At 48.4% G+C, this 63649-nt stretch overlaps 10 protein-coding genes and 1 long non-coding RNA gene across 14 annotated transcripts in view; 5 read left to right on the top strand and 6 right to left on the bottom strand.

Moving 5' to 3' along the window:
• Positions 1-11659: 11659 nt before the first annotated feature.
• On the top strand, positions 11660-16356 carry LOC101762508 (protein STRICTOSIDINE SYNTHASE-LIKE 10). Its single transcript, XM_004956639.3, has 3 exons — positions 11660-12001; positions 12144-12416; positions 15730-16356. Exons 1-3 carry the CDS (start codon positions 11718-11720, stop codon positions 16259-16261), a joined length of 1089 nt encoding a protein of 362 aa, XP_004956696.1. The 5' UTR covers positions 11660-11717; the 3' UTR covers positions 16262-16356.
• A 439-nt stretch (positions 16357-16795) lies between these two features.
• LOC111256276 lies at positions 16796-20289 on the bottom strand. The gene is made up of 2 exons (XR_002676297.1): positions 19661-20289; positions 16796-18404 (listed from the first exon to the last, which is right to left on the bottom strand). It is a non-coding gene; the product is annotated as an uncharacterized LOC111256276 (long non-coding RNA).
• Positions 20290-20486: 197 nt separating this feature from the next.
• Positions 20487-22940, top strand: LOC101762912. Its single transcript, XM_012843482.2, has 2 exons — positions 20487-21460; positions 22183-22940. The coding sequence occupies exon 1, from the start codon at positions 20789-20791 to the stop codon at positions 21443-21445; it is 657 nt and encodes a 218-aa protein (XP_012698936.1). The 5' UTR covers positions 20487-20788; the 3' UTR covers positions 21446-21460; positions 22183-22940.
• A 1941-nt stretch (positions 22941-24881) lies between these two features.
• LOC101781167 (enolase 1, chloroplastic) lies at positions 24882-29337 on the bottom strand. Its single transcript, XM_012843349.2, has 7 exons — positions 28731-29337; positions 26690-26997; positions 26319-26473; positions 25914-26231; positions 25475-25621; positions 25338-25388; positions 24882-25217 (listed from the first exon to the last, which is right to left on the bottom strand). The coding sequence occupies exons 1-7, from the start codon at positions 29330-29332 to the stop codon at positions 25152-25154; spliced, it is 1647 nt and encodes a 548-aa protein (XP_012698803.1). The 5' UTR covers positions 29333-29337; the 3' UTR covers positions 24882-25151.
• Positions 29338-31541: 2204 nt separating this feature from the next.
• LOC101781561 (E3 ubiquitin-protein ligase RNF181 homolog) lies at positions 31542-31988 on the top strand. The gene has a single exon (XM_004959364.1). It carries the CDS (start codon positions 31542-31544, stop codon positions 31986-31988), a length of 447 nt encoding a protein of 148 aa, XP_004959421.1.
• A 503-nt stretch (positions 31989-32491) lies between these two features.
• LOC101763725 (pentatricopeptide repeat-containing protein At1g52640, mitochondrial) lies at positions 32492-36736 on the bottom strand. 2 transcript variants are annotated; one of them, XM_004956641.4, is made up of 5 exons: positions 35492-36711; positions 34430-34483; positions 34076-34099; positions 33945-33987; positions 32492-32894 (listed from the first exon to the last, which is right to left on the bottom strand). In XM_004956641.4, the coding sequence occupies exons 1-5, from the start codon at positions 36620-36622 to the stop codon at positions 32773-32775; spliced, it is 1374 nt and encodes a 457-aa protein (XP_004956698.1). In that variant the 5' UTR covers positions 36623-36711; the 3' UTR covers positions 32492-32772. The 2 variants fall into 2 exon arrangements, 1 of the variants encoding a protein (XP_004956698.1); XR_002676482.1 differs by lacking the exons at positions 32492-32894; positions 33945-33987; positions 34076-34099 and having other exon boundaries at positions 34452-34483; positions 34908-36736.
• A 2148-nt stretch (positions 36737-38884) lies between these two features.
• On the top strand, positions 38885-40834 carry LOC101764797 (protein ALTERED XYLOGLUCAN 4). Its single transcript, XM_004956642.2, has one exon. The coding sequence runs from the start codon at positions 39131-39133 to the stop codon at positions 40550-40552; it is 1422 nt and encodes a 473-aa protein (XP_004956699.1). The 5' UTR covers positions 38885-39130; the 3' UTR covers positions 40553-40834.
• A 3523-nt stretch (positions 40835-44357) lies between these two features.
• Positions 44358-46100, top strand: LOC101765200 (protein ALTERED XYLOGLUCAN 4). Its single transcript, XM_004956643.3, has one exon. The coding sequence runs from the start codon at positions 44417-44419 to the stop codon at positions 45839-45841; it is 1425 nt and encodes a 474-aa protein (XP_004956700.1). The 5' UTR covers positions 44358-44416; the 3' UTR covers positions 45842-46100.
• Positions 46101-46592: 492 nt separating this feature from the next.
• On the bottom strand, positions 46593-49041 carry LOC101765606. The gene is made up of 2 exons (XM_004956644.2): positions 48137-49041; positions 46593-46920 (listed from the first exon to the last, which is right to left on the bottom strand). The coding sequence occupies exon 1, from the start codon at positions 48899-48901 to the stop codon at positions 48140-48142; it is 762 nt and encodes a 253-aa protein (XP_004956701.1). The 5' UTR covers positions 48902-49041; the 3' UTR covers positions 46593-46920; positions 48137-48139.
• Positions 49042-59393: 10352 nt separating this feature from the next.
• On the bottom strand, positions 59394-60233 carry LOC105913781. Its single transcript, XM_012843663.1, has 3 exons — positions 60085-60233; positions 59858-60043; positions 59394-59793 (listed from the first exon to the last, which is right to left on the bottom strand). The coding sequence occupies exons 1-3, from the start codon at positions 60231-60233 to the stop codon at positions 59394-59396; spliced, it is 735 nt and encodes a 244-aa protein (XP_012699117.1).
• A 1482-nt stretch (positions 60234-61715) lies between these two features.
• Positions 61716-63649, bottom strand: part of LOC101766019 (probable serine/threonine-protein kinase PBL28) — a 4812-nt gene continuing 2878 nt past the window's right edge. For all 3 annotated transcript variants that reach the window (XM_004956645.2, XM_004956646.2, XM_004956647.2), the window contains exons 6-7: positions 62528-62632; positions 61716-62428 (exon numbers count right to left, since the gene is read on the bottom strand). In XM_004956645.2, coding sequence (XP_004956702.1) covers positions 62102-62428; positions 62528-62632 — 432 coding nt within the window. In that variant the 3' untranslated portion in view covers positions 61716-62101. The remainder of the gene's footprint in view (positions 62429-62527; positions 62633-63649) is intronic.

Consider the following 63649-nt stretch of genomic DNA (forward strand, 5'->3'; position numbering starts at 1 on the left):
AATCGGTGTCTCTGATACCAGATGTTAGCAGCACGGTAGCGGGATATGCGAGGGTAGGGAAAGAGAATCGGAACAGAGGAGGAAGAACTAGAAAGGCAGCACGAGAACGTTTCAATAGAGTTCAGAAGTTTGTTACAAGATTCTTTTCCCATTCACCACACGTCCCCTCATCTCTTAAACGCACGCACACAACTCACGCACGACGCCGCTAGACCCATTCTGGGCTGACCACACGCGAGTTCACCCTCCTGGGCTTGCTGGTCCTTCTCGGCCCAACGCCCGGCTCAGCATCCATTGTGATGCTTGATCCTGCTGCTTCTGCTCCTGTAGCGTGTTCTGATGTTGTCGGCGCACCCTGCAAGGTCTCTTCAGTAGTTTGCCGTGCCTCCTCTGCAGACTGACCAACAACTGCACTAACAGTGTACAACTCGTGTATGTGATGTATTCAGCAGCTAGCGTGAGACACATTTGATTACACGTACACGATGTGGCCACGCCATCGTTGTCTTGTCGTAGCTACTAGCTCCAGCTAGCATTCGTCGCGATCGTGGACATGGTTTCGTGGAACAGTGTAGTGGTTGTTCGGTTCCCGGTGACGATATGATGTTGGTCTTGAATCTTGACGACCCGGTTATGGCATTGGTAATTGGCGGCCGCGGCGGGCACCGCTGATCGATTGGCTGGTCACACGTCCGAGACATTGTCGGGCGCCGGTCCATGCTTTGGCCAGACCCTGTCGCCCGCAATGGTCCGGAATGCTACGCTGTCGGCCGCGGCTACAGCGCGAGCGAGGGCGGTGCCGCGGTGACCGCTGGCCGCTGGCGCGCGGCCATTGAAATTAAATGTGTCGATCGACCGAGCCACCAAGGGGTTCACGAGTCGACGACGACAGCGACGTGCTCGACAGTGATGCTGATCTGGAGGCTGCCTCTTGGCAACGTCTGGTCGCGCGCCCACTGCGTCTCCGCGGGAGGCCGGAGGCGCAGGGGTCGCTCGCTGCCGGCAGAGCGAGATGGCCGGGAGCGGCGGGTTCCTGGCGAGAAAACGCAGCTCGGTTGAGCTGGACGTACGGCGAGTAACTAGGGCTGGCGAGAGCAGAGCGCGCGGCGCGGCTCCGGCCGGCGCGGCGAGCACGTCGGTCGACTGGCACCATGCGGGCCGGCGGATCGAGCGTCCTGTACGCACGGCACGAGAGCAAATTATTCCAACCCCAACGCCATTCGGCGTGACGTATGGCGGTATGGGCCCCGGCTGAGGGGATGATGATGGTGTTGAATGATGCCTAGTTTCCTCACCCCATCCGCATTAAATCCCGTACCTCCTCTCTTCGCGCCCTGCAGCGCCGATGTGGTCCGTGTATGTATATATACATCTATAGTACAGGAGTAGCTCGATCCGATCTACGGATCTAGTAACATTCTTGCATGCCACGCGGATCTGAGCCCCCAACAAGGTGACCAGGCAGCACTCCCGTTGTATCCGTGCACCAGCGTCGACGACGGTGCAAATAAAAGTTAGTGAGCCTTTTGCGTGCCGTGTGAACTGGGGTGTTCGGGACGTTTGGTTCCTCAAGCTAAAGTTTAGTCCGTATCCTATCGAATGTTCGGAGACTAATTATTAGGATTAAATATGAATTAATTATAAAACTAATTACATAGATGGAGGCTGCGTAGGACTAAATATGGGTTAATTATAAAACTAATTGCACAGATGGAGGCTAAACGGCGAGATGAATCTATTAAGCCTAATTAATCCATCATTAGCAAATGTTTACTGCAGCATATTGTCAAATCATGGACTAATTAGGCTTAATAGATTCGTCTCGTTGTTTAGCCTCCATCTATGCAATGAGTTTTGTAAATAGTCTATATTTAATACTCCTAACTAGTATCTAAACATTCGATGTGACAGGTACTAAAAATAAGTTACGTGAACCAAACGGGGTCTAAAGTCTATTGCATGTCACATCGAATATTCGGAGACTAATTAGAAGGACTAAACATGAGCTAATTATAAAACCTAATTACACAGATGGAGGCTAATTCGCGAGACGAATCTATTAAGCCTAATTAATCCATCATTAGTACATGTTTATTGTAGCATCACATTGTCAAAACATGGATTAATTAGGATTAATAGATTTATCTCGTAAATTAGCCTCCATCTGTGCAATTGGTTTTATAATTAGTCTATGTTTAATACTTCTAATATTATCTAAATATTCGATGTGACAGTAATTTTAGGAGGCACTAAAGAATTAAACGGGGCATCAGGGGGTGTTTTGATCTTTAGTACACATTAAAATTCATGTCACATCGAATATTCGAAGGCTAATTAGATTAAACATGAGCTAATTTAAAACTAATTGGACAGATGGAGGCTAATTCCCGAGACGAATCTATTAAGCCTAATTAATCCATCATTAGCACATGTTTACTGTAGCACCACATTGTCAAATCATGGACTAATTAGGTTTATTGTCAAATCATGAACTAATTAGGTTTAATAGATTCGTCTCGCAAATTAGCCTCCATCTATGTAATTGATTTTATATTTAATCTATATTTAATACTTCTAATTAGTATTTAAATATTTGATGTGATAGAAATTCTAGCAGCTCGCAGAGAACCGGGGCTGTAGGCTCGATCGATATGTCCGCGGTCTGCAGTGACCGGCTCGATCGCCTTTAGCCGGCCTTCGGTCTGCAGTGACGGGCCTGGTGATCTGCTCCGAGCAGCCGGGAGGAGCTTCAATGCCCGCACCTACTGATCTGACAAGTGTTGTCAGCATACTGGCCGGGTGAGTAGGCACGCAAAGCCTTCTGCTAGCGAGGCCGGAGATACGGTGAGCCGTAGAAGACTTCCGCCCGCCGTGTGGCACTGGCCATGACGATGCTGCGTGCGGCCAGTGGCTTCAGTCCTCAGACCGGCTGGATGCAGGCCGCAACGATGCCGCCGCGCCGTGCTTTACCTGCTGCCTTTTCGCAGCCGTGTAGGAGTAGCAAGCTGGGCAAGCGCGGCATGCATGCCCCATTCTGATCGGAACGGCGACGAGCAAGCCATAGCGATAGGCCGGCGGCAATGCAGAGCCAGTGGGGAGCACTGCGCACAGTGCCGCGTGACAATGACAACACGACGACGGGCAGCGCAGCACCAGCACGACGACGGGCTCTCGACCGTCGACATGGACATGGGCACATGGCACGTCGTCTCCAGCTGAACCAAATGGCTAGTTGGCTACATCCAGATGCTGAAAGGGACACGCTGATCCAAAAACATCGGACCAGTCATGAGTGTGGATGACCGAACAGCGACGACAGCGCCGCGGAGCTTGGAGCACAGTACAGTTACGTGTCCATGAACGAAGGTCCCAGCAGCTTGGAGTTTTAGTTTTACTGCGTCTCACTTACCGTGGAGGAACAGGGTAGAAACTCCAGGAACTACCATCAGGTAAAATTTTCCATCCTCGATATTATAGATCTTTACCATCTTAAACATGATTAGCTGCTAACACACAACACGAACACGAATAATCTCGCAGGTGGAAACCTGGTTGGATAGGCTCGTATATATCGAAAATCCAACCGGGACTAATCTTTTAAGACTATTACCGACCAGGACTAAAAAGGTTAAAAAAAAAGTAGGCCCCCTATTACTGAAGAAAACTGAGCATTGGTCCTAGCCCTTAGTATCGGTTGGTTTTTGACCCGGTACTAATGTGAGCATTAGTACCAAGTCAAAAAGCTAATTCCCTAGGAACGCCACGTGATCACCTTTAGTACCGGTTGGAGCCCCCAACTGGTACTAACTTCCCTCCTATAAATCAGGCGTCTCTTTCCTCCTACCCGAGCCATTTCCTCCAAGTTGGGCTTCATTCATTCATGGCGAAATAGGAGAGACGCTGCCGGATTTTTGACCATTTCATGGGGATTTCACTCATTCAAGTGTTCTAAAGGTTAGAAACTTCATCCTCCCTTGATACATGGTTAGTATAAATATGCTTTAGAGCTAGAGTAATTTGTGATTTGGTACAATGGAGAAAAATTTCATTTATATGCATGTGTTATTTAGAGCTCATATTTGTGATTTTTAGAATAAGCTACCATTTTTTAGATGCTATGTTTCATATTAGTCAATTAAATTGATATGAGGTTAGAGTAATAATTTCATAGTTTAGTCCTTTACAAATATGAGCTAAATAAATTGTGGGAAAAAATATAATTTGTTCATATTTTAGTCATTTGCAAATATGAGCGAGATAAATTGTGGTACATAGATATAATAAGATGAAATAGAGATATGTAATTAGTCATTTTTAGAATAAGCTACAATGGAGAAACTTTTCATTTATATGTTATGTTTGAGCTAAATAAATTGTGGAAAAAAACATAATTTATTCATAGTTTAGTCATTTGCAAATATGAGCTAAATAAATTGTGGTACATAGAGATGACTACTGCTGCTGGAGGTAGTGGCGATGGTGGGGGCGATCGTCGTTCCTCTCGCGGCAAGGGGAAAATCATAGTTGGCCCTGCCGGCCATACATCTATAGGCCCACCGGTAGGCTTGGACAGTCCTACATACGGGGCTGTACACCAAGACGTGTCAGACATGGAGACTATAGTGCAGGACAGCGTGGTCTACGTGGAGGACAAGGACTAGTCGAGGATTAGAAAACTACTCATAGCAGTTCGAGTAGGACTCTCTAGTCGAATCCAACTAGTACTCTTGTAAAGACCCGACCTGTAACCCTGCCCCCGGCAATATAAGACGAGGCAGGGATCCCATCCAAACAACATCAATCCATACAATCCAACTAACACACAATACGTAGGGTATTACGAGACATAAGTGGCCCGAACCTATCTAAATCGTGTGTTCGAGTTCACCTTCTAGATCCTGGTCTTTGGCGAGCCCCACGCACAAAACACTACCTCGGATACCCCTCGGTAGGTTGCCGAGTCTAAATACCAACAACTGGCGCTAGGTAGGGGATCTCGCCAAAGATACACTGGTGAACTCGATGGCTCCACTCATCATCAAGCCCACCGTCGCGTTCGAAGAAGGCGCGACGTTCGTCTTCGGCTCCTGGGTCTGCATCGCGAACGGCGCTGGAAACTTCCACCACCACATTACGTCGACCCCGGAGGGGAAGCACTACAACATTAACCTCCATCGCGAAGCTTTGGAGGATTTCGTTGAAACATTCAACGAAATATTCAACCTCTTCCGAAGCCCAAGGGATGAGTCCGAGTACAACTCGACTTCTCCCACCACGCGGACTGGTTCCCACGAGCTGGCGCTTGAACCATCATGCGAATCGGTCTACGGTAAGGAGTACTCATGAAGTGCATCTCATGACAAGATGGCAAGGACATACTGGAGGAGATCCACAAGGGCATCTGTGGCAACCACGCATCATCCAGAACGATCGTGGGCAAAGCTTTTAGAGCGGAATTCTACTAGCCTACAGCTCTTGCTGACGCTGAAGAACTAGTCCGCCGGTGCCACGGTTGTCAATTCTTTGCCAAACAGCAACACGTCCCTTCCTACAAGCTGATCACCATGCCACCCTCTTGACCATTCGCATGCTGGGAGCTAGACATGATTATCCCTCTGCCTACGGTGCCCAGTGGCTTCAACCGAGTACTCGTGGCGATCGACAAGTTCACCAAGTGGATTGAGGTGAAACCAGTAACCTGTTGTTGACGTCAGTTTTTGACACGTGTCAGGGTCGGCGTCAAGAAGAGAAGAAAGTGGCCGATGCGGTTGAACAAGAGGCTGTAGCTAGAGAAATCGGCCGATAAAGCTACAGTGTTTCGGCCGATTAGCCGATGAGGTCGATGGGGACTGGCCGATTGGGAGCTAGAACAGCTCGGTCGATATGGGCCTGAATGGGCCAAGGCGGTAACAAGATGAAGATAGGGTTGGCCCATAAAGGATTGGATGGTGTTCGACTTCGATGAGAGTGGTATCCGTATGTAAATATTTGTTATTTTGAAAAAGAGATAGAATCGTAGTCGGTTATGAAACGAGTTGTAACAGGGTATAAATAAGTGCCTCGTGAGGCTTGTAAAACAATCAACAAAACATCAATACAAATCTACTTTTCCACGCAACTTTATTTTCAAGTCGGCAACTTTGCCAAATCCTTTTCTTTTCACGAGTTCGTGCGAGTTGGCAGGGCTGCATCAACGTGATCTTCAGCCCATTTGTAAGTTCCGCGTTTCGAGTAATATCTAAGCTTTAACTTCGGTTGCATCGTTGTTATTTGGTTTAGATTTATTCACTAGTTATCGATATTAGCTAGAATTATAGGTTTTGCCTGTTATTTTAGTTCTTATCACCAGTTATCCAGCTTGAGGTACGAACTGTCGGCTATATCAATACACTTTTTATCATCATACAACCGATTAGATTTGTCTCAGGTGTTGTCTCAGTAGCATTATTTAGGTTACTCTAGTAGTTTCTCTTACATTTGCTACATGATTATCAGTTGTTTCATAGCCGGTCATCCTTTTATCAAATCGGCTAATCCGCTGATACATCTTTTAGAATAGATCGGAACTTCAGCCGATCAAATCTCTAGAATTTGATATCTTTTCTTCCTTGTCAATCAACAGGTCAAATTGACTGGCAAGTTGCGTGAACCGCACCAGGGCGATAACCCGAACAGGAGCTAAGCAGATTCTCCCGGGTTGTGTGCTCGACGCAGGAGTCAGGACTACTGTCTGATTTTTTGCGTCAACACCTGCCCCAAGGCAGACAAGGTACTTGACTTCCTTGACGAGATCGTCCATCGCTATGGCTTTCCCAATCGCATCATCACAAATCTGAGCTCAAATTTCAACAAGCACGAGTTCTGGAAGTACTGCGAGAATAGCGGGATTGACGTTCGGTACGTCTCTATCGCTCATCCGCGAGCCAACGGCCAGGTTGAGCGCACCAACGGAATGGTACTGGAAGCTCTCAAGAAGACACTACACGATATTGGCAACACCAAAGGAGGCAAGTGGCCCAAGGAGCTACCCAATGTCCTTTGGGGGCTTCTCACACAGTCGTGCAAGCCTACAGGGTACTCACCCTACTTTCTGGACTACGGATCAGAAACTGTTCTCCCCGTCGACGTCATGTGGAAATCTATAGTAGTCAAGCAGTACGAGTAAGGTGCGAGCTGAAGAAACAAGGCGTCTAGACTTAGACAGCCTCGAAGAAACTCGATGTGCAGCGCTTGTCCACTCAGCAAGATACCTTCAAGGAATTCGCTGATATCATGCTCGCAACGTCAAGAAGCGTTCGTTCAATACAGGTGAAATGGTCCTCAAGCGTATTCAAGACACCAAGGGGCTGCACAAGCTAAACTCGTTTTGGGAAGGTCCTTACATCGTCTCCAAGGTCACTGGACCTAGGCCGTATAGGCTCCAAACTCTCACCAGTGAAGAAGTTGACAGCTCGTGGAACATTGAACACTTGTGTCGATTCTACCATAGTTTACATACTTATGTAAATTGACCATCGCCCTCAGTTGTATAGTTACAATTCAATAAAGCAAAGTTATTTTTGTCGCAAAAGACTAGTCTCTACACACATCTAGCTTGGAAAAAGCAATGTTTACTGACTCGCAGCTTGTATTCACAAGTCTGCACACATATCTTTCAGGTTATTCAAATCGTTTGATAGCAGCAACTTGCACAAAGCAAGCCTACACACACAATCTTGTGCTTGTCAGCTCTTTGGACAAAAATTTGTCCATCGACGGTTTTCGCAAAAAAAAAAGTCGTCAAGCTACTTGGGAGTCATCTATACTACCCAAGACCTCACCTAGACAAATCTATGTAGTCGCAACTTGTAATAACAAGTCTACAGTTCCAGGCCTTCGGAGCACAACACCTGAACAACCTAGAGAGGTTGTAAAGGTAGGCTCCCGTTCATGAAGTCCAGAAGAGTCTACTCGCCTGAAGAGTTTGACGTTCCAGATTCACGAGTATTGACACTCCGCAAAAATGAGTTACATCCTAAAGATACTCTACACAGTGTATCTGAAGAGGCTCACAAGAGTAGCCTTGTGCGCAGACACTCACGACTACTGCACGAGCAATTATTAGGGTAGTCCGTGAGATGCACTAAACCGAAAAGATTCAAACAAGTCAAAAATTGCGACAAGACTTCAAATAAATTACATTTCATAGACATAACTTATTTATGTTACAACAACTATTTTTGCAGCTACTCAAGGTCTATTTGACCGAATACTTCCTTGGCAACAGGAGCCATCTCCTCCAGATACTGCTAGAGCTGCTCATCAGAACAATCCTCGGCGATGCCTTTTGCCACAAGAGCCAAGTCGGCTTGCGGGTAGAACAACTTCACCATGGCCAGCAACTGTTTCGAGACAGACTCTGCAGCCTTCTAGACGTAGCCGGTGATCTAATCTGGTACTTCCCAGAGTATTACGGCCAAGGGACGGGGCTCTACACCTTCCTATGGGCCTCCACCATTTCAGCAATGGGCTGACCGACTTCTGTTAACTCTTTGAGAGCAAGATCTTTTGCCGCCAACTCAGCCTCCTGCGCTCGGAGTCTCGTCATTAAGTCAACAAGTTGGACTTTTCCGTCGACGCGCAGCTTCTTCACCTTCTGGAGCTTGTGCTCCAAGGTCTCGTACTTCAATTTCAGCTTGTCATTTTCATCAGTAACTCGGTAATACGAGTTTTGTCAGTCCATCGCACGACCCTAGAGATCGTTATTCTCCTTGGTGAGCTTTGCAAGCACAAAGGCATGGAACAAGTCAGTACTGCTAAGGCTAAACGAGTACTCAGGGACAATAAAGGATAATAGCCTACATTCATTTCAGTTCCTCAGGCCTTTGTTGAGTTTTTAGAGCCGGTCCTTTTCTTCATCATCTTTCTGTACAAGGTTCCGGTACTCGGCTGCCTAGCCGTCATACTTCATAAGAAGCCGGGAGTAGTACTGCCTCTCCTTAGCTAGTTTCTTCTCCAGCGCCTCGACCTGTAGGATGGTGTCTCCATACCCTTGGATATACTTCGATTTCTCGCAGGGGCGCTGGATCAGTTTCTACAACACAGAGCAAAGTACTCATGTAAGCACTGAGTACCAATTTCAAGATGAAGATTAAGACATAAGTAAAACTTACCTGTGTATACTCGCCTACTTGGCGATACATATCCATCAGCGTGGCCTCAAAGTCCACGGTGGCCAGGGGGTCAGCAATCAACTGGATTTTCTCTAGGTTCACCACGGGAGGAGGTAGAGTACCATCATACTCCTCGTGCTCCTCAGCATCTGGGGCACCGAGAGGGACCAACACCTGGCTAGTCAATGAACCAGCCTCTGAAGGCAAGGAGGAGGCCACCTCGTGACTAGTCGACGGCCCTGCCTCAGACGGCGGGACAACGGCTAACACTTGTAATGCCCCAGCAGCCTCAACATCGACTTCTGGCTCGGGGGCTACAAGTGCGACCCCGACTTCATCAGTGGCCGCCACCTCCACCTCGGCCTCTGGCTCCGACTCGGCATCCGGATTCAGCATCAGGCCTACCAACTCCATTACCACCGTGTAGGTACTCTCCACGATGGGCTCGGCCTTTGGCAGCTTGGGAGCTGGCACTGTAGAAATGTCAAGTAATGACAAGACATCATGCATAAGTGTTGCTAAAAGGGACACCGCACCTAGAGCGACTTTGGGTGCGGGCTGATCCTCCGGCGGCGGAACTGCAAACTTCGGGACGACTTCCTAGTCTGAGCGGCTGCTGTCATCAGCCCCAGACTTCATACTCGGGCTCTCAGCTTCCACGCTGGTGGATTTCCTAGAACAAGACAAGTGGGAGAGAGCAATGCTTCATTTTTTGCAAAGATGTCATAAAGATGTTGTTGCGGTGGGTTAGGAACCTCCTTTTGGTGGTTGTTATGCTCCACCGCCAGTCCCGGGTGTTTCAGGTCCACTTAGTACTACCGTTGCAGGAGGCACAAATAAACCACAGGATGAGGTCGGGTCTTGCCTGCTCGCCCCCGCTGCCCTCTGCAGCTCTACCTCGACCATTGTACCACCTCCTTGAGCTCCAACTCTAGCACATAGACAATCAAATCAAGAGCAACAAACATGCTCATCTCACAATGACCATGACACAAGTAAGAACACAACCAATCCATTCGCACAAGATCTTATTCACAACACATGAGTTCGATTTGATTCACAACACGCGGTGGATTCACCAACAAAAATCACAAACAAATCATTTGCAAACAAATAATCATTCACTGCTCGTCAATCTTACCCGCCCGCGGCTCGCCTAGCTGCTCTGCGCCGCGCCACGGTGGTGGCCTCGCCGGGCTGCCTATGCCGCGCCGGTCTCACACTCGCTGGCCTCCCGCGTCACGCAGGGCCGCCGCGCCTCGCTGGGCTGCGGTGGGAGGCCGGGGAGGAGCTAGAGGGAGGAGGAAGGGAGGGAGCAGAGGGAAGGGGAGCCTGGGGAGGAGCTAGAGGGAGGAAGGGAGCAGAGGGAGGAGGAGGAAGAGGAGCAGATCGAGTAAGGATAAGGGAGAGAGATAGAGTCGGAGAGAATTAAAGGCCGTACGTGAATTTGGTCCCGGTTGATGACTCCAACAGGGACTAAAAGGGGTCATTTCTATCCCGGTTGGAGCCACCAACCCGGACTAATTCATTTAGTCATTTAGTCCTGGTTGGTGGCTCCAATCAGGATTAAAAGTTTTACTTTTGTCTTGTTTGGAACCACCAATAGGGACTAAAAAGGCTCTGAGGGACTACGAAATTTAGACCCGGGACTAATGCCTCTTTAGTCCCGGGTCCGATTCGTTTTGAAATTTTTGTCCAAGGATCGAAAGTCGTTTCTCTACCAGTATCGGTTGCAGTAAACTAGTTAGGTGTAGAGATGTCTCTGCTACACAGCAATGTTGGTATAATCAAACATCTTTGATTTTTCTGATGTTCTTACTATATGACACATCTGTTAGGTCCCTTGGAATTGAATTCAATTCTAATAATCATAGTTTAGACACAAATTAATTAAGCTAATATTGTTGAATGTGGAATATATTTGTATATTATTATTGGCCATATGGGAGAGATACTTATGTGCTGCACTTCTACTATAGGGAACGAGTCGAAGAACGTGCTATAAGTTGCACATTAGAAACATAGCATGATGATCTATAGTATCAATTTCCATCTCCCACCCCTATGAATTTAAGATAGTCTTATATCTAAACTTTGGAAAGTTGTAGAATACCATATTACAAAATAAATAGCATACTTCATTAGGTAGATTCCAATTCCTTCAAAATGAAGGGATTCAAACGGGATCTTAGTGAAATTCTTGTACGGGAAAGTCGTAATAAACAACTAATACAACACCTACTCTTGGAATTGGGAGCATTACTTGATTTGGCTCAGTTTTCTTCGCCCCTCAGCCGATATTGGTCACGTAGGCCATGTACTTTTATCACTAATAATAGTACTTATATCGTTGCCAAAAAGAAAGTATGCCATCCAGCAAGGCAGCAAGCTATGCCAGGCAAAAATGGCCACGAACCAGGCCGGTCCTTCTTGCTCTTATCTTTCCACCTGCCCGGGTGGTCATGATTCATGAACGGCCTGACAACCTCTATAAAACGCACGTCCTTACACTGTCCGGCCACTCAGAGAAAAGACACACACCAACAGCGAGCTGCTCCCAAGACCATGGAGTCCGCCGCCAAATGTCGTTCTCCCGCCACCTTGCTGCTCCTGCTGCTCCTTGCCCACCTGCTTCCGTCCATGGCCACGAGCCACGTGGAGATGGAGTCCGTCTACGTCGGCCAGCGGGTCCTGCCCGTGCGCCTCGGCCGGCCGGCGTTCGGGCCGGAGAGCCTCGCCTTCGACCACCGCGGCAACGGGCCATACACCGGCGTCTCCAACGGCCGCGTCCTCCGCTGGCGCGGCCCCCTGCGAGGCTGGACCGAGTTCGCCCACAACCACAAGCACGAGTATGCGCGCACGCCACCGGCTTGCCGCCGCAGCAGCAGCTTGCACTCCGATCCGATCCCCTCGGCGTCGTTCGTGCACCCACGGCGGCGCACGCGCCATCGCTGATCAGCTTCTGATCGTGCTGCTGCTACCTGTGTGCAGGACGGTGGCGGCGTGCGCGGCGAAGAAGCGGCTGGTGGTGCCGGAGAGCGCGTGCGGGCGGCCGCTGGGCCTGCAGTTCCACCGGCAGTCCGGCGACCTCTACTACGCGGACGCGTACCTGGGGCTGATGCGCGTGGGGCGCCGCGGCGGCCAGGCGGAGGCGGTGGCCACGGAGGCCGGCGGCGCGCCGCTCAACTTCGTCAACGGCGTCGACGTCGACCAGGACACCGGACACGTCTACTTCACGGACAGCAGCGCCACGTTCCAGCGGAGGTACGTGCGTTTCTGTATCGCGAAAAATTGATCTCGCGCCGTATATGTTTTGTTATATACGCCCATATACGTGCCGTACGTGTATCTTTGGTTTGCTTAGTACTACCGATCGATCGTAAAGCAGTGGTAAATTCGAAGGCATGCGTAGAGGTGGTAGGCGTTGATTCTCGTGCCGACGTGTCGTTTCGTAATAACGTGGATGGTACGTGCGTACGTCAACGGTAGTTTGTACGGTACATCCACACTTGATGCGCTAATGGTAAAGCGGTCGAATCCTGTAAAGTCTGCAATGCAAGTATATGTGTACGAGAAGTCTAGTGTCTGTGTATTTTTCTTTTGCAAGTTTGATATAGAAAAAAAACATCATTTGCTGCTAACGCGCATGCATACCTAGCGTTATATCGATCTTTGTGCATTTATTTGAAGTACAGTACTATTGTGCATTGATTTTAAGTATAAATTAGTTCTACGTACAGTTTTAAGGCACTTTTTTTACTGTTTGGTCCTAGTTTGATCATTATATGTTCTGGCTCAGCTAAAACAAAATGCTTCTGTTATACTACTAACACAGCTCCGTTTTCTTTTACTTAGGCCACCTTTTTTACTATACCATAGCAATTTGCACCACCCGTTTTTTTTTCCCAAAAAGATGTTTAGTCCATATTTCCAAACAGATAGTACTAAATCGTATTATAAAAAATTGAAAGCACCAAACAAAAACAACCCCGCATGGTCAAATATCACTATATCAGTGTTAACATTTGAAACTCTGCGAGCACGGTAACAATTGTTGGGTGAGATGGAATATTGGGAGGACAGGACATGCATGAACAGTCTTGTATGTCTGGGCTCGAATGTACTACCTCTCCATCTCAAAAAAAAATGCAATTCTCACTTATCGAGGAGTCAAATAATTTTAAATTTAATCAAATTTATATAAAATTACTAACATTCATGCCTCCAAATAGTTTAGTATGAAAATACATATTAATCTATTAATATTTATTTTGTACCATAAATATTAGTATTTTGTATAAATTGGATCAAATTGTATAAATTTCAAATTAGTTGACTTATCGGAAACAAAAGTTGCATTCTTTTCCGGTGGGAGTGAAACGATTAGAGAGGCTGTGCCACACTATTGCCACATGCCGATCATTCATCCACGTCTCGCGTGCTCCATCCAATCGTGCTCGTAGTGGTGGTCACTTGAACAGTTCTTGTGAACACGATGCGCTCTGCATCCGGATCATCGTCTCCGCAGCGGAGTCGTCATCCCGACGAGCCTGTACGAACTCATTGACTTGCATGCGGCTGACACTGCCACACTGGCTAGGCTGTCCATGTGGGCCTGAGTTCGTAAAAGGTGAATCAGGGGGCGGTGACACGTGGGGTTCAGCGGTAGGCGTGGCATTTTACGGCGCTTCCCTTTCACCGCTTTCACCGGGCCTCCGTGTCACGTCGCACGGGGCGTCGACACGTGGTACTGCCGCTGCATTCAACAGTGGAGTACGGAGTACTACTCAGCTTATGCATGATGTTATTCTCCCTGGTTCCTTCCTCCAACCAGGAATGGATGGGTTGTCTTTCTTGCTTTCTTACATCGTTTTATCTTATTTTTAGTGAAAAATAATTACTACCTTCGTTTCTGCTTTTAATTAGTTAAACCAGTCCCAACCCACAATGTCCATAAGAAGTATCAATTTTATCATCTAGACATCAGCTCTAAAAACTACACCTCCAACCTATGATTTCTTGACACGGGGCTGTAATAAATTTTTCCTCCTCTCTCCTATTCTTCGTCGGAGATCGTGTCAGCACCATATATTGTACGAGATCTGATCGTGTCAACACTCATTGACTCTCTTGCCATCTCAACTTTTTGCCTACATGGTATCATACTTAATGCTCAACTTTTTACCTACATGGTACCATACTTAATGCTATGAAAATTTGAGGGTTAGTGCCAGTTATAGTATTAGTATTTATGTGTAAATGTAAACAATGCGATCCAACTTTGCATTGTTGGCCTGCCTGCATTTGTACCATCCTCGTGTCCATTCTCGGGCGAAGGCGGAGCCTCTTTGCATCTGTCAGGAGTTATTGACAAGTGTTTCCATACGGTAGGCTGTGCAAATGGGTCTGACGAGCTGAAACAAACCGGGAGGTCACACTCGTCCCGGTGACACTTCTAGGCCTCCGCCGTACGAGGCGCATTAACGGCTCTCGCTGTTACTCACCTGAGCCCCGTGTCCCCGTCACATGGACGCGCCACTGCTGCATTTAGGATATCCGAATTTATCCAATATCCGTATCCGCTAAAATCACAAAATGATATCCGTATTTATATAATTTAATATAATATTAAAATGGATACATCCGAATTCGTTTTTCTTAATGTTTTCTATCCAATTCCACATTCACGTTCGACAATATCCGACACATTCCGTATCCAATCATATTAAATTATTAGTTATCTCTATAACTAATGATAAATGATGTTAATTTGAACTATCATCAAAACTATTCGGAAGTAATCTTTATAACTAATAATTAATGATATTAATTTTACTATTAATAATATTGTATCCATAAAACTATTTAAAATTTATCTCTAATCTTAATGACCAATATCATTAAATTTAATAATAAATATATATGAATATTAAATTTTATTTTAAAAACTATTTTATCTATTTATTAATAAAAACATTTTTATATAGTTTTTCTTATTTATTGATAAATGTTTAGGTATTTATTGAAATATGTTTATCCATAGATTAATTTTTTTTCATAAAGTGCACTATTTTGAATAATTATTAATTAATGTAATATTTTCATGAGCAAGCTTTGTCTGTACTTGTTACATGCTCATACTTTAGTCTCTACTTGTATAATGATTTTGCTATTTAAAAATTATCAATAAATAAAATAGGTAAATGTTATCTTCAAATCGAGTAAATATCCGATAGATATCCAAATCTGAAACATTTGTTTTGTATTCGTATTCGAGAACATCCGAATTTGCATTCAACTTAAAATGTGGTAAAACGTGCTATTCGGATCCGATTCCATGCAAATCCAATCCGAATTCCATCGCTAGCTGCACTTCATAGTGCACACATGCTATTGCCTGGAAACATTTGTTGTACGCACGGCACGGCTTTACGCTGAAATCCGATCGTCACCGCATTTAATTTGTTTGATTGGGAGCATAGAAACTAACAGTATAGCCCGTACAAGGTTTATGCACATTGTTATGTGCTTTGTTGTCCGTGCAACGATTGATGACTAGTTAAAATCATTTGTGCAGCGACTACTTGACGATCGTCCTGACCGGCGACGCGACGGGGCGGCTGCTGCGGTACGACCCGGCCACGGGCGTCGCCGCCGTGCTGGCGTCCGGCCTGTCCTTCCCCAACGGCGTGGCGGTGAGCGCGGACGGCACGCACCTCGTGTTGGCCGAGACCGCGCGCTGCCGCCTGCTCCGCCACTGGCTGAGCGGGCCACGAGCGGGCACCACCGAGCACTTCGCCGACCTGCCGGGGTACCCCGACAACGTGCGGCTCTCCGACGCCGGCGGGGACAACGGCTACTACTGGGTGGGGCTGAACCGGGACAAGTCGTGGATGGCAGAGGGCACGACGCCCCGGTCCGTGGCCGCCGTCAGGGTCCGCGCGGCGGACGGCGGCGTGGTCGAGGCGCTGCGCGGGCTCGGGAACGCCACCGTCAGCGAGGTCGTGGAGCGGCCCGGCGGCGCACTCTGGATCGGCTCCGTCGACACGCCCTACGTTGGCCTCTTCAAGGCAGGCGGCCTCTCCAGCAGCGGTCGTCGTTCGTTGTAAGCTTGCTGTGTATGTAAGACCTCCGTCCAAGAAGAATGCAGACTCTCGTTTCCGATGAGTCAAACAATTTCAATTTTATCTAAATTTATATAAAATAATAGTCATTAGATTAATATAAAATAGATTTTCATACTAAATCTATTTAAAACATAAATGTTCGTATTTTTAGTACAAATTTAATTAAATTTTGAAATTGTTTAACTCCTCGGAAAACAATCCTTGAAAAACGAGAGTGCATTTTTCTCTTTGGGAGCGGAGGGGTAGGAAAGGGGGGCGCGCTCCGCTGCGCCCGCTTTGGTTTCACGCGCCGGTGGCCGTCAGAGTGGCGCGTGAGAAAGAGGAAACATACAACGCATGCTGATTATTTATAAACAAAGACGCGTGAGGAAGAGGGAACGTATAACACAAATTGTTTTGTCAATACGTGTTTTTTAAAATGTTTTGGTGTTGTTTTTGCAGTACTATTGGTTCTTATAATTTTCTTGAGGCCATCGATACCAGTCTTAAACACCAGAAAATATTTGGAAATTGATAAATAAAATATCATGAGTATAAATATTATTTGTTAATTCCAGGAAGTGAAGATCATAACAGGGCATTGGCACCCCAAAGGCCAAGCAATAGAAGCTATCAAAGCGGTAAAACAGTTGAAACAAATACAAAATAACTGAAAGAAGAAATAAAGCTGAAGGAGCAATATATGACCCAAGACCAAAGATGTAAAGAGGAAAACGATGAAGAAGCAGTGCAAGCTGGGCCACCAGTGCAGCAGGCTTTGCAATTGCAGGAAGGGTCCATGAGACAATCTCAGGTGTTAACTCTAGCTCCCTGCAAAGTGGAAGCATTAAGCATGTATTGAAAATGAAAAATTTTGTTATGGGAGGCAGATGATGGCATTCTTAGAGAGAAAGAATGCATATTTGACCCACGAACTGGCAGGAAACTAATCTTAGAAATGTCAACCTACATATTCTAAGAGGATGGGTTTACATGTGTTGGAAGGAAGGTACCTGTTGGTGGGCCTCGAAATGGACAACTCACCAGCTGATATTAAATAGGAGTACGAAATATCATCAATTTATCTCCTGATATGGTGTCTATAACTGATCGAGAACCTACCTATTGATATCAATCGACAAATCTGTTCAGTACAATTTGAACTAACTTCGAAATGCAATAATTTATCAAATACCATACTCTTGTAGTAATTTGATTCCGAAATCAATAATATATGGTCGAAGAACAGTGCAGAGCAGGAGTACCCAACGCTGGAAAAATGAGAAGATTAGTGAATGAAAACATAACAGATCATCCAACAATGATGTTACAGACTGAACCTAACAAATGAATTAATGAAAGAAACGTATATCAACAGATAAATGAAGGCAGTCTTATAAAAAAAACAAAGCATTTCAGATGGGTCACAAATAAGGAAACCAAAATAAGTTACTGCATATAATTAATGATTGCTACCCGGAACCTATGAACCGGTATTCAAATGATTTCTAACGTACCAAATAATTTATAGTTCAACCATCACATACTGATTACTTGAATTGGATGGCAAAATCAATTGAAGCTTGATTGCTTGGGTTCATTCAAGGCATCTTCATTTCATATCTATTAAAGAAATCAATCACGCATCCTAATTGGTGAGCTTATGCCTGCCCTAGTTCCTTCCCCGCTCTTAGTTTGCTTTACAGGAACCATTTTCGCGAGGAGGGTTCCAATGAATCCTTAATTGAAGCAGGCATAATTTATCCTGATGCATATAATGACAAAAGGCATTTGATGCAATTGTGGGAGCCCACAAAACATGTCTTCCTTTATCCAATCCATCAAAACACATTGCATTCCTTGGATGGAACCTGTAAACTACAGGAAGCATTAATAACAACAAAGTACTCCGATCCCATGTATTCTATATATACTCCTATGAAAGAAAAAGATGTTGGTCTGACCATTGTGCAGGCTAAACCCGCTGTAGGATTTCAGAAGAAGTAAAACAGTATAAAGATGGGCATAAGCTAAGGAAAATACATACTCTAAGATCACATGACAAATATGATGATCAGGTAGACCACATTCAGGCAACAATCTGATTGAGGCAAGTATCAGCACTTCAGGTGCAACGCCTGATACCCTGATGAATGATCGAATCCGTTCTGAGTCAATAATAATGGCTTACAGCACTGAAACAGTAAAACCATAAAGGCACACAGGGCTCTCAAAGTACAGAATTACAGATGGGGCAATTTGCATTATAAATACATGTACACTAAAATGAGCAAATAAAACCCACAATACCACAAATGGTCCCTTCCATTAAAAAAATCACATATCTAATGATCACTACTAAAAATCCATTTGTTCCTAAATGTTGAAGACAGTTTTCTTCACGATAATCCCATCCATATTGTTCTCATGCCTATTCATCACTATCAGAAAATTTTTAGTTCAATGTTACTGTTGGAAACGTCTCGTTTGCAGCACAATGCTCAACAGTGATGTGTTATGCCAGAAATTTATATTTTTATTGCATGCTTATAGGTAATCATCATCATGATATCGATTTAGAAACACAAATTTGGCACCTAAAAGAAACAAATCACAATCTAAGGACATTTTCTGAGCTAAGTGTACGCAGCATCTACTTTTGCAGTACAATGCTCAACAGTGATGTTCTAAGCCAAAATCTGTATTTTTAGGTTGCATGCCTGCAGGTAGTCACCATCATGACATCCCTTTAAGAACACAAATTTGGCAAGTAGAAGAAACGAATCACGATGTAAGGATATTTTCAGGGGTAAGTGGACACAAGGAAAAAAGAGCTCTCTAATGCGGTGAGCTATACTATACACTTAGTAGCCTTAGTAGTTGGTTAACATGCTATCTCTTCGAAATTGCAGATATCTAACCAGCTCCAATTTAATTACTCTTCAATCTGGAAAATGCAATGTGCTAATATGAAGACATCAGTACCTGTCTTACAGCAAAGGAAAGGCCGATGTGGCGATGTGTACCTAATTTCCATGTTACCCCATGAAGTTATAGCTACAATGCTCTTTAATATTTTTTGACATGAACAGCAGAGGGTGCTAAATTATTGACCCAAAACGAAGCCTGCAGGTTAATGGCTAATGCAAATTCCAAGGCATCCTAAAATTTGAGACAAAGAAGATTGCATAGTAGATTGTCTCAAATCTAGCAGGAACCGTTCCAGAAATTCGAGGGCTCCTCCACAAACCATACAGCAACTCAAATTAAAGAGGTAATCAGAGATACTGCATCTCGGAGAAGTTTCCCGTCTATGAGTTCAGAATCAAAAAACAACGAAACCATCACCCTATTGTCCAATCTGTAGAAGATCAAACTGTGGAAGGGGCTAAAAGTCATTACCTGCAGGCTGCGGCCTAATCCATTGCAGAAGGGAGTAGGAGTGGAGCACCATAACAGAAGAATCCAGCGTCGTCCCGGCACCTCGATAACGCTGGCCACAGGGCGACGGCTACGGAAGAGGTCGAGGAAGGCGAGTGCGTCACGCTCCAATCTGCCACCGCTGCCATAGTCCTACGTGCCACGCCTAGGCCAGCCACAGCACCTGCGGGACCACGCGGCTGCGCTCCGCCACCGTGCAACAACCGGTAGCAGCACGGGAGGGGACCCACGATGACGGCCGGGAGGGGCGGCGTGACGGGACGGATGGCGCCGAGGCCCGAGAGGGGCGGCGCGCGGCGAAATCCGGCGGCGCCAGCAGAGCGGCGTACTTGGGGAGGGACGCCTTGCCCCCGCGCTGCGCCCCACCGCGCCCTGGCCCGTGCGCCGCCCCCGCACGTCACCCTGCCGCCGCTCCTCACTGCTGCCGGTGAGGGGCGCGCGGAAGGGGGACGGGAGGGGCGGTAGAGGGCCGGTGAGGGGCGCCGCCATGCCTAGGGAGTGAGGAGGAGAGGGAGTCGGAGAGAGGGGTGGGGACGGGAGATCACTTTCGGTGTCTCGTAGCAAATTGGGTTTTCCGTCTGCTTCAAGAGGTTTTGCACTAGAGTTTTGTTTGAGTTTTCACATCATTGAATGGTCTTCACATCTCTACTAGTTTATTCGGAGGCTGTGCTACTACATGGGCTGGCTGAGCCGCCAGCTCAACATCGAAAGCAAACACCAAAACAGAATGAGAAAGGCCCAGCCCAGGTAATTTCGGGCCAGGAGGGTTTTCCACGCCTCGAAGCGGCCCGTGCTGTGACTGTGAGTGAATCGCACGAGCCGGCGGGACAGAGAGCAGGACAACGGATCCTCGCCGCCGACGCCGACGCCGACGCCGCCACTCGCCACTCGCCACCTGCCCACCTCCGTGGCTCCTTGCCCCGGCCCCCCGCTGCAAGCCTGCAACGCATCCTCCTCGCGCCGCACATTGCCCGGCGGACCGGCCGGTCCGCCCTACCTCCGTCCCGTAGGCGCCCCTGCCCCTGCCCCATCCCACCAAACCAAACCCTAGCCGCCGCCACCGCCAAAGCCGGTAGGGATGGCGAATTCATGGATGGCATGAGGGCGGCTCCCTCTGGTTCCAATCTCCCAACTTTCTTCCGCTGGTGCCTTGGCGGCATGGCCGCCTTTGCCTCCGGCCCTGGTTCTGGCGCCGCCTCTGCTCCGGATGCGGCTGCGGCTGAGAGGGTATTACGACTGGGGAAGGAGGTGGAGGTGGAGTGCGGCGACATCTCCGCCTCGCAGGAGGACCTCCTCGCCCGCGCCCCCTTCCTCGGCGGCGGCGGCGGCGGGGAGGAAGAGGCCGAGGTGTTCAGTACCCCTCCTCTTACTCAGGGCCAGCAGAGTCAACAGAGCCAGCAGGGCCAAGGGGTACAAGAGGAGGAGGAAGATGCCATCACCATGTGCTCCCTCCCGTTCACCCAGCCTTCCCCTTCCGTTCCCTCTTCGGAGGACAAGGAGGATCAGGCGCTGACGGTCTCCAAGCCGCGGAAGCCTCGGGTTTGCACCAGGAAGGTGAGAGGCGCCAGGATCAGGACTCCAACACCGAGCCCGAACCAGAGCCCTGACAATCGTAGCACCAGCACCAACACCAGCAGCATTGTCGACCCTCTCTATAGGGCTGTGCTCATGATCCCCACAAATCCTGCTCCACCCACCGCTGCTGAGGACCTCCTCGCGCTTGCTCGCAACCGCGGCATCTTCTAACCTCCCTAGTTCGCGGTCAGTAAGCATTCCGTTGTACCAATCAGTCCTTGACTTCAATTTTTGTCTAGACAATGTCTGCATAATCAATGTGTTCTGTAAGTGGTTTCTATGCACCATATATTGGACAGGAGCTGTCTAATATTTTATGTTAATGTCGGGATGCATTCGTTACCCTGGGAAATATTGAAGCGACCTACAAACATATTGAACATGTGCAAATGGTTTGCATTTTGTTAGTTTGGCACAAGAAAACTAGCTAGCCATGAGCATTTCACCATTCATCTTCATTGATGCAGTGCAATGTTAGTAGTAGAGCATTGTGTAATATCACTATATCAGTGCTGACTTTGTTATTTCATTCAGGTAACATTTTTCCTTCTGGGTTGCCCTGAAACTGACAAGCCTGGGACTAGATGATACTAACTAGTTCAAATAATTGTTAGACTGATAGATCTTACACTAGTTATTGGACGTTTCCATTTCCTGGACTGACTGGCATGACTGTGAAGCAACTTTGTTTCTCTCTGTCTGTCTGATGTACTGCATTTGAAATGACTCCCATCCATTTTATAAGATAGTGTGGGTTCTGTATGGCTATATATGAAAGCTGGGATAGAAATGGAACTAGGGTGGTGTTTTTGACCAAAAATGTAATGCAAATGTTTTGGAATCACGCTAACATTCATTGCAAATAGAATGGCAAAATCTGACTCTGTTTGGTTCATCTCTGCAAATAGATGATGGAAGCTAAAAATAACATCGATAAGGAGGGCCATAGAGACCTGAGAACACCAACAATGTCAGATATTGCTTATCCGAGAAGCTGATTTGGGAAATCCTGGGGATTTGGAGATCTCCAGGGTTCTTCAGTTGGTCAGACATCTCCCAGGCAGTTTACCTAGCAGCTAATCATTGGAGAAGGCTTAAGAGTAGAGACAAATTGGCAGAGCATCGTGCAATGCAGGGAAGCACTTCTGCACTTGGGCTGATGGAGAGCCAGGCCACTGCGCTTTGCTCGCAATCTCGTGCCTATAGTGATGAACTTGTTTGAGGTTATGTTTCCCATTGCCATTGGGACTTCTTGTACAAGGCTTGCTACGTTCTGCTCCAGTCCAGTAAGATGGTTCTGACTACCTGCTGGAATATAGGTAGTTATATCGCTTAAAGAATCGGGGACCATCCGGCGTTCGGCGCGTCCTTGCTCGCCGCGTGGCTTCAGCATTGCGCTGGTTGCCAATCGCGCCGTCGAGCGCTGGCCGGCAGGCGTCGATTGCCGCGTGTCCGCAAGTTCGCGTGCCGCCTACGTGGGGCGTCATTCTTGCGTCGCGAAGAAATCGAAGCCTCGGCACGCTGCTGACTCCAAAGGTCCGTAGCATTGTGTTGTTGTGCTAGGTGTTTCAGACCATCATGATTGTTGTTGGTGACCTCTATTTTTCCCTCTTTCTATTTCTCAAAAAGGAAAAAAAAAAGAGAGATGCCAAGCGAATGACCTTTACATTGCCTTTTGTTTCGCCTTTTTTCAGGGGTGTGCAGGTTGTCAACCAGCAGGAATTTTATCGTAATGTGAACCTTGGTCAGTCAATGTTAACATAACTATCTACTCTCAGTTCCTTATAGTAGTCTATTAAAACAGTGTCGATTCATAGTGCGTGGGGTTCCAAAGTTATTTTCATGATGATGAGCATTTCTATTTGTACCTGTACTTGTGTGCCTCTTTGCATATTTTACAGATTGTATGTGTTTACAGACCTTGAAGTTTGTATCTGATTGTACCAGCCTTTTTTACTTCTGCACCTTCCTTCATCTCCTAATTAAGATATTTCTTCGCTGATAGCAGGTTCCATTGTGTAATAATTTGATGTGGTCTGTTTGCAGCAGTTTCCCCCTCTAATTAGATGCTTTGAACTATTTCAATTTAGTCGCCCATTAATTCCCATTTATCCATAGCCTCATATGTTACCTAACAATATCCTGTGCAAGAGACCTGCCTCCCTCATTTAACCTCTGAAAAAATTCGCTTTTTTTAATTGCAGCACACTAAATACCAACTAAATTATGATTGCCTCAGCTTTGTGTTATGATCCTCAACGAACACCTGAAAAGTCAAGAGTTAAATACATCGGCAGCTTTTAACTTGTCTCGGAATGCCACTTAGGTCCACGAACTCGCAAAATCGAAATCTGGCACTTCAAACCGTCAAAATCTGATGTGACATGCCGACGTGGTTTCACATGGATGAATATATGCAAAAAAGACCTCCAAATGGTGAGGGGGAGGTAGGAGGAGGGGCTGGGGCTTTGAGGGCCTGGTGCGGGTGAGGATGTGGAGGAGGCGACGCCACGTCGCCCTTGTGGACGCGGCATCATCACCACCGGCGCCGCCATTACTATCGGCGAGAGAGGAGGAGGAGGGAGACGAGGAGGAGGATGCGGACGTAGAAGATGATAAAAATCAAGAGCTTTTTTTTGTATATATGCATCTATGTGGCGTGACGTCGGCGTGCCACATCAAATCTAAAAGGCTATCGAAGGGGTATGGATCTTAACAAGTTTGGGGTGCCAAATTTTGATTTTGCGAGTTCGTGGACCTAAGTGGCATCTCGAGATAAGTTGAAGGGCCGCTGATGTATTTAACTCAAAAATCAAGGAGACGAGAGAACTAGATCCACATTATTCATTCAGTTAATGTGACTTCCACTGCCTAAAGCTAGCTTCTCTTTTTGTCCAGGATTTGGATCACTGATCTATCTTTTCTAGGACTACTGTACCTACTCCGTTTGAGGTCGTTTTCGCAATGATGTGCGTTGAATGTATGCTCCCTAAATCGCAAATGGAAACCTAACGAAGAACCTCTTTGATGTCTATATGTACCTTTTGTCATCTACATTGTTATATATGTTGTAGCCTTTCTTTCAAATATTAAACATAAATATGTAAAGAGTACTATAGGAATTAAAAACGAAATTGCATAGCCCATTAGCGTTCGTAGCACCAGCTATCAAAACAACAAACCAACAAAAATCCTCGAGACGACCATGCAAGCGTAATGCACAGGGATCCATTGTAATAACGCATAAAGATTCCTAGTGGTATATGGTGGTTGCTAGCCTCTTTGAGCACCGAATGAATTCGCTCAGAATAGTTGCGTAATAATTTAGGAGTAACATCGAGCAAGCAAATTCCGAGCATTGTTACTCCGTGGTTGTATCCGTTAAATTTAACGAGCCAGCGTGCCTGATATGCTATGCCTAACGCGTATCACCATTGTTGGTCTGGAAAATTTGTCGCACGTTGAAATGTTTGATACCTAGGTCATTCGCTACAGTTGCTTAAGTTTATTCCGACAACTTTAGTCGTTCCATTCGGTTGGCAATTGGCATATAGTAGCAGCCCTGCTACAGTGCGATGCATTTTAAACATACAACACTAAATTGGGCGAAAACTGAAAGGCGGAACAAGGCTTTGTGTGTATATAAGATGCCCCTGCGGCCCTGCGCAGTTCGTAGGGTGCCTTTTCACTGGCTGATGCCAATGCAGACGCTAAGATGCATGTAGACATAATTTTAACCCCGCAAGAAAACTGGGATGGCTCGTGGTACATGGATGAACGACATAACTTGCAATGGTCTAGCGCTTTTATTTCTACCCCACAGTACCCGCAATTTAGTGATTTAAGCTCTACTACAATTCTGAAGCCTGTATAGTTCTTATGGCGACCTGAATGCTTCCCCAGCATAGCGCACATTGCCAAGCTCCTCTTCAATTCGCAGAAGCTGTGCAGAAACAGAACCTAATTAATAAGATGATTCAAGCAAAAACAGAGGAAAAAGAAAAGAGTCTAGACTGAAACAGGAATATAACAAATGGAAGTAAAATCAGGAGGATGATTTTACCTGATTGTATTTTGCCAGTCTCTCACTGCGGCATGGAGCACCGGTTTTAATCTGAAACATACAATAAGGTTCAGTTATCGTCTGAGGAACACCGGCAGATATATAATGTGATAGCTAGGGTTTCTGGTGGACTTTACCTGCCCACTAGCTAAGCCAACAGCCAGGTCAGCGATGAAATTATCTTCTGTTTCACCGCTTCTGTGGCTGACCATCACACCCCAGCCAGCAGCTTTTGAATCAAGAGCAGCTTGAATTGATTCAGTGACAGAACCAATCTGGTTCACCTGGAATCAATATCAACAAAGACATTTAGTTTTGTAGTCCAAGCTTGACTTGGATCCTGTTTGCCAAGTGATTATGTTCCCCATTGAAAGGAAGCATAAAATTTGAAGGTAGATAATGCTTTACATCACATCCCTTGTTAATCTCAACCGAAAGAAACTATATTGAGCAGCTATATGCTATATTACAGCAAGGCTGCCACATCCTACACTTATTATGTTCACCAAATATGAATATCCACTTGTCTGTTATCATAGTAAAAAAGCATCTCAAAAGATAGTAGTAAATGGGTACCTTCAGCAATAGAGCATTGCAAGCCTTCTTGTCAATAGCTTCTGCTATACGTTTTGGGTTTGTGACAAGTAAATCATCACCAACAATTTGGATATCAACTGAGGACTGCAATGAAGCCCATGAGCTCCAGTCATCTTGATCAAAGGGGTCCTCAATTGATACAATAGGGAAGTCCTTGACGAAATCTCTGTACAGATCACCCAGACGCTGGGCTGAAAGAACATGGGCTCCATCATTAGGCTGATTCTTAAAGTTAAGATCATAGCTTCCATCCTTTGTAAGGAACTCTGATGCCGCAACATCCATTCCAATTTTTATCTGCGTCAGGATTTCTTTTCAGTATTTTAAAAAATAGAAAAGATCGATCAAACAAATGGGAATGAAAATAGTTAAATGATGTCACACCTTTCCAGTATAGCCTGCCTTCTCAATGGCATCCATAAGCAAGACAAGGCCCTCTCTGTTGTCTTGAACATTAGGAGCAAAGCCACCTTCATCTCCAACATTGCATGCATCTTGACCATATTTTGCCTTAATGATGCCCTTCAGGACATGGTAAACTGTAAATGAACAAGGATATTCCAAGTGAGATTGATGATAAAACTGCCAGCTATGGAAAACGAGTGGAAGCAACTGTTCCCAATATAGTTGTTTATACTGATATAATGAAAATGACTCTCAGTTGCATCTATGCTGAGAAATTAAAGTGTGGCATGCATAAAGGAGACAAAGTAGTTGCTAAAGTATACCTCCCTATAGAAATAAAATATTATTACCTTCACTCCCCATTCGAAGAGCCTCAGCAAATGAAGATGCTCCAACGGGTAAAAGCATGAACTCCTGCATGGCCAGATTGTTGCCAGCATGGCTACCTCCATTTATCACATTGAAAGCAGGGACGGGCATGACGAGCTCTTTAATTCCTGCTAGTTCCTGAATATGTTTATACAGAGGAACTCCCTTTGCACCAGCACCTGCCCTGCATAAACTCAAGGATACTCCAAGAATAGCATTGGCACCCAGCTTTGATTTGTTCGGAGTTCCATCAATATCTAGCATGATTGCATCAACATCGCTCTGGTTCCTGATAGAATGGTAGGTGCAGTTTGCATTAGATATGACATATAGCAAATATAAAGCCAAAATGGTAAAGAATTATGTTGGAGCACCTTCCAACATGTAAACATGCATCTGGATACAAAATGTTAGTGTAAATTGCAGATCCTACTCTAATCGACATTTTCTTTACATTCCTTCTGATGGGAATGAGGTTAGTGCACTACCTATGTCCTTTTAGTTGATCAGTACAATTTTATTATCGTTAAAACTGTGGGGAATGAAATCCACCAGAAATGGTGGTTTTCCATATCCATAACTGTTTTTATAACAGTACCATAAGTTCCACACATCAATTGGATGCCAGTAACTTTGGTAGTCTACTAAAAAAGGAAATAGTAAATTGGTACCCCAGGAATTATGCTCCATGCATCATAGCATAAATAGCACAGAAGCTTCTAAACAAAATATCTTTGAACTACCATACTATTTGATTAGACAGCGCAGGATGTAGAAATTTTGTGGTGGGTGTTCTACCAAAAGAATATCAAGTTTTAAAGTGATCCAGATGTGCAGATGCGGCATCTAAGATCATATACTAACCAAGAACGTGCGTGTTAATGGTTTGGATTTTAAAAAGATTCAGAGTTTAGCTGAAACCCCACGATACTAGATGCAGCCATGCAAACACATAATGGTTGCTCTAGCTAGAATTGACCAACCACATTCAACATGTGTGGTACTCAAATGCAAACATTGAAACATAAGTCAGATAATTACTTTGAAAATTGACAATAACATAATCACACAAAATTACAAGAACGGTAACTGTACAAGAAAAGCACACAGAAGTTGCTTGAAAATGGCTTCTTCAAATATTATTATCACGCTTGCACGAGAAATGTTCCATGCAGCACCAGAAAATACATTTCACACCAGAATAATGGTAGGCAAAGCACTCCAATCTTTAGTGGCTATAATTATATCAATACAAATTAGCAGGTTTCACTAAGTTAACATGCTAAGCAAATGACCACCAAACTAATATTCCTATCTACTTGCAAACAGGACATGTATGATCAGTAGTAACAGCCATATGCGTTGAACAAAATCCTCTTGCTAGTAGGAAAGCAAGCTCAATAATAATCATGAATTGTCATTACCACCAGAAAAGTAGAAACACTGCCGTATACTTAACTAAAAAAGCTCAAGTGTCTACTAGCTACTACCCGGTACTTTATTCGTTATGAACAAACCCTTAATAATCCTCAAACTGGAAAAGGTTCTGCATCCCTCACCAAACAGACCTTAACATCATGCTATTCAGGACCTTAGGATTCTCCTCATCGCTTTCTGTAAAAACTGTTGCTCATGGATGCAGACAACAAAGTCCAAAAGCACCTAAATCCCATATAATCAAACCCGCACAACTTTGCTCCAGCACCTGCGTAACTCCTGACTTACGTGAATAAACGAAGTATGATATAAATGAGACTTCCACAAATTTAGCCACATTTCACTTCTAACTCTTAGAATTAAAGGTCACCAGAAGATCCACACATCACTGTCAGATAGCAGTCAAACTAGTCAACCTATTAAACCCCATGTACCAGCAGTTCGACCTTGGATCACACACAAATGAAACACCACGTTTCCCAACTATACCCAAATTACCCTGTTCGCAGCAGTCACACTGGGGATCAGATATACGGATCGATCATTTGTACAGAAGTCAACCTGAGATATTGATCTCCAGCTCACCTCACATCAACGCCAACGAGCTTGGGCGCGATGACGTCGTTGATGTTGCGCACGGCTTGGAGCACGCCCTTCCCGCCGTACACGGCCTTGTCCCCGTCGCGGAGCTCGAGCGCCTCGTAGATCCCCGTGGACGCCCCGCTGGGCACCGCGGAGCGGTGGAGGCGGCCGTCGCCGGAGACGAGATCGACCTCGACGGTGGGGTTCCCGCGGCTGTCCACGATCTGCCGCGCGCGGATGGATCGCACCGCCTCCGCCCCAGGCGCCGCCTTGGCGGGCGTCGAAGCGGTGGAGAGCGCCGCGCGGACGGCCACGGCGACGGCGCGGCGCGGCGGAGTGGCGGCGGCGGGGAGGAGGGGCTTGGGGAACGGGAGGTGGAGGTGAGGGTGGGCCATGCGTCGGAGGCGGAGGGTGGCGGCGGCCGGCGGGGAGTAGGAGGAGGAGGCGGAGGGGTTTTTATATGGCGGCGGTGACGGCGGCGGCGTGGGGGAGGTCGTCGCGGCTGTTGGGTGGGCGGAGGCGGCGAGGTGGCGAGGGGTTTCCGCGAATAAATTTTTGAAGGAGGCGGGGGGTTGGTGGAGGTGGCAGGTGGGCCCGCGTGTCATCGAGGGGTTTGCCGCCCTGCTGGTCGTTTGTGGTTAGGCCAACTGGCCTTTTGGGGTTGGTTGGTCTGGTAGCGGGCCGGTGGGAGGTTGGGAGGGCGGAGCATCTGATGCCTGCTGGTCGCCGGGGCCGCCGGAGCTCAGGTGAGACGGTGAATCGTGTTCTCTCTGCTCATGTATCGTTTGCGAACACAGAGGATTTCTGGTCGGAAGTCCGTAGAAACCGGTGTCCACATCAAAGGTTATTGAGATATATGGGTAAGGCGCACTATTGATCTTTAAACTTGTTCGGAGTTGTCAAAATGCTACTAGTTCACTTACAAAATGCTTCACTTAGATATGTATATCTTCTCAATTTAAGGTGTGTCTGTATGTTTGGCAGCTCCATAGCGTTCATATCACCTTTAATTTGCCAATAACCATTCATATCGCTACCTACATCGATATAACAATAAAAAAAATTCTAATGAGATGCAATTTAAAGAGTGGGAAGATGAGGGAACTAACAGAAGCCCTTTTTGAATTCTTTTATTAAGCCATTGCAAATCCTGTAAGGCAATCCTTCAACATTGTATAAAAAAGTTCAATACAAAAGCACACAAACGCTTTAGACTATGAAAGGCTACCTTGAAGGAAGACCCACCAGCCCACATTTCAGGTCAAAGATGGTAGATAGTTCTTATGGAATGTAAGGGGTTATATGTTAATTAACAAGGTTTGGATTTTAAGTGAACAATTAGGGAGTGTTTGGTTCCTTGAGCTAAAGTTTAGTTCGTGTCACATCGAATCTTAGGAGGACTAAATGTGAGGTAATTATAAAACTAATTGCACAGATGGAGGCTAAACGATGAGATGAATCTATTAAGCCTAATTAATCCATCATTAGCAAATGGTTACTGTAGCAGCACGTTGTCAAATCATGGACTAATTAGGCTTAATAGATTCGTCTTGTCGTTTAGCCTCCATTTGTGCAATGGGTTTTGTAAAGAGTCTATGTTTAATACTTCTAATTAGTATCTAAATATTCGATGTGACAGGTGCTAAAGTTTAGAGGTGGGAACCAAACACCCCCTTATGACAAGTTTAGATACGTAAATATGTAAAATAATAGTTCAGAGACCTAGGTAATACCTTTGAAAAGTTTAAGAACCGTCAGTTTACTGTGCTTCTAGAAAAACTTTTATAGTTCCAACGGTAATTACCGGATGACTCGGTCACAGATCTCTCTTTTAATGTGGTTGTTCCGCCATGCTTAATGTATGATCCTAAAACCAACCCCTACAAATATTTGGGAATAGATTTGGTTGTGTTTTGTTGAGACTAAGCTTTAGTGCACATGTGACATTAGAAGGCTCCAATGACAAACCATTATGGTAAACCCTCTCCAAATAAAATAAAGATAAAGAGTAAAAGTTTTCAAACATAGTTTAGGAACATGGTTGACATAGCTGGTAAGATTCTTTGTGGTGGAACCTGAGTCCTTGACTAGACACTTGTGTTTATATTTTCTTGAATTTATTTTAGATTTAACCGGCGCTATTCTTTCAGTGGTAGTCGACATGCCCATCGATAGCAAGACGCCAGTGGTGACTTCGTCAATTTCGACAATTTGCCAGCTAGTCTTTTCGGATGTGCTCATAGCTAGGGTTGCGTGCTTGTGTTCGTAGGGACGAGTGTGCTTACGTGTATGTATCTTTACTGTGTGATTCGAAAACAAATTGATAAATGCATATAGTACACTAGCGGCCCAGCAAGATGACTTGGTAGTAGCCATCAAGAAACTCTGTACTGCATTTGCCACGGGATCCGGATGACCGGATGCAACGGTGGCGCGCGTTAGGAGCAGAACATTGTTGATTTGTTGTTACGCCATTAACCAATCGGCAATGCAGCCCCTGTGGAACTCGTGGCGGCAAACTGGTATGATGTTGCACCGATCGCCATCCTCAAACGGGCTCAGGCAAATCGCGCCGTCCTCTGGGCTAGCGATGGCACCGATCACTTCGATCATAATGGATTCCGAGTTCGTTTGGCGTTTTCGCTCTGCGTGCTGGCTGAATCGGAATCGCCGAGGGATCGGAGTCCGAATAGAAGACCGCACGTGTGCGCCACCGCTAACATAAACCAACGCCGCCGCCGTCCTATCCACGAAACGTATCCAGCAACCAATCTGACGAACGATCCCAGCGACCTGCGGCCATCAACCATCACGATGGACTGGGAAGACTTCTGCGACTGGCTCGACTGGGGCCTGCTCGCCATCCTCGTGGCGGTGGCAGCCCTCATCACGCTCCTCGTCGCTGTCTATATCGCGATCAAAAACGTCCAGGTCCGGTTCGGGCGCGGGAACAACGGCGAGCCGCCGCCGCCGTCCATCGAGGAGCTGCTGGTGAGCATCCCGGACGTGGCGTACCGGGAGCTACCGCCTGGACCTGGGGAGGAGGACGTCGACGACGACGAGAGGGACAGGGACTCGTGCGCCATCTGCGTGACGCCCTACGAGGCCGGCGATGCCTGCAGCGTCCTCCCGGGCTGCGCCCACATGTTCCACAAGCCCTGCGTCGCCAAGTGGTTCCGTAAGAAGAACACCTGCCCGCTCTGCAGGGCGACGGTAACGGCAGGCCAGGGCAACGGCAACGCCGCGGAGAACATGGTGTAGTGTAGATTCTGTATCTGTACGCTGGATCCGATCTGCTCGTGCTGTATTTGTAGGCAGCCGAGAATTTTTTTATACGAGGCAGATGATCGAAAAGTGAACTGTATCTACCACCAGAATCCAGAGGCCTAACTTTGTATCATCGTTTATTCCATCACCGCTACCATCGTTTATTCCATCACCGCTACCATAATGCTCTTTCATCTGGAACCCAATGTTTAACCCGTTACCCTACGGGTATATTTCTTCCTTCAGCGCAACGCCAATTCTGCCAGAAAACCAGACCGAGCAACGAAAACAGAGCCATCGTCGTTTCTATACAGAATGTTAGTGTACGATCAATAATAATAAAAGAGTCGCACGTTGATAGGTTTCCTTTGTTAGATATTCGAAGGCACGAAGATATATCGAATTGGGAAAAAACAGACAGCAGCCTGTGTTATCAGGAAATCAAGAACTGTAGTAACTCACAGGGATTAAGCAACAGCATCACCTAGCATGAAAAATGTAAAACGGGACACATGTGACATGTCGCATTCGCACATCACCTTTGCCATCACAGCTTAGAACAGCCAAACAAATAGCAACTTGCACAAATCACAAATGTCTGAAGAGCTGAGAGCCCAAACTAAGGATGCAGTATTAACAAGATATCTCCAGTCTACATAGCTGACAGACAACTCACGCAATGGAGATGGTCCATGGAAGACAATGACATACACATAACTCTAAAATTTGCCACAAAGGCTCCAAATTTTTGCTCGCCAATCTCTGGCTCACAGCCAAGTTATGCAGAGTCAGCAGGCTTTGCCTCCTCAGGCTTCTTGGTAGGCATCTCAGTGCCCATCTCAGCTTTGAGATCATTGATGCTCTGCTCCAGCTCGTCGATCTTGGTTCCCATCTCATCTAGTGCAATGTAGTTTAAAGAAAACAATGCGTGTAGATATAGCTCACACAAAAATAGATTTACAGTAACTTCTATCATTCCCATCGTCAAGATCACAAAGAATCGATTCAAATTATCAACAAGTAAAATGGTGAAAATGGTACGATCTGATCTTACTGTGATAGTGTGATGAAGTAACAATCATGGAATCTTGGTGCATTTTCTATAATTCGAGATTACTACAAGAATATATCAGTGATGCCTTAAATCCTTAATAATAGCTTCATTTAACCATATTTCAGTTTCTCTTGAACACGCTGAGTGTAAGTGAACAATGGTCACCACACAGTTTCATAAATAAAGCTGGGACAGTTATACCAGCAAAAGTGGTCTTTTACTTCTATTGTAACGGCAAGTTTCAGTTCTGCACATAGCTATGCAAAATAATCACACAATTTTACTCTTGTAAGAAAGGTGCTTCGCATGCCCCAGACTTTTGCTTTATTCTTTAATACGCCAGGATAAGATTAACCTAAGAATAGCTTAACCAAAATACAACCACCACATTCCTTATTTTCTATCAAGCATTTTTGTGCTCCAAGAAAACAATAACTAAGCGAAGGGAGTTTAAAAGAATAAAATATCAATTAAAACTAGTTATTGAGGTTGCTTATGGCAAAGCAGATTTTCTGAGTTCCAACAAGTATATTGTATGGGTAATGGCATATTTATATGTATTTATAGGTGGTTTGTTTATATTTCACATTGAATAGTTATATAACGCTACAAGCTTGCATAAACATGCCCAAAAAAAGAAATGTGCGATAAAGTTTTCCTATATATATCAGCATCAGAAACGCATAATGGCATCAGACATAACTATTCAGAAAGCAATAATATCTCACCGGTAATAACGGCATCATAGAAGATATGGCATCAGATATTACTATTCAGAAAGCAAATAATATCGGTACTGGTAAAAAAAAAACTATAATGGCATAGCTCTGTTTTTCATATTTTCTTTGAAAAGATGAACAGAATGAAAACAATGAAATGATTGCAGATAAGGATATTTTTTGACACAATGTTCTGCGACATCGACTCAAACCTTGTTTGCTGCAATAGTCAAGGTTCAAGTGAGTGGGAAATGGTGGTAAATTATTTGGAGGAGATAGTTAATAAAAACATATCCCAAGGCACTCACCATCTGCCCAAGGAGGTTTTGCACCTGAAATGGAAAGCTTGCAATCAGCTATTACAGATTCCTCAAACCAGCAATAGAAAACCAGAAAATCAACTCAAATATCATATTCTCTGGCTTCAATAATTCAATGGTGCTTCATTTTCTTATCTAACTGGTCCAAACTGCATTGCCACTACACGTTACAAGAAGCATTACATCTTGTGTGCTGAATAAAACATCTCCAACCTTTGTTTAAGAGGTACTATTCTTATGTTTTATCTTACTACTGTGCCAGAAAACAGTAAAACTATCTATATAAATAATGCATGCTAACAGATCTTACAATGTGTAACAGCATACAGAATCAGAACTTACAAAAGCAGTCATATCTGTTGGGTTCTGTGATGAGGGCTCTGAATCCATGTTAGTCTGCAAGATCAAGATTCAGAAAATGGGTGAACAAACAACAATATACTGCAACAGAACTGCATATAAATCAAAATAAGCTCAGGCTGGTGTTACATAGCATTAGGATAGCTCCTTGCTTTCCAGTTTCATACCAGCAAATGTATAATGACTGAAAATAATGAAATGCATATCCGGTTGTAACTTATAAGACAGGTTGGAAAATTCCAAATTGATCAAATATGTAACACTTAAAGGAATACAGAATAGTTGTAATGATGAAAGCATTCATGCATCCTAACGGACAAGTGTGTAAGAAAAGTCAAAAACCATGGGAAGGAAAACATAAATGTGCTCTAGAAAATACCCAGCAGGAAACTGCAGAGCCAAGTTATGAGGGCCACTCATCAATGGGATCACTGGGATTGTATTGTATGAATTTTATTACCTAACTTATACACCAGGAAGGGAACCAGGAAACAAATTTGGAAGGAAGTAGACACATAAGCAAGCCCTGCACTGTTACTTTCAGTCGACCATTTTCCATTGCTCCCTCCACTGGCACTCATGAAGGTCAATAGCAGAGAATGCATGGTCACTATTCAGATTTCTAGTTTCCACTGCCTTCCTACTGCACATGATACTTGCCATATCTTGTATTGTGCAGGAAGTGCTCCGTCGCATCCTATCAGTGAGCATCTCAAGATCATCTCGCAACCCAATCCTGAGCAGCCTATCCCTCAGCACCTGACAAGTAGCCTGGTAAGGCGGGATACCCTCATCCACCATCCTCAAAAAGTAGCTGCAGGCCTCCTCTGCTCTATCCTTCTTGCAAGATAGCCCATGAATCATGACAGCGTAAGTTGCTGCCCCTGGATGGAAACCACGTTTTTCCATTCCATCCCAAACCTCAATTGCCCTATCAACTCTTCCTACAGAAACCAACATCTTCAGAATCATGTTGTAAGAATGCCGGTCAGGCAGACATGACTCTTTATCCATCCTTGAAATAAGACGTAACGCCTTGTTCACCTCTTTCAGCTTGCAATGTGCATTAAGAAGAGTGTTGTAGCTCCAAATATCAGGCATTTCCCCATTGTTTGCCATCTCATTCAGGATATTATAAGCCTCATCAACCTCTCCCAACTCGCAGAGTAACCGGATGACAGCATTATACGTGAATACATTTGGTGTCAGGTTGTGCATATGCATCCTATCTAGCACACGAAGAGCAGCACGAGCATCCTTTGCTGCACATGCAGAACGAAGGAATGGGCCATAAGTGGCGGCATCAGGGACAAGCCCATGGCTGCGCTGCATATCTTTTAGCTGCTCATGTGCAAGCGCAGCATCCCCTCCTCGGCACAAGGCATCAATCAACGCGTTATACGCGGGCACATCAGGCTTGATGCCTCTCTCAATCATTTCATCAAACAACTTCCTGGCATTCTCTGGCTTCGTGACAACAGCCCAGCCAGAGATGAGGATGGTGTAGGCTTTTGCCGAGAGACCGAACTGTGTCGCTGAATCCCTAAAGAAGGCCTCGGCATGCTCTACCAGGCCATTATGCGACAACGCAAAGAGCAGCGAGTGGAGATCGGCGGCTGTTGGCGGGAACCCGAACCCCTCCATGGAAGAGAAAGCCCGGGTGGCGTCGTCGGGGAGGCCGGCACGTGCGTACGCGCGGAACAGCAGCGGGAAGAGGTCCCGCGAGAGCGCGGAGCGCGGGAGGTCGGAGAGCAGGGAGCGCAGCAGCGGGAAGAGCCGCGCGCCCGCGAGCGAGCCGGCGAGGACGAGGAGCGAGTCCGGGAGGTGGACGAAGCCCGGCGCCGCGGCGGCGAAGAGGAAGAACCGGAGCGAGGGCACGGGCAGGTTGCGGCAGCGGCGGAGGACGGCGGCCGCCGCCGCGGGGGTGAGGCGGGGCGCGAGGCCTTGGAGCGCGGCTCGGAGGTCGTGCCGCGGCCCGCGGAAGTCGCTCAGGACGCGGCAGAGCGCGCCGACGAGCTGCGGGTCCGGGTCCGGGCCGGGGCCTGGGTCGTGGCGCGGATCCGGCTGTCCGGGCGGCGCGGAGCAGAGGCCGCGCGGGAGGAGGTGGGCGCGCGGGCTGCGCGGCGGGAGGCGGCGAGGGGAGGCCAGGGCGAGCAGCCTCGCGGCAGATTGCATCTCGCGCGATGTCCCGCGCGGGGCCGGGGAGCTGTGCAGTGAGCAGATTTCGCTAGTGACGTGAGGATGCACCAAAACACACGGGAGATGGGGTCGTGGGATGGCAGCGAGGGGGCTTACCGGAGGAGAAGCGGGTCGTGGAGGAGGCGGGGCTCGGCGGCGGCCGGCGGATTCGGAGGAGAGGAGATCGCGGTGGGTGCGGGTGCGGCTCCGGTGGAAACGTGGGGAGGAGAGCGGAGAGCCGAAGGAGGGGTTGAGCAAGTTGGGGAAAGGTGTCGATGACGAGCGGGCCCGGGTCAAGTGTGCTGCCGAAAGTGAGCCAGGGTTTCGGAATTCTGTTTGAGGCAAAGAACGAGTGGGCCCGGTTTATGTAACGGGGGCGAAGACCGCGAGAGTAAGTGGGTCGTTATGCGGGCCATGCTGATACGAGGGCCGCACGCAATGCCACTACAAAACCGTCATGCCCGGCCCAAGTTTGGCCCGGTCTACGGCGACAGATGCGAATGCAGAAGCTGGTCGGTCTCTCTGATTTACCACCACCACCACAAAGAGGAGAAGAACGTGCGGCTGTCGGTGCGCCGGACGGGCACGCAGCGGTCGGCGCGGCGGAAGAACGTGCGACCGGTCGATCAACTTTTGCACACAAGTTACTTTTGCACAGAAGCGCGGGCCACGACGCTCCCGGACACGCCGCACGCGCACGGTTCTGCACGTCTCCAGCTCTTATTCAGGAGAGACCGGCGCGGCACAACGGTTTGCAGTTGTCAGTGGGTCCTCTTAGTTGTATTATAATTTATAAGTTACTAATTTGAAATAAGTTAGACCCCGTTTGTTTCTTTAGCACCTCCTAAAATTTCTATCGCATCGAATGTTTAGATACTAATTAGGAGTATTAAATATAGATTAATTATAAAACTAATTGCACATATGGAAACTAATTTGCGAGACGAATCTATTAAGCTTAATTAGTCCATGATTTGACAATGTGGTGCTACAGTAAACATGTGCTAATGATGGATTAATTAGGCTTAATAGATTCGTCTCGGGAATTAGCATCCATCTGTGTAATTAGTTTTATAATTAACTCATATTTAGTCCTCCTAATTAGACTCCAAATATTCGATGTGACATAAATTTTAATCGGGACTAAAGACCCAAACACCCCCTTAGTCTGGACTATAATCTAGCTTATATACCCTTATTTTTCTTGTTCATTGGTTTTGTGCCTTTGCCCTTTGAGGCTTTGACAAAGTCACCGCACCCTGACTGCAGAAGTGCAGAGGATCTCAACCGCTGCACCTGCACATATGCCCGTTTATCAGCTCATCGCTTTTAACCTCTGTATAGCACCAGAGAAAACACTGTCTCAAATCAAACACATGAGAGTTCGAGTGGTTCTAACCAACAGTACAAGTGTACAATAATTTCTCTTCTGGATTAAAAGGCATTCTCACACTATGAGTCGATGTCCAACAAATAAATCATACTATATGTTGATGTATGGTAACTGTCGATTAATGTCTTGCTGTTGCATACGTATTGTTGTCTAAAGGCGAGTTTGGACCCTCGGGCTAAAATTTACCCCTTATCACATCAAATGTTCAGATACTAATCAGAAGGATTAAACATGAGCTAATTATAAAACTAATTGCAGAAGTCCTGGACTAATTCGCGAGACGAATCTATTAAGCCTAATTAATCTATCATTAGCAAATAGTTATTGTAGCACCATATTGTCAAAAGTATGGACTAATTAGGCTTAATTGATTCATCTCGCGAATTAGCCTCCATCTGTGCAATTAGTTTTGTAATTAATTTATATTTAATACTCTTAATTAATATCAAACATCTAAAGTGACAGGAGCTAAAATTTAGCCTAGTATCCAAATTAGGCCTAAGACGACGTGCTCGGTTGAGTGCCATGTACATACACCGCATCATTATTAGCTGCTAAGTTGCTGTTACCATAGACAATTTAAATTCCTAATGATTTCTTTATGGCTATACATAGCTGTCGGTGAGCTCTAATGCAAATAATGTGAAGCATTTGTTGTTGTACGTATGAACCTATGTCTCTGGTTTAAGCTTCGCTAAATCCTCGTAGATGCTCGTCGATAGGCATCACAATGTTATGACGCAGTATTGCTGTATCTCCCGCATATTTTGTCACAAAGTTTACTAGTACTACATTGGGACAAAGTAACGAACGATCTAGATCTCCTGCATTCTTGTTTTCATCCTGCTCATGCATAATGAGCAATCTATTAGACCATTGGCAACACGACGACTAATCGCACATGCTAATTACACAAACCTATAACAGTCAGCGAATCTGTTGGCTAATTGCCCATTTGATCTTAACCACCACCCATTTGCACACTCTACTCTGTTCCCACGTTAAACCGCAATTAGTTGCAATAACAAAGGGTCCCAGAGTATCAGCCCAACAAAACTCTCGTCACCCTCACCCCAGCTGGAGCTGGATCCATCCTCCCTCGATCCCGTCCCATGGGCGCCTCCACTCCCCGCCACCATCTCAGCAGCTCGTCCCTCCCGCAACCCCTCCTCACCAAGCGGATCATCACCTTCGCGCTCTACGCCCTCATCCCCCTCGCCCTCCTCCACTACCTCATCTCCCTCCCTCCTCCTGCCCATCAGACCACCTCCGCCGCCGCCACCTCCCCATCGCCGCCGCAGGGGCCCAAAGCCGCCGCGGTTACCGAGAAGGCGGCCGCGGGCGCCAAAAGGACGCGTGCGGCGCCGCGGTGCGACTACTCGGATGGGGCGTGGGTGCGGAGCGCGGCGGCGCCGCTGTACAACGGGACGAGCTGCGGCGGGACGATCAAGGCCCGGCAGAACTGCGAGGCGCACGGGCGGCCGGACACGGGGTACCTCCGCTGGCGGTGGCGCCCGCGCGGGTGCGCGCTCCCGCCCTTCGACCCGGCCGAGTTCCTGCGCCTCGTCCGCGGCCGCCACGTCGCCTTCGTGGGCGACTCCCTGGCGCGGAACCAGTGCGAGTCCCTCGTCTGCCTGCTCACCTCCGCGTTCCCGGCCCAGCTGGTGCGCGGCGCCGGCGGCGGCGACGGGGACGGCGACGGCGACGAGCTCCGCAAGTTCCGGCGCTGGGCGTTCCCGTCCCACGACGCCACGGTGTCGGTGTTCTGGTCGCCGTTCCTGGTGAACGGCACGGAGAAGGTCAAGTCGGGAGCGGCGGGGGTGGAGCACAACCGGCTGTACCTGGACCAGCCCGACGAGCGTTGGGCGGCGGAGCTCCCCGGCATCGACGTGGTGGTGCTCTCCGCGGGGCACTGGTTCCTCCACTCGGCCATGTTCTACGACCGCGGCGCCGTGGTCGGTTGCCACCACTGCCCGGAGCCCAACCGCACGGAGACGGGCTTCTTCGGCGCGTTCCGCCTCGCCGTCCGCGGCGCGCTCCGCGAGGTCGTCCTCCGCGGCGCCAGGGCCCAGCAGCAGCAGCAACGGGAACGCCGCCGGCCGAAGCTGGCGGTGGTGACGACGTTCTCGCCGGCGCACTTCGAGGGGGAGTGGGACAGCCCGACGGCGTGCGCGCGCACGGAGCCGTACGCGCCGGCGGAGCGGGGGGTGGAGTACATGGACGGCGAGATGCTGCGCGCCGAGGTGGAGGAGGCCGCGGCGGCGGGCGCGGACGCCAGGGCGCGCGGGGCAGGCGTGACGGTGGAGGCGGTGCAGGTGACGCGGATGGCGGCGCTGCGCGCGGACGGGCACCCGGGCGCGTACATGCACCCGTTCCCGTTCGCCGGCGGCGCGAGAGAGCGCGTGCCCAACGACTGCGTGCACTGGTGCCTGCCCGGGCCCATCGACGCGTGGAACGAGATCCTGCTGCAGGTCGTCAAGCGCTGGGCCGACGCCGCCGACGCCGACGTCGACGCCGAGTCCTCGGCGCCGTGAACCCAGTTTTACTTTTACCACGAGGGATGATCGAAGGGCCTTTAAACTAGGACGGGGAGTTGGGCTCAAATTCACAGGAATCTGTTTTAACTAGGTTTTGGAGCAGTTCTTTCGCCGGAAATGCCCTCGGTAAAACGAGCTGATGTTGTTTTTGGGTTGCACTAACAGTGTGAGTGGTTATGCAGTTCTTTCTGCGCTCGTCGATCGTTGTATTGTCTTCTGACGCCCGTTGGTAGTACACTGGTAGGAATGATCGAATCTGAAATGAGAACTCTTGGAGCATTTTTTGGCCTTGTTTGGGAGGAGGGGCTAAAATTTAGCCTTGGGCTAAACTTTAGCCCTCTCAAATGTTGAGGCTAAAGTTTAGCCCTTGGGGTGTTTGGGTAAGGGGCTAAAGTTTAGCACTTATGTTGACAAAAGACCTATTTACCCATGTTGGAGGAGTGAGAGGGAGGAGAGAGAGAGGGGCAAGGGGAGGAATTTTGGATAAGGGGACCACTTTTAGCCTCTTTAGTCCATTTTAGCACCTCTTGAGGGGCTAATGGATTATGGGGGGCTAAAATTTAGCCCCTCCATTTTAGCCTAGGTGTTTGGGAGCACTAGTGGCTAAAGGTGACTAAAATGGGGGTGCTAAAATTTAGCACCCCTCTCCCAAACACCCCAAGTCTGCACTAGATCTACCTACCTACCTTACCTTAGGATGGTAGCGTGATTCTCTCGGAGTCCGCAGGGAGCGACGTGTCACCTACTCATCCTCCCTAAACGGCCTGGAGCCCCGAACCCGCCGTCCGGTGCGGATATTCCCATATTACAGTACGGATGGGTCAAACCGGTGGGATTATAACAGAAGGAAATCAGGAAATGGGAGAGGCCGCTGGCATCGATCACGAGGGAGGGCGGAGGAATCGTCCCTCCATCGCCTGTTTAGGCAGCACCTCGCCGGTACGTGTAGAGAGCAACCATCCTGCAGTACTCCAACCTCTGACCTCTCCGAGCTTCCCTTTGTCGTAACAGGCTTTTCGCATGATTTAGGCCATGTTTAGTTACTCCCAACTTCCAACTTTGACACTATGCAAAAAGAAGATTCCCCATCACATCAAACTTGCGGTACATGCATGGAGTACTAAATGTAGATGAAATTAAAAAGTAATTGCACAGTTTTGTTGTACTTTACGAGACGAATCTTTTGAGCCTAATTAGTCAATATTTGGACAATAATTCACAAATACAAACGAAACGCTACAGTGTGCTACAGTGCTGTAACAGTAATTTGGCACCTCCCAAATTGGCCAACTAAACAAGGCCTTAGAGGGGTTTTAGCTTCGCAACTGTAGCAGTACTGTGATGTTACTGTAGCAGACGGAGCCGAAGCCGCGAGGAGTCATTTTTTTTCTTCACCAGCTTCACCTCCTTCACAATTCATTCATTTTAAGGTCTCGGTATTCGTTCGGACTTCGTGCTGCAGTAACACACAATACTAAATAGTGTGCGTTACTGAAGTCCATTTATCCTAAGTCGTGATAAAGGGGGCCTAACTTGCGCCCTTGCAGCAACCGGAGTGAGGAACTTTTATTTTACAAAGAATGTTACGACATGCTCGAAGCCCAGCAAAGAATGAAGCTTCAAGCTGCCAGCAAAAGAGATTTGCATCCCCTTTTTCAGGTTGGAGGCCATGGTTATTACAAGCTACAACTCCATGTTCAATTCAATCTTCATCAGTACTACAGCAAACTGTTAACTATCATTCCGGTATTCGGCCCTTACACAGTTTAAGCTGAAGTTGGTGAACTTGCTAGCCTGAGGTTACCTACTTCCAGTTCAGTGCATCCGTCTCCCACCAATTGATGATCGAGCCAGCCAAGAGTGCCATCAGTTCTTAAGTTCGTGTCAGCACCGAACTTCAGTACCTGAATTTGTTCCTGGCCGTGCTATTCATAAGCTTTGGGACTAGAGTGTTTCCACCAAAACTTATAAGTTTTCGACCGCACTAGGGTGTTTCTTCCAGAAGCAGTGGCATAGCCGCATAGCCAAGAATCGAGAGTGGGGTGTTAAGAACTGTAAGACTAGAATTTTAACTACGTAATAAGTAACGCAACAGCTAATATAAAAATGAAATTTGTTTTATATAAATGAGTACCATTACTCAATATTTTTTCCCACCTTAGCAACATGCATTTCAATTAATATTTATAGTTTGGACAACGGAGCCAGAAAAATCTCAGACAGTTTGACACCGCCCACCAACTATTGTGGCACAGGCGTGCTGCGTGCAGTGCAGCCGTGCAGGCCGCCAAGTCTCTTGAACACATTGGGTTAGAGACTCAGAGCAACAAAAGGGCAAGTGCCAAATTACCAGAGTCTAGAGATGGTGTAGTAGCATGGGAGAGAGCGAGTCGAAACTTGAAACGAGAGCTCATGCCGTTGCCAACTCATGTGCAAGCAGCAAGCTGGCCAAAAGCGTAACAAAGAAAGTTCTTTAGTTTAGACTGTGAGAAGGTCTATGCAGACTGACTATAAGTTGCATTCTCTTCCTCCTTCAAAACATGGACTAGATTGGATCCACAATCTGATGGCATGTTTCGTTTGAGAACTCAAATGAACAAGAATCCCCGTCAAATTTGGACGCACTGTATCAGCGGTCTAATAGCAAGTTTCGCTTACAACTCTTCAAACTAGAATATTACTACGGACTAGTATATAACAGGGGACAGAAGGAGAGAGAGCTTGCTTTGCCTGCCCCCCCCCCGACCCAACAAAAAAAAACAGTACAATAGTACATGTGACTGTGCTGGTGCTGGTGCCAAATATAGATGTCCAAACGGGCAGCCTTGCCCGGCAGCACGGCTGGTTTCGGGCCACCGCGAGGCACGACGAGCCCTCACAGCCTGCTCCCTGTGCGTTACTGCGGCCGTCGTCTCCTCCAGCTGGACAAGCCGCCTATTCGTGCCGCCGCCGTCGCCTCCTGCTCGACAAGCCGCCCTTTGCACGCCACCACTTGCTTGCTCCTACGCGCCGCCACCGTCACCTCCACCAGGTACTCGCCAGTCGCCATCGCTTGCTTGCTCGCTGTCGCAGCCGCAAAAGGGAGTGCGCTGCCGCGCCGGCCACTGTGAGGGGCAGAGGGAGGTGGCTCCGCTAACGCCTTTTGGCCGGTCTCTAGGCTCGGCAGCTCACCTCCGCGAGTGAGGGAGGTGGCGGCTCGATGGGGTGGGAGTGGGAGGGGAGCGGAGCCAGCGGTGGAAGAGAGGAGGAGGTAGCGGTGTTGGCAGTAGAGGGAGGTGGCGGCTCAGTGGGGTGGGAGTGGGAGGGAAGCGGCGCCGGTGGTAGAGGGAAGCGACGATTAGTGGGATGGGAGTGGGATAGGAGCGGAGCCGGCGGTGGATGAGAGGAGGGGGTAGCGGCACTGTCGGCGGAGGAGAGGAGAGGCGGAGTAACACCGCCGACGGAGGGGAGGAGCTTTGCTCCAAGCCGAGAGAGAGGCAGGAAGCAGAGAGGGTGAGAGAGGCAAGTGGTGGCGGGGAGGGAGGAAACGACTTGCTGGTAGGGTTTATATTTAATTTTATATGGGATGAAGGGTAACGGCCTTAACGGGCCAGCTATTCAAACTGGGTCGGGCTCGTGATGCTCGACGTGCCGAGGTAGCGGCCCACGCCCAGCATGCAGTACCGGGCTGGACCAGAACGGGCACGGAGCTCTCCATGCCGATCCAGGCTAGGACCGAGCCAAACCGTGCTGGGTGGGCGGGCTGCATGGACATAGTCAAAGAAGTCCCAACTGGACAATTCACACTCTCAGTCTTCCGCATTTCAGCAACCATCGTCAACCCACTTAACTTCCTGTCCCTATGCCCAACTCATAAGCTAGATGGTGCCTGGATCGACCCCCATGGCCATGGGCGCCTCCGCTCCCTGTCCTAGCCACCATTTCACGTCCTCTTCCCTCCTCACCAAGAGGACCATCGCCTTCGCGCTCTACGCCCTCATTCCCCTCGCTCTCCTCCACTACCTCCTCACCCTCCCTCCCCCTCTCCCCCCTCCTCCCACCACCGACACCCCCACCTCCCCATCGCCATCTCACCAGGCGAATGCTTCTGCTGCTGCATCACCGGAGCCTTCGGCCGCGCGGTGCGACTACTCGGACGGGGAGTGGGTGCGGACCGCGGCGGGCCCGCAGTACAAAGGGTCGAGCTGCGGCGAGACCATCAAGGCCGGGCAGAACTGCGAGGCGCACGGGCGCCCGGACACGGGGTACATCTACTGGCGGTGGCGCCCGCGCGGGTGCGCGCTGCCGCCGTTCGACCCGGCGGCGTTCCTGCGCGCGGTGCGCGGCCGGCACGTCGCCTTCGTGGGCGACTCGCTCGCACGGAACCAGTGCGAGTCCCTGGTCTGCCTGCTCAGCTCGGCGTTCCCCGCCCAGCTGGTGCGCGGCGCGGGAGGCGGCGACGGGGACGGGGACGGCGACGAGCTCCGCAAGTTCCGGCGCTGGGCGTTCCCGTCGCACAACGCGACGGTCTCGGTGTTCTGGTCCCCGTTCCTGGTGAACGGCACGGAGAGGCCCAAGACGCCGCCGGCGGCGGGCGGGCTGTACCACAACCGGATCTACTTCGACCAGCCCGACGAGCGGTGGGCGGCGGAGGTCCCGGGCCTCGACGTGGTGGTGCTCTCGGCGGGGCAGTGGTACCTGAACCCGGCCTTGTTCTACGACCGCGGCGCCGTCATCGGGTGCCACCGCTGCCCGGCCACGGAGCCCAACCGCAACGAGATGGGCTTCTTCGGCGTGTTCCGCCTCGCCGTCCGGAACGCGCTCCACGAGGTCATCGCCCGCGTCGCCTCCGCCCCCTCCTCGCCCGCCCGCCACCGGCTGGCCGTGGTGACGACGTTCTCGCCGGCGCACTTTGAAGGGGAATGGGACAGCCCGACCTCGTGCGCGCGCACCGAGCCGTACGCGCGCGGGGAGCGGGAGCCGCTGTACATGGACGAGGAGATGCTGCGCGCCGGGGTGGAGGAGGCCGCGGCGGCGGGCGCGGACACGACGGCGCGCGGGGCGGGGCTGGCGGTGGAGGCGCTGCAGGTGACGCGGCTGGCGGCGATGCGCCCGGACGGGCACCCGGGCCTCTACACGCGGGCGTTTCCGCTCGCCGGCGGCGCGAGGGAGCGGATGCCCAACGACTGCGTGCACTGGTGCCTGCCCGGGCCCATCGACACGTGGAACGAGGTCCTGCTGCAGGTCGTCAAGCGGTGGGCCGACAGCGTCGACGCCGGCGCGGCGTCGGCAGCGCCGTTAAACTAGTCGTCAAGTGGTCATTTTGACGGGTGAATTTGGTCCGGATCCTTGAAAATCGGTTCTAATTAGAAATTTTTAGAGCCATCATTTCGTCCAAATTCTCCGACTAGATGGAGTTGGGTGCGTGGTGCCATGAGTTCGGTATGCAGAAGATGGCAGGATGTGACAATGGGCCTGAAATACGGCCTGAACGTGAGGCGTAAGATGCGGATGGCGGTGACGCGATCTTGACCTTTTCCATCAACTAGCGGCGCTCGCTGTGCTACCAATGAACTGTTGCCCAGAGACCATTTATCTGATCCATATTCTAATCAGCGCCTGTTCATGGTGATCTTCGCTAAGCTTGGACCTGATCGCCTGAAACAAACAGGTTTAAACATAGAAGCAGTGAGTTATACTGAGCCCAGCTAAAGTCGTCAAAACACAGCCTGGTTATCAGCAATAATCATTCACCAACATCACAAATTACTCAAGGATAAGCGATGCGTTTGGCCACAGGCCAAGTTACAATGAAAAACCCACAGCTACAGCACACTTTGTAAAGCTGCGACTATCGAATTACCAGAGTTGGTACACCATAAATCAAATTACCAGAAAAATATAACTTTGAATTCTATATAGAACTGGGTCACCAGTCACCTGACAAGGCCGAATATCAGCACTGCAGCGCATTTCCAAAAAAATATTTTACAAAAAGGCATCAAACACGGAGCATGCAACTCGGGAGTCATGAAAACAAATCTGGGGAGTGAAAGTGTGGAGAGAGCAAAGGTGGTTCAGGGCACATGAACACAATGACTAACAACAATTCATTACAGTAAACTTGAGGACAAGCAATACTATGTGAAGTGTCTACAATGGAGGAACATCATTATCAAACACATTATCAACCAAAAGATTAAAGAAATGATCAAACAAAATACTGTATGTGTTAGGATACAGTATGGTCTAGCCTTCTTTCCAAATGCAGTTCCTCCATAGAAGGCAAATTGGACGATAAAATGCCACATTATATCTATGTCGTCCTTGTTAAATATGATTGTCCATCCATGATGTTCTAGATATTGTACAACATACAACAGCACCTGAAAAAAAGCCATGCATTAGATTAACAGTGAAGAGCATCTCAATACAACTGCTTAATAGATTATGGGTTGAAAGTGCCCGTGCTGATCAAATACAAAATACGCTAATGATACCAGTGGCAGTTATGAAGAACATTGAATAAGCATCACTATACACATACAACAAGCTACTAGGAAAATAGACTATCAAGAGAACATATGTGTCTTGGGCCACTAGAATGTTGTCCATAAAGCACATGGGAAATTGGTGTTGTAAATCTGTTAGCTATATTTAAGACTACAACAAGGAAAGAGAAATGGCATAAAAATGATCTCTGTTAGGATTGCAAGTCACCCATGCACCCCTTGTCTTTATCTGACAAATCCAAAACCTTTTATGTTTAATAGTGTCCAGAGTTTAAAATAATATGCTACACATTTTAAAACAAATTGTGACCAAGATAATACCATCTTTCACATTGCTTTACATATGTTGGTTACTAGTATACTTGATACAATGTTATACCTACAAGGATGATATGTAGAATGCTAATTTATTCATGCTGATATCTAAACTTTGAAATATAAAGATACAAGATTAGTGGACATAACGCACAATCTACTTTGTTTGGTGGCCATATACTATAATTATATTAGTCTATAAATTAGGTTTTAGGTAGTCACTTGACAATTTAGTCTTAAGACTTACAAATTCTTTTTTTGATACACAATTTAATCTCAAGGCTTTAAAACTATTCTAAACCCTTAATATCTCAGAGCCTATGCAGTTAGGCAACGCATCTGTAAAAGCAAAGTGGCAAATGATCTTATAAGAAGGACAAACATCTACAAATTAGCGACACACAATTATACAACTCAGTACTTATTTGTTATTCTGAAGCTTCAAAGATGAGGAAAGAGTTGAAGAAACTTTCTTGTAATGCATTTAGGAGTACGTTGTTTTTTATGAATGCAGTTGGTAGTACCTTTCTTACCTAAGATAGAACAACCTATTAGTGAGTTGCTACTCCTACTCCCTATTAGCCCACTCTAATAGTTCTAAACTCGTCAAGCAATCTCTACCAGCTCCTAGTTGTTTGCAAACTACTCACGCCAATTGCCAAATCGCAAAGATCCTTAGAAGTTCCCTACCCAACATAAATAAAACACTACGTGTGAGGAGATCACTAGTCAGGAACTCAAATCTGAGATCAAGATCTACTTGAATGCATCTTACCTCTCAGTCGGCTCCAGCGCCACCACTGCCGCCGAGCGGGTAGGAGACGAGCTCCCTAACCACGGCCCCTACCTCTACCAGCGCGATGTCCATCCCGTACCCGGAGACGGGGAGCAGCTTGAGCTCTCGGAGAACGCAGAAGGCCTCGGCCATGCGGCCGCGGGGCACGTCGACGGCGACGGCGCAGCGCGGGACCCAGTGGTCCGGCCGGAACGCGTCGGGTACCTCGACGCCCGCGTCCTTCCGCAGCAGCTCGCAGAGCTGCGCGTGGAGGCCCAGCAGCGCCGCGGAGGGGGTGGGCGCGAGGAAGAGCACGTTGTCGTTCGGTGAGGATGCGGACGCGGGGAGCGCGGCGAGCGAGGAGAGCGCGAGCGGGAGCGGGTCGAGGCGGGACGCGAGCGCCCGGAGCGAGGGACCCAGGCGGATGAGCGGGTCCCCGCCGGCGCCGGTCCCGGGCGGCGGGAGCGCGGCGGCGGGGAGGTGGAGCAGCGCGAGGTGCGGGCGGGCGGCGGCGTCGATGAGGCGGGTGCCGAGCTGCCGCCGCGCCAGCGCGTTCCACGCCTTGAGCACCTGGTTCTCGAGCGCCGGGTCGAAGTAGAGCTCCACCGCGTAGTAGTACCCGACCGCCACGGAGGAGGGCGGCTGCGGCGGCACGGCCGGCGCGGAGGCGCGGGGGGTGCCAGGGGGAGTCGTGGAGACAGCGGGGGCCGAGGTGCAGCCGCCGCCGGCGGCCCCGCCGGTGGAGGGCGTGGTGCCTTGGGCCATCGGGATGGGATTGATTCCGACAGGGAGGCGACGGGGGCGGCGGAGGGGAAGGGGCCGGTTTTTTTTTTTCCGTCAGGAATCGAGTGGGGAGAGGGGAGACTGGGAGAGATCTCGGCAGCTCGCCTGCTTGGGCCGGACCTGCTCTGCTGCTGGTGCTACATGGTTGACTGGTTGGTCCAGTGGGGAGTCACTGAGGGGTGGGGCCGCATGGTTGAAATGGTGAATTACTGCTTGTTACCAGTTACCACCGGGTACTGAACCCACAGGAATCGATCGTGTTACCGTGAAGTCTGGTACCACTGCTTACTTGCAGTAGAGTAGTTGTACAGAACGACCCAAAACAAAAACGTAGATGTGGCATTTCGTGCTCCCGTGGTCCAAGCTTTTCTTCTCCTGCTTGTTGTTAACCGAAAGTCAGGACGAGGTGACTTGTTTGGTGCAATTATGCCAATGATTATCTTACAAAAATTTGGCAACGTCCACCGATTTTGTGAAGCATTTGTTTGTTACCAACTTCGATAGGGTTCCTTCTTCTATTGCGGTGTCATTCCTTTTCATGCCAAAGCTTGACGAAGCCATGAGCTACCCAGCTAACCAAATAATGGCATTGCCAAACTTTGGTGAGGTCTAGTTGAGCAAATTTATCGCCACATCAAAACAGTCCCTAGTTTACAACATTTTTCGTTTATATGGTCAGATGAATTAAATATCTTCTTTTCTTGCCGTAATCGCAGCACCAATTTATTTTCTCCTAGGTCCAGGATCATCGCAATTGGCATCTTGAGGCGAGTTCCGTTCAAACTAAACATCCTATATAAGTTTTGCTCGATCATATCCTCCTACCGTGTGTGTGGCTTGTGGTTTTATTGTGCGAGGCCCAGGAAGATTCCTTTAGACGTCAAATGATTTGATTGCTTGTTAATGTTATTTGAGTTCAAAATTGGTAACCTGGGGCATTGTTAGCTGTCGGCGGTGATCTCTGCTTCCATGACAACAAGAACACGAATTAACACGCCAAGTTTAGGTAACGCATCATTCAACTCAAATTGTAGCCGCAAAGCCAAATAATCCACCGAATTGGCAACAACTGAGGAGATTTTAGACAAATGCAAGTTCACCAGTTGGATCGCAAGAACCGATCCCCTCGCCTCCAAGAACAAGAGCAAGATTGAGATCTACTAAAAAAACCCTAGACCTCGGCTCACCAGCTCGATAGATCCTCTGACGAAGTAGAGGAACAGCAGCGACCCTCTAGTTGGAGCCCACGATCCAGCCCACGGTCGTCGACAACGCGCCCCGGGCCGCCACCGCCGCCGCCGCAGTCGCAGTCGAACTCCCGTCGGGAGCCGCCGCCGCCGCGGCCGCGCCGGGCGCACACGCGCGGGCGCTTGAGCCGCCGAGGTTGCTGTTGCCCTGCGCGGCGGCGAGGCGGGTGACGTCCTCGTTCTTGACGACGACGATCTCCTCCAGCTGGATCCTCAGGTACGCCTCGTCCTCCGCCGTCAGCTTCCTCTTGCCACTCTCCTTCACCTCCTCCTCGCCGGGTGCCGCAGCCGGAGCCGGGTCGGCGGCGGCCCGGCGGCTGCTGACCATGGCGGCGAACCTCTCCATTGTGCGCGCCAAGAAGGCAAAAGCTCCTCGCCTCCTCCCTCTCTCTCCCCTCAAACGGCCGGCCGCCGAGTTGGCTCGAGGATCTTGCTGAAGGGCGCGGAGGTGTTCTTGCTGGCTGCCGCTGCGCGATGGCGTGTGGGTGCTTTTGCTTGATCTGAGTATATATCGGTGGATATTTAATTATTTTGCCATAAGATTCCTCTTTCTTATTCTTAGTTTCTTCTTTAACGCTCCTCTACGATCAGAAAAAAAAGAAAGGATTGTTTCATTTCGGAATCGTTCTTTTCTAGGTGAAATTCGATTTTTTTTCTTAGGCGCTCATTTTGTCTGACCCCCTAGTAGAAGAATAAATCCCCAAATAGCACGCAAATTTTCAACGGATATTAGAAAAAAAACTTCAAAACTTCACCAGCCACGGTATTCGATCGAAAAAAGTTTTACCAACACATTTGCCATTTTCTCCAATATAGCATGCCAAATCACCCCTCCACGCTGGGATCGCCACGCGAAATGACTCCCGTACTCCTGTCCTTATCCTCTCAGGTGGGGTCAGTGGCCTCGACGCCGGCAATGGTGCCCATGAACCAGCTGACCCCACCCGTCGGGATGTGGCACACGAGGAGTACAAGGATAAGGCCAGGGGTATGGGAGTTATTTCGCTTGACGATTCCAGCGTGGAGGGGTGATTTGACATGCCACGTCGGAGAAAATGATAAATGTGTTTGTAAAACTTCTCTCCGGTAGCAAATATACAGGTACCATTCTAAAATTGGCATAATCAAGAAGTGATCATTCTAAGATGGTAAATATTAAATATACCATGTATCATCGGAGATGACGGTGGCCGGTGGCCAAGTGCCCAAGTCCGAGCTCGGCATTGGCGTCTGTGAAAGGCAAGGCAAGGGACAGAGCGTCTGGATCCCCTTGCGCTCGGATGGCAACTTGGAAAGTTCAGCGCCGCGTGCTGGCCTTCTGGGCCTGTCAGGGGAGTTGGGCTGGATAGTTGGGCTACGTGGAGATTGTGGTTTGGTTGGGCCGAGTGGACCGTAATAATTTCTGTTTAGTTAGGCGGTGTTTTTTAGCGTAATCCTTAATTCCCATATACGCTGGGAATGATTTTCCATCTTGGCCTCATACAAGATCAGGGTTGTTTACAGTTAAATCTACCTATTTTCTTGCTAGAAATGAAGCCTTCTTCCTGTCAACAAGTTCCAATGGCAAAGGAAATACATCAAATCAATCTTGCACAGCAAAAGAATGAAAGCAACTCTGGGCAGTAAGGGCACCACCAAAGATGAAAATTGATTGTGGAAGTTTGCACACAATTGTCTCCCTACTGGTCAGAACTTGAAGAGTAGGAATATTCCGGCTCTAGACACTTGCTAGTGTGGAAGAGAAGAAAATGTAACTCATGCCTTTCTGACCTGTCAATATGCATCAGAGGTTTGGAAAGAGCTAAAGGCAAAAAGTGGCTTGAGAAGACGACTCAAAAATTTTTGCTCACCTAGACAGTGGCTCTTTGACTACTTAGCCGCATCTACAGAGGAGGAAGCAACGACTATGACAATCACTCTGTGGCACATTTGGGAGACTAGGAATGGAGCTAGGAATGGGGAAGGACAGCTACACCCTCACTGCATTGTTGAAAAAAATCCGAGCTTATGTTGGTATGTGCATAATTATAAACCCATTGCTTCCAAAAGGTGTGACCCTATTAGGCCGAAAAAATGGGCTCCACCGCCGGGAGTATGGGTTATGGTGAATGTTGATGCAGCGGTGTTTGCAGAATCAAATCGAATGGGCATCGGTTTAGTGTTCAGAGATCACAATGGCAATTTCTTGGCTGCATGCAGGCAAGGGCTCAATGGGATCACTGAACCAGAAGTGGCGGAGGCAACTGCTTTGAGGCACGCAGTGCACTTCGTGTCAGCACTTCCATACAATCACGTGATTGTTGCTTCTGACTGTCTCTCGGTGGTCAAGAAACTCCTATCGACGGGCAAAGATCGCTCTCAGGTTGCTGTGCTCATTCAGGACATCAAGCAGGCAGCCAAAGGTTCTATTGCCTTTTCCTTCATACATGTTAGTAGAAGCTGTAATGAGGTAGCAAATTCTCTAGCAAGGTCAGCCGATCAACTTTCTGAATCGGTTTGGTTTCGTGAAGCTCCCGAGTTTATTCGGGCTTCTCTTTGTAACGATCGGTTGATTGAATAAAAAGCTACCTGTTACCCTAAAAAAAAAATCCTATATACTGTACTTCTCTGCAGGGGATTCTTAGAGCAGCTCCAGTCCTGGTTCGGATGTTGAGATCCATGGAAGCCGAACAGAACTTTGGTTCGGTACCTTTAGTGTGAACACGGAATTGTGGGACCCACGTTCTTAAAAAAACAAATTAACTTCCCTCCGTCCGTCTTCCTCGCGAGAGCAGCCAGAAATTTAGGGCTCGTTTGGCAGGGCTGCGACTGTGGCTGAAACGGCTGGGGTTGTGGCTTCTTCGATGAAACAGCTTTTTTTAGCTTCAGCTTGTCTGGATGGAAAAACGTTTGGCAAAACGGCTTCTCCTACATGTGTAACATGGATAAAAATATAAAATATCCATAATGCCCTTCCTTTTTTTCTTTCCTTTTTCCTTTTTCTCCTTCTTTTTTTCTCCTTCCTTCATTTATTTAACTTCCTTTCCTCACGCAACGGCAACGCCAGCTACCAGCGCCTTATCTACTCGCTTCCATCCGCTTGAGAGCCAGCCTTATCCACTCGCCCCTGCTTTTCTCCGCTCCACCGCTGCCCCAGCGCCTCCTCGCCAGCACCTAGCGCCGCCGTTCGCTGCCCCACGGCACCGGCTCCCAGCACCACCAGCCTGCCGACCCCAGCACCACCTCACTCCGCCTCGCACCGGCCCCAGCACCGCCGTCGACCGGCCCAGCGTCGCCGTCTGCCGGCCCCAGCGCTGCCTCCCTCCGCCGCGGGTCATGGTGGGCAAGAAGGTCAGTTGCCCCTGCGGTCGAGGGTGAAGCCGCGGGGAGCTAATTTTTTCAGCTTCTCCTCCACCAAAGGACTCCAGAGAGCGGATTTCCCGGAGTTCCTGGACGGGAGCCGTTTTGTTCGTGCCCCTTTGGTAGGGCTTGCTTCTGGTGGTGGAAAAGCCGTAGACGAAGCCCTACCAAAGAGAGCCTTATTCATCTTCCGTTCCTTTCCTCCTTCCCATCCTTCTTCCCCTCTCTCCTCAATCTTTCTACTCCGGTCATGAATCCCGGAAGTAATCCTAGTGGCGAGTAGATCAGGTCATCCGCTTCTTTTCCCATCCTGCTTCCCCTCTCTCCTCAATTTTTCTACTCCGGGCATGAATCCTGCCGCTTGCTCTCGGGCTAGGGACAGCCGGCGAACTAGAAGTCTAGAACCCGTGGCGTCGATGGGCATCACGGTGCTGCTGGCCGCCTCGGTCAGGTACAGGACAGCACCCCATCGCCGGCGAGGTCATGCGCGCGGGCTCGAGACGGAAGCCGAGGAGACATCGTCAAGGGCAAGGAGGCGACGCTATATATTTTACTAGAACATTCGGCGATGCGCGTCCTACCTTTGAACAATCAAATGCAAGCAGCAACAAACTATATACATGGTATGGTATAAGATAAATTCAACACGAAACTACCGCATCATCTGGTAGTAAGCACATCATCAACATGTTAACATAGGTGTCTATCCGGCATTTGAATCATGAATATTACAGCATATCTGACCACCATACTATCCTAGACATCAGGTGTTTGTTCGACATCTGAATAATGATTATTACAGCACATCCGAACACCAGGCTATCCTATCCATCAGTTGTTTGTCCAGCATATTAATCATCAATATTACATATAGCACATCCGATCACCATGGCTACATATAGCACATCCGAGCACCAATCTATCATCTATCCTATTATCAAGTGTCTATCCGGCATTTGGAGTATCAATATTACAGCACATCCGAGCACCATAAATCTACATGCAACAAGTATGCATTAGCTACCAAACAACCTAGCTGGTAGCTATCAAGAAACTCACGTTTGCTATCTTCCGCATTTCACTAAACCGTTTCTAAAAACAGGATGACATGTAATTGTATAATCACTTTATAATTGCCACGCCACTTTCTTTAGCATGTGTCATGGAGAATACAGAAATTGCATCTGTAATAGCACGTGTCATACGGAACATGTGTCATACAGAAATAGCATGTGTCATAAACAATTCAGAAATTGCATTGCTAATACAGAATTGTCGTAAACAATTCAGTACCTGTTCTGATTAGAGGTGGCTGCACCACTGTCACTACTCCGACGTGGTTCTCGCCGAATCCAAGGAAGGAGCGGAGTGGCAGAGTGGCCTATTCGGCCTACCACCCGGGCCCCATCGTACAATCACAATAGAAACAGAGTATCTCATGGACATAGGGTTTTTTTACATAGATGCTAAACTTTAGCAGCGTCATATCAAATGTTCAGATACTAATTAGGAGGATTAAATATGAGCTAATTATAAAACTAATTGCATAACTCTGTGCTACAGTAACCATTTGCTAATGACGGATTAATTAGGCCTAATAGATTTGTCTCGCGAATTAGACTGCATCTGTGCAATTAATTTTGTAATTAGCCTATGTTTAATACTTCTAATTAGCATCCAAATATCCGGTGTGACAGGTGCTACAGTGGGGTGTATCCAAACACCCTCTTATTTAGGTCTGAGGAACCTATGACCCTGTCTATCATCTCTACGGAGCCATTGGTGTTGCTCTGTTCAACCTGAGTAAAAATAATTCAAGAAGATAGAATAAGCAACCAGATATACAGACTATATTTTTTGTCATATGCTAATATAATGGGAAAAAATGCAAGTTTACTATTAGTGTAGATACAGATTCAGAGATGGAAAAAAGATTCAGGACAGTGTATATCGGAGTTAGATTCTTTCAGGAATGATGTGTGCAAAAACAATGGGAAAAAAAGTGAAATCTATTCACAATTTGGAGTATGTGGGGGCAAAAAGTGGCCTTGACATCTTCGACACCTCATGAAATATTTTTTGCTGCATCAATCAAGGGTGCCAAAGTGAAAATTCCAAAAGGACCCGCTGTTATGTGAAAAATTATAGTTCACCCCACACTATGCAGGCATTTTATCAAACACAGGCTACATAGATGATAGCAGGTTCAAGTAAAACAGCAAAATGCTTTCTACCGGGCATAATAAACATTGAAAATAATAGAAACATGATTGCCGCTGGGCATGGCACATCAATATTTGCTATGATCACACAACAGTCCAACTATTGATTTCCTTATTATTTAGCATTTTCCATAAACAGAGGCAGGCAAACAAAGGAACAATGAAGCCAACACTCATCAAGAAAACTTAAGGAAATGCTCTAATTCAACTCCAGGGGATTGAGCTTACCTAAAGAACCTACCAGGCTAGTGTGTAGGTTCATGGGTTCAGGCAACCAAACAACCTGAAAAGGAATGAAACTATAAAAAATCAACATTTATTGCTTCATAAGTCCTAAAAGTGAGCTGTATATAGATAAAACATGAGGGTCTATGATTTTTCCAGATCTCTTTAGTTGAAACAGGAAAGGTTAATTATTAGGAAACTTTTATGTGACTTAGGAATAAGACATGAGTCTGTAGCTCCTATTACACCAAAGCTAAAAAAATTAAATTATGCTCTGCATATAATTAACGTACTCTTCAAAAACCTTAGGGAAACATAAAGGAAGATTATGGATGAACATAGGCACTGGTAAACAGTAGAATGCTGCAGCTCAAATAAAAGGAAAACCATGAGCCTTCTTAATGGTAAACGGAACCAAAGTAAAACAATTGCAGGTAGAATTTGTGAGATACGAATAGAAAAAAACTGGTAACGTGCAAAAGTTACTCGTATGAACAAAATGTAATTGCACTCACATGAGAAAAATATCGTTACAAGTCGCAAACATTTTACACCTAGTGCCTCAAGAGGATGCCATTTGAACTGTTGTTTCCTCAGCCACTTAATCGCTACCGGTATCAAATGATTCAATCCTCTTATTACCAAGGCTGTTTTGGTACCTGCAACAATAAAAAGGTCGCAATGGATACATATCGGCATGCAGTAAATAGTGCACTGGAGCAGTGCAACAGCCAACAGGTGAAACTATGCAAATAATGGAGTGAGGACATGGTAACAAAATGGGACTGTCTTTCACTTACGTTTTCCTCAGGGATACATAATAGTGCAACTTTTTGATGTGTTACAGCACAGGAGAAACAAGTTATACTTGTGTTGGAAAATGGCATATAAGTCTACAGTCAAGGAAAGTAACTGCTACCAACCATAAAACTGCTTCTTGTCATTGAGTTCCTTGTTAATATCAGGATCCTCATTATTGCAATAATAATCAGTGGTTTCTTTCCAGAATGAGTATCATTTGTACATTTCCATCTCAAGCAATGCCAACCTCTACCCTACTGCCTAAAAAATGGGGGACCAGGATGTTTACACAGAGGTTACTGCGCGACAGCTCCAAATTCTCACATACTACAACAAATTATGCATGATTGGAGCACCAATTCCAATTTTTCTGCAAAGACTAATACACATACTATCAAGCACATTAGTTCTTTTTCAGATTGTACACTGAAAGGCAAATAGGCAATATTGGCATACTACTGTAATTCTCACATGTCAAGATCTATTGATAAACTTGAAAGGAGGCTGTTCTACTAAAACATGTCAAGATCACAATGGGATTTATGCCTGTCTAAAAACCATCGAACCACAATGTCATTCAGTCCATTCGTCAGATGCAAAGTCAGGCAGTCATCTAAAAAAAGTAGCAAGATGCAACTATAAACTAACCGTTGCCAAGCGGAGCTTTGAGCGCGGCCAGCATACAAGTCTGCTGCCGTCAGGGTGTGACCGCACCCTCTGGTGGTGCCGCCCACGCTGCCTTTTTTTTTAATACGCAGGAGAGCTGCGTATCCTTGTATTAAGAAAAAAGTAACAATGAGAAGTTGTTACATCACGGGCTGACCGGGCGTACGTACACCGAACATTCTCCCCTTAATGATTATACAGGGAATTATGCAACTAATCAACTACACGAGGAGCGTGAAAATACTATGGGTGTGCCCCTCCTGATGTAGGCCAACCCAAGAGGGGGAGGTGTTTAGCACCTGCACTACACCATATGGCCTGGAAGGTGTCCGGCTTGTGCTTGCCGATCAGGTCCGTCATGGCGGCATCCAGCTCCTTCTCTAGGTCCACCTCCTTCTCTATGTATTTTTTTCTTGATCTTCATCTTCTTCCCCTCAGTGGTTTTGATCAGCTTGTCCTGCTCAGCCTCAAACTCCGCCACGCCCTTCACCTGGCTGTCAATGTTTGTTGGGAACTGGAACTTCGTGGCTGTCAATGTTTGTTGGGAACTGGAACTTTGTTTCCTGGACACATACGGTGGAGGTGTTCGCGTCCCTCGGTACTGAGCCAAAAGCAACCCGGCAGTAGCGCGCGTTCAAGCCGCGCATGTTCCACACCAATATGTTGAGATTCGCCGTATCCATGGAGCGTGACCACGACCGATTGTGTTGCTTGTCGCGCCGACGGTCACGCGCTCACCATTCCAGAGCTGGCCGCGATCTGCATGAGCTGATCATCAGTGAGATCATTGGCCAGTGGAAAGATGTCTCTAAGCGCTACAAAGTGTTGCGGCTGCATCGTAGTCCTTAAGAACTTGTCGAAATCCTTTGCGGCCACATGGTCAGCATTGGCATTGCGGTCAATTACCCCTAATTTGCGCATGGCGAGCACCTCACCCTTTTTTGAAGGCCAGACAGTGATGTTCAACGGCTGGCTGGCGAGGCGGCCGCTTCGTCTTATCGTTGGCGTCGCGCTCTCGACTGGTGCTCTGGGTGGCGGCCTGTCCATGAGGGGGGCTGCATAGCCAAATGGATGCTGTTCAGGAAAGCTGCAGCCTTTGTTTGGGCCGCGTCGCATTCATCATCGTTCCTCACCGACGCCTGTGCGTGACCGGGCGTGGCCGTTGAACCCTGCTTTGGCGCTGCTTGCTTAGGAGCGTTGGACGGGTTGTTGGCGTCGTCGCCAGATGGACATGTTGTGGTGCTCCATGGCGTGGCCGTCGAACCCTGCGTTGGCGTCGCTTGGTGAGGAACGTTGGACGGGTTGCTAGCATCATCATCAGATGGCTCTGCTGCGGTGCTCAATGGTTCGATGCTGGGCCCAGGGTCACTCTGAATGCGCGGACGACGGTGATACGTGCGCAGAGGGGAGGGTAGGGGCGCGCCGTCTAGCACTGGTGAACGGCATGGCGCGCCGCGGCTGTCGTGCGCGTTTGAATTGGCAAACTCAAACAACACGCCTGTTTGGCTCCCACGTGCTAAAGTTTAGCACCTGTCACATCGGATGTTTGAATACTAATTAGGAGTATTAAACATTCAAGCATCGCCGCTCACGCGGCCACTTCCGTGGAGGGAGCCGCCACGCGATGGATCTGCAGCAAGTCTCGAGGCTACCTACCAGGTCGTAGATGGCCCGGCTTGAGGACGGCCTCCACACTGGAGCACCAGTAACACCCTACGCCTCACCGTGTCACCGTCATTGGGGTGCTGCCCACCGCCGTTAGTCCTCCAATCCATCCTGTGAAGCCGGAGAGCACCTTCATTGGTTCGTGGAAGCAGATCCACCATGCGCGAGGGAGGCAAGCCATATGGTTAGATCTGGTCAGGATCCATAGCTCATTTGATAAAGGGGTCTGAAGAAAGCAGTGAGATGAATAACAAATTGTATTGATCATATGCATTACATACTTATACACATTTAGGAGAGCCCGAGAGCCTAACTGCTAGAGCTATTCCTACGGGTGATGGACGCAGAGTGAGCGCTGTTGGAGGCCCCATGGCCCTGCTTCTTGTTCTTGGGCTTGTAGCGGTTGTTGGAGTTGCCGGTGGTGGAGGATGGAGATCCGTCAGTGTGCTGCGGCTGGGTGGCGGAGGAGCCACCGTGTCTGGCGATGAACGTCTGGTTCTCATCATGCTTGGTGTCGTGTTCGTAGCGAAGTTCTTCCAACAGCAGGTAGGAGCGGGCGCTCTGGAAGGTGTGCGGCGGGGACTTGTCGGTGATGATTGGCTTCAGGTGGCGGTACTTGGCGTGGAGACCACGGAGGAGGTTCAACACTTGGGACGGCTCGGAGACGGGGTGGCCAACGCGCGGCGAGGGTCTTGAGCTTGGAGCAGTACTGCGAGATGGAGAAGTCGCCTTTGCGAATGCTGCGGAACTCTGCTTCGAGGTAGACGGCACGCTGGAGTTCGTAGTCACGGAAGATGCCCTCGACTTCTATCCAGATGCGGAACGCGGAGGCGCGCGTCTTGTAGACGTTGTCGAAGATGGGCTTGTTCATTATGGTGTACAGCCAGTTGACGATGCTATGGTCGTTTTGCACCCAGTCGGCGTCGCGCGGGCGGGGATCGGCGGCAAGTGCACGTGGTCTTCAAGGCCGAATTTGCCCAACACAGAGTCAAAGAAGCACCTCCACTGGGTGTAGTTTGGCTCGGCCATGTCGAGCATCATTGGCACATGGGACTTGATGTTGACAGTTTGCACGACGGATGCTGGAGCGGGCTGCGGTGCGGTGGCAGAGGAGGCAGAGGAGTCTGAGGAGTGGGAAGGAGAAGCCATGGCAGCGCAAGGTTGGGCAGCGAACGGATTGGAGAGGTCGTTAGATACGTCAGTCACTGATACCATGAAGAAAGCAAGAGCTCAGGGAGATGAACAATGAATTGTACTGTGATACTTATACACATTCACGAGAGCCTCAGAGCCTAACTGCTGGAGCTATTCCTACGGGTGATGGACGTGGAGCGAGCGCATCGAGCGGATGGCATGCATTGTGCGTGGCGAGCGCAGCTCACCTGGCAGTTACGCAGTGCCGTTGGCCTACGCGCTAGGATACTCGCTAACAGGGTCGACGGTGAGCTCACTCCAGTTCGTGCAGCTGGTGGGGGAGGCGATCGATGTCTGGGAAGTCCACGACGTCGCAGGCAAACGAGTGGAAGAGGTGGTCGGCGGTGTCCCCGTCGCGCTGCAGGAGGAGGCCGTCGGGTGAGTCGAGGATGCAGTGGTTCTTGAGCTCCAGGAGGGGGACGCGGACGAAGGCGCCGTCGCTGGCGGCGAAGAGGTCCAAGAAGCGAGCATGGCCACTGTCCGCGTGGTGGCTCAGGAACCGGCTGAAGCCCTCCGGGAAGAGCATCCAGCGGCGCAGGTCTAGTAGGGCACGGCCGCGCGGGAAGGCAGCGGCGGCGGTACACGACGCGCTCCCGGTCAGCACCGGCACGACGCGGGGAGGCCGGATCCACCTCCGCGTGGCCATGGAGGCTAGCAGGGAGGGTGGGCCGCGGGAGCGGCGGCGGCGTGGGGAGGAGAGTGCGGGGCGGGGTGATGGCGGCGCGGCTCGAGGAAAGAGGAGAGGGTGGGAGCGAGTGCCTGCGCCCACCCACTGCCAAGCGGGACCACCGTAGACGCGACCCCACCGGTCAGCGGCATTGGGCGCCGCACGGTGGGTCAGCGTCGGCGCCCACCCTACCCGGCCGCTCCACCACCACGAGCCCCGTGCTTTCGCTGGCACCAGCGGATGACCGAGCCCCTCCGCTAACCACAGGCCCACGGTAGTCTATGCCCCACTCGCAAGCGAGGCACCGCTAACCAAACGCAGGGTGGGCAAGGATGCATGCGCGCAGCAGCCCACCCTATCGCCGGACAGCACGACACCAAGCCCACACCGAGCCACAAGCAGCTGACAGCGGGCCACGGCTTGCAACACGACCCACCGGTCAGCGGCGCGGAGCCAAGGCTGAAGCGGAGCGCTCCTCCTGCCGCTGCCGGGCGCGCGCTGCACAACACACGTTCATTTTTGCGCGTGGGATGCGGAGAGGAGGGCAAAGGGCAGTGACTTTTAATCAGCCGATTTTGGGAACATCGAACGCTCCAATGTCCACGGTTCGGTATGCGCTGCCCTCGGTTCGCTTTTCACATACACTGGAGGTGCTCTTATATATCTTCCACAACATTTAATGTTGTGTTTGAGATAAGTTCAGATAGACGCTGAGATGAGATAACGAAATATGCCGGCCATTTGTGCATGACATGTGGCACAATTTAATTAGAGGGGGACGACTCTTTGCACAACTATCCTTGGCTCCTTGCACACGACAACATACAAAGTGAGATCTCTCTTTGATCTCATAGAATTTGCGGTCCCAAACAGAGTCCTTATTGTTAGGTATCCATTTTTTCTTTCTAAAGTAAAAAAAAAAAGCATTCCTCTTTTGTAGACCGAAGTGCAATCTTATCGCAATGAGAAATTACTATAACCCTGTACAAGTATCACGATCATCATAGGATCAACCCTCTTCGATTTTTGTTTCAATCAATCGGACAAAAGCTGCAGACCTGCAATTCCAATCCACCAGCAGCCGCGCCCTCTGTCTCAAAACCCACGCGTGTTCTGCGTCCCCTCCAGAGTCCAGACCCGAGCGAGAGTGATCATATCATATCTTCATGTTGGCGTACATGATGAACTGGAGCTCCTTGACGCAGTCCGGCATGGACGGCCGGGCGGCGCTGTCGAAGCAGACGCAGCGCGCGGCGAGGCCGGCGAACATGGACACCGACTCCACCGTGTAGGATCCCTTGGCCATGTCCCGGTCCACTACCCGGCGCAGCCTCTTCCGGTCGCCCACCACCTGGTGGATCCCCACGATGAGGTTCTGCTCCTGGGGCCCCTGGCTCAGGTCGATGGCCCGCCGCCCCGTCAGCAGCTCAAGCAGCACGACGCCGAACGCGTACACGTCGCTCTGCAGCGTCAGCTTCCCCGTCTGCAAAAGAGGACACAGCATTGGCAATTGGCATCGACATATGTCAGTGACAAGAGGTCAAGAACCTGAAAACTACTGATTGTGCAAGATAATGGTTACCAGCGCGTATTCGGGGTCGAAGTAGCCGAACGTGCCCAGGACCCTGGTGGTCGTGTGCAGGTCCTGGTCCTGCTGCATCAGCTTGGCGAGCCCGAAGTCCGAGATCTGACAGGGTTTCGATCAGCGATGCAATGCAGAGGTGACTAAGGCGCGTTTACTTCCTCGAGCTAAAGTTCGTGTCACATTAATATTTGAAGACTAATTAGGAGGATTAAATATGAGTTAATTATAAAACTAATTGCACAGATGGAGGCTAAACGACGAGATGAATCTATTAAACCTAATTAATCCATCATTAGCAAATGTTTACTGTAACAGCACATTGTCAAATCATGGACTAATTAGACTTAATAGATTCGTCTCGCCGTTTAGCCTCCAGCTGTGTAATGGGTTTTGTAAATAGCCTACGTTTAATACTCCTAATTAGTATCTAAACATTCGATGTGACAGGTGCTAAAAATAAGTTAGAGGAACCAAACGGCCCCTAAGCAGCTATTTGATACCAGGGCTAAAATTTAGCCCTGTCATATCGGACGTTTGGATGCTACGTAGGAGAACTAAATATGAGTTAATTATAAAACTAATTGCAGAACTCCTGGACTAATTCGCGAGATGAATCTATTAAACCTAATTAATCCATCGTTAGCAAATGGTTATTGGAGAACCACATTGTCAAATCATGGACTAATTAGACTTAATAGATTCGTCTCACGAATTAGCCTCCATCTGTGTAATTAGTTTTGTAATTAGACTATATTTAATACTCCTAATTAGTATCTAAACATCTGATATGACATGGCTAAAGTTTAGCCCCTGGAGCTAAAGTTTAGTCCGTGGCACATCGAATATTCAGAGGCTAATTAGGAGGACTAAATATGAGTTAATTATAAAACTAATTACATAGATGGAGGCTAATTCGTGAGACGAATCTATTAAGTCTAATTAGTCCATGATTTGACAATGTGGTTCTCCAATAACCATTTGCTAACGATGGATTAATTAGGTTTAATAGATTCATCTCGCGAATTAGTCCAGGAGTTCTGCAATTAGTTTGATAATAACTCATATTTAGTTCTACTACGTAGCATCCAAACGTCGATATGACAGGACTAAATTTAGCCC

This window comes from Setaria italica, chromosome II (genome assembly GCF_000263155.2).
Source record: "Setaria italica strain Yugu1 chromosome II, Setaria_italica_v2.0, whole genome shotgun sequence".
In the NCBI taxonomy this organism is placed as follows: Eukaryota; Viridiplantae; Streptophyta; class Magnoliopsida; order Poales; family Poaceae; genus Setaria; species Setaria italica.

Excerpts from the sequence above, each read along its gene's own strand:
- LOC101762508 (XM_004956639.3), top strand. The coding sequence starts at position 11,718 with ATGGAGTCCGCCGCCAAATGTCGTTCTCCCGCCACCTTGCTGCTCCTG. Across the intron at positions 12,002-12,143 it reads GCCCACAACCACAAGCACGA|GACGGTGGCGGCGTGCGCGG; the intron begins GTATGCGCGCAC and ends ACCTGTGTGCAG. Across the intron at positions 12,417-15,729 it reads AGCGCCACGTTCCAGCGGAG|CGACTACTTGACGATCGTCC; the intron begins GTACGTGCGTTT and ends TCATTTGTGCAG.
- LOC101762912 (XM_012843482.2), top strand. The coding sequence starts at position 20,789 with ATGGATGGCATGAGGGCGGCTCCCTCTGGTTCCAATCTCCCAACTTTC.
- LOC101781167 (XM_012843349.2), bottom strand. The coding sequence starts at position 29,332 with ATGACACGCGGGCCCACCTGCCACCTCCACCAACCCCCCGCCTCCTTC. Across the intron at positions 25,622-25,913 it reads GCAATGCTCTATTGCTGAAG|GTGAACCAGATTGGTTCTGT; the intron begins GTACCCATTTAC and ends TATTGATTCCAG. Across the intron at positions 25,389-25,474 it reads TTGGCTTAGCTAGTGGGCAG|ATTAAAACCGGTGCTCCATG; the intron begins GTAAAGTCCACC and ends TGTATGTTTCAG.
- LOC101781561 (XM_004959364.1), top strand. The coding sequence starts at position 31,542 with ATGGACTGGGAAGACTTCTGCGACTGGCTCGACTGGGGCCTGCTCGCC.
- LOC101763725 (XM_004956641.4), bottom strand. The coding sequence starts at position 36,622 with ATGCAATCTGCCGCGAGGCTGCTCGCCCTGGCCTCCCCTCGCCGCCTC. Across the intron at positions 34,100-34,429 it reads CAACAGATATGACTGCTTTT|GTGCAAAACCTCCTTGGGCA; the intron begins GTAAGTTCTGAT and ends TTTCCATTTCAG. Across the intron at positions 32,895-33,944 it reads GCAGAACATTGTGTCAAAAA|TAGATGAGATGGGAACCAAG; the intron begins ATATCCTTATCT and ends ACTACATTGCAC.
- LOC101764797 (XM_004956642.2), top strand. The coding sequence starts at position 39,131 with ATGGGCGCCTCCACTCCCCGCCACCATCTCAGCAGCTCGTCCCTCCCG.
- LOC101765200 (XM_004956643.3), top strand. The coding sequence starts at position 44,417 with ATGGTGCCTGGATCGACCCCCATGGCCATGGGCGCCTCCGCTCCCTGT.
- LOC101765606 (XM_004956644.2), bottom strand. The coding sequence starts at position 48,901 with ATGGCCCAAGGCACCACGCCCTCCACCGGCGGGGCCGCCGGCGGCGGC.
- LOC105913781 (XM_012843663.1), bottom strand. The coding sequence starts at position 60,233 with ATGGCTTCTCCTTCCCACTCCTCAGACTCCTCTGCCTCCTCTGCCACC. Across the intron at positions 60,044-60,084 it reads CCAAACTACACCCAGTGGAG|ACCACGTGCACTTGCCGCCG; the intron begins GTGCTTCTTTGA and ends TCGGCCTTGAAG. Across the intron at positions 59,794-59,857 it reads TTCCGTGACTACGAACTCCA|TACTGCTCCAAGCTCAAGAC; the intron begins GCGTGCCGTCTA and ends TCCATCTCGCAG.